General features: G+C 38.1%; 4 protein-coding genes across 4 annotated transcripts; 2 read left to right on the forward strand and 2 right to left on the reverse strand.

Annotated features, from left to right (window-relative positions):
- Positions 1-8,266: 8,266 nt before the first annotated feature.
- LOC115768461 lies at positions 8,267-13,282 on the reverse strand. The gene is made up of 3 exons (XM_030713034.1): positions 12,232-13,282; positions 9,252-12,166; positions 8,267-9,182 (listed from the first exon to the last, which is right to left on the reverse strand). The coding sequence occupies exons 1-3, from the start codon at positions 12,707-12,709 to the stop codon at positions 9,126-9,128; spliced, it is 3,450 nt and encodes a 1,149-aa protein (XP_030568894.1). The 5' UTR covers positions 12,710-13,282; the 3' UTR covers positions 8,267-9,125.
- A 4,267-nt stretch (positions 13,283-17,549) lies between these two features.
- Positions 17,550-18,864, forward strand: LOC115768841 (putative odorant receptor 69a). The gene is made up of 3 exons (XM_030713542.1): positions 17,550-18,539; positions 18,599-18,754; positions 18,814-18,864. The coding sequence occupies exons 1-3, from the start codon at positions 17,550-17,552 to the stop codon at positions 18,862-18,864; spliced, it is 1,197 nt and encodes a 398-aa protein (XP_030569402.1).
- Positions 18,865-31,821: 12,957 nt separating this feature from the next.
- Positions 31,822-32,916, forward strand: LOC115768851 (anaphase spindle elongation protein 1-like). The gene has a single exon (XM_030713554.1). It carries the CDS (start codon positions 31,822-31,824, stop codon positions 32,914-32,916), a length of 1,095 nt encoding a protein of 364 aa, XP_030569414.1.
- A 27,977-nt stretch (positions 32,917-60,893) lies between these two features.
- Positions 60,894-62,079, reverse strand: LOC115769725. The gene has a single exon (XM_030714660.1). The coding sequence runs from the start codon at positions 61,992-61,994 to the stop codon at positions 61,011-61,013; it is 984 nt and encodes a 327-aa protein (XP_030570520.1). The 5' UTR covers positions 61,995-62,079; the 3' UTR covers positions 60,894-61,010.
- Positions 62,080-65,380: the final 3,301 nt, after the last annotated feature.

Below are 65,380 nucleotides of genomic sequence, written 5' to 3' on the forward strand. Positions count from 1 at the left end.
TGCTCTATTTCTATTCATAAATAGTTGTGGTAAGCAACAAAGGAAAGCTGCTGGTGAAATCAAATAAGCCTGAAGTACACATTTTGTTTATTTATGTTTTGAATTAGTTTTAAAGTCGAAAACACAAACGTTCATTTTTTATGGGAATGTGGGAATTCTTTGCAAAAGACATCGGGACGTTATGTTGATAGGCACAGATGGTCTATAAAGGCCCAGCTCGACGATGCGTACTGAGTTTGCCCTTTAAATTTATACGATATCTGGAAAGTCACTTTAGAAACTTTTCTCCCCAGTTCTGTAACATTTGATTAGCTCAGGCAACTAGTTTATTGATGTCTTTGCATAATATTAATATTAATGTAATTTTGGCATCTGCGCTTAGGAGCGCCTAAATATGCCCAATCAAGTGTCTCGTAGTTAGCAACACCTGCGGAGATACACAGGCAGAGACCGAGTGGGTGGTTGGCTGGGTGGTTGATTGTGTATCTCACGGCATTTCACAGGCAATTTGTTTGTGGGCGTTGTACCGGTAAAGTGGCACGCATTAAACGGTCTGATTGAAATTTACGCCTGAAAGTTTTTTGGATTCTGTGGTCGTGTTTTCTTTTAGGGGCGTGTCAATGAATGCGTAAGAACGGGTATGTGTACATTAAAGAATTATATAAGTGTGCTTGGACAGACAGCTGGAGCCTAGCATAAAATTGGGCCAGTTACTTGATTTCAAGTAAGTTAAGCTAGGTTAAATATTAAGCTAATTGCTGTCTAGATGCAAGAAGGTAACGAATATTTATTGTCCAATGTTAAAGTTTATACTAAACACAATATATGAATATTTAATAGATTCTTAACAGTTTGCGAATTGCGAAATATGTTGATGCTCTTTTAAAACTTACCAAAATTGTGTTTGTATTCATATGAATTTTGTTTGTTTACCTTATCTTACCTTAAAAATATGCTTTTATTATGCTTAACTTTCGGAAACTTGCGGTGTATTTTACAGCTTGTTTTCAAAACTGACTTGATGCAAACAGCATTGTCTGCTTCTTTTTTATTTACTTAAAAAGAACTTAACGTCAACTTGACATCAGCCTTAACCAGCAGCTGTAGCAACAGTAACCAAAACAAATATAGAAACTTTTCCCTAGAAATGCGCAAACGTTTTTTGATGTTCGGGCGAGAGCTATGAGAATGTATTGATTAGCTTGTAATATGTGTATGAAATACGATAGTTGATTGTTTGAAATTGCTTCTTAAAATTGAGTTGTAATTTAACTGTATACCAAAGTGAAGGTATTTTCATGTATATAGACTTAAAAGTTTTCTCATTTTTGTGGCCCATTTTTCAGTTTTAATTTTCACAGAGCTGAAACATGACCTATGGCAGACATTGCATATTAAGTATATTACACGCTTTTTACCTTGACTTTTATTACATTTATTTGCATATTCCCAAAACTTTTGCGTTCAACATTTTTGGTAAAAACTTTGGCACAAAAATGTGATATGTATGTAACTCATTTGCTTTGTGAATTTATTTCATGCTTAATTGTTGGCCATTTATTTTGTGGCTTCCCACTCAAAGTTGTTCTATTGCCAACGCCTATTATGATTCTATTGCATCTAAAATTAGCAGAACAAATGCCAGATGTATTGTACATATTAAAGCATTGCTGAGAGGCTGCATCACAATGCTTGATATTAGAATTCATAATAATTAGCAAATTGTAGCCAAACTGACCACAACTCGTAAGCATGACCCACAGAGATGTTGCTAATTTCTACAACATATTAAACGTGATTAATATTTTCTTGGCTTCAACATTTGGATTTTTTCCTTCCTTGGCTCTTGTTCTCGTTGTTGTGGTTGTGGTTGTGGCACTCGTATCCTGCTGTGCCCACCATTTGCGTTAGGGCTCTTTATTAATGAGTGCCGTTGTGTCTGGCCAGGACTTGGCTATTTGTTGTTGTTGTTATTTATTGTACGGGTATTTGCCGCTTTTGCCATGTTGATTGCGTCGAGGTTAAATGCGTTTACTTTTTGTAACGCCCCGCCCTACGACTGAGCTGCCTTTCGGTCTAGCCGCCCCTGTCTAATTTTGGCCCCATAAAGGCCCCAAGCGTTAAGTGTGCTCTCATTTGTTCGGTGTGGAATGGGCCTTAATTAATATGAATTAATTTAAGTGTTAATTGCAAGTGGATGGGTGTTCCATACGCTTTGGATGCGTGTGTACCGCGCCCGGCTCATTACAAGTGAAGTACACTGCACGAAAAGCAGCATACAAATCCATATATAAATATTGTATGCATAAGAGTGATGAAAATGGATTTTCTAAAAATAAATATAATGCTCTAAAAAAGCGCTTTTAGCTTCAACATGATTTTTGCAAGAGTTTTTTAAAGCTGCTTTAAGAGCTACTTCCCATGTTTAGCCAACACTTTGCCCATCAATCACAAAAACTTCGCCTCATTTCCTCATATTGTAATGTATTGTTCGAACAAAAGGCGATAAGGGTATTACTCATGTGAGTTTGCTCAGAGTAATTTAGTTAACGACTCAATAATATAATTAACTCGACCAATTATAGTGTACGATAGTAGGCCAATTGGCCTGGGTAGAAGTTAATGTTCGCAGTGCAACAGGACAGCTCCGAAGATGTTTATCGCTTATGAATAGAAGCAGGATCCCTTCTTTTCGAAATTTTGGTGGTGTTTGTGTGACAGAAAAAGATTAGTAACTGGCGTTACAAAGTTCGTTTGCATTGCCTGCGTTTGTGTTGGCCATGTAATTAATATTAAGTATACGCCGTGTTTGACAACTTTTAGTTGTGTACCGAGGAAAAACGGCACGTAGCATAAAAGAGCTTCTAAAATTCGTTGCCGCCAGCAATGTGAAGACACAACAAGGTGAGCAGTAGAACGATCACTGGAGTAAATAATAAATAAATATTTACCGAAAACGTTTCTAGCTAGCAGGACACGTACTGGGGATTAGCCAGAGGAAGAGCAGAACACCAAACCCTGCTGTTAAGACGTGCGGGCTATCTGCCCAAATCTCTGACCAAAACTCAGCACAAAAAACTTTTCCAGCTATTAAAGTTTAAAGATGAAAGTGATAGCTGCTGCTGCTGCTGCTGCTTCCACTGCTACTACTGCTGGTGGTTGCTATTGGTAAATGTTAAGGGAAGCCAAACCGCCAGGCCATGCGCTGACCCCTAGCAGCAATAACCGCACCGCAGGCAACAGCCTAGGGATCGGTTGCCCGCATAGATTTACAATCAGCTGCTTCTCGGTTGGCTGGCATTATGCCACAAATCATAAAAGCGCATCTAGTATCAACGCCAGTTACGTGTGCTCTTGTGTGTGCGCCACCCGACCGACTGTCTGTCTGTCTGTCTGTCTATTTTCTGTGCTGTGCGTATACGTGATATTTTATGGGTCACTCGTTTCGCAAACGTCTCATAATTTTATGACCACGCCCCAAGCGTCCACAATTCGATTCTCTGGGCAACAATGGAGGCCGTAAAACTCTGCTTGTAACTGTTACTGTATCTCATTACATATGATTTACACACAGCCAAAGCGCACATCTATTGAAATATGATAAACACCTTCTTCAAAGCTTCTACATTCGCTTTTGCTTAATGGCACTTAAGTGACGTATAAGACTGTCCATTATGGGAATTAACAGCCGACTCCAGAGAGTTTTGAGTACTAAGTCGGAAATTAAGTATGACAATGTTGCAATACAATATTGTCAACTTTAACCATATCTTTTTAATTAGTTTTAGTTTTTCAGTTGCATTTTATGTGTTCTACTTTGCTTTGTGGTTTGGGTAGACAGCCCCCCAGCAGAGTATTTGAACAGAGTATTGTGCATTCGGTTGCACCCGACTGCAACATGGGTACTTGTTGTTTTTGTTTTTATATTGCAATAAATATTTCCGATTTTTCTGCTGCATAAATCATAAGAAACACTTTCACGTGTTGTTATTTTTGTTAAAAATAAGTAAAAACAAAAGAACACAATGTTCAAATAAAATGGTTGACTGCAGCATTTCAATTAGTAAAATGAATTCATTTTCACACATTGCTAAATGCCGAAATGCACATGACTGCTCACATCTAGGGTAAAGCATGCTTCAGCATTTGATTTTCATATCGATTTCATGCTCGACTATTGCATACCCAGCACAACGTTTAAAGCAATGCAAAATAATTTCGCTTAAAGCTAAAATTTCCCCTTTGAAGCTATTCAATTTGGGAAATGGCTTTTGTATACTTACAATAAGATAAACAAACTACCAAGACTTGCAGCTAGGGGCCTCAATTTGGATTATTTCGCACATGGCTGCGTGCACGACACACAAAAAGGACTCGTATACAATTAAATGCTTGAAAATCATTTCGCTGGCACTTACAAAAAAATTATCCTATACATGTATATGAATGCAGTGGTAATGTAAGATAGTATAAGCATGTATTTTTACAAAAATACAAAAAGTGTTCTTCAAGCACAATGTAAACGTCGTTAAGCCTCCCTTAAAGTCGAACTGCCACTGCATTTCTGTTGACATATCAATTTATACAGCTTGCCCTTCTTGCAAGTTAACATTCAAGATGAACATTCATATACTTAAGCGAATAATACCCACATACCATCTGTACCGGGTCGCATTGCAGCTTCAACTAAAATTTCGACTGAAATCCAGCTTCAACTGAAACCCAACTTCAACTTAGATTCAGCTACATGTTGCAGTCCTTTTTATGCTGCTGACTCTTCTACTCGCGAGGTTACACTCATAGCCCCATAAGGAGTACTATATATTTGTCAACTGCATCAACAAGCGCGTCAATATAGGCATGTACATCTTTTCATCTCTCAGATCCTAGCTAAGCTATGTAGTTTCACAGTCTAAAATATATTGGTTTTTGTTCAAAGGTAACTTCGCTAATTGCTTTAATCGCCCGGATCGGACAAGCATATGATTAGCTGTCATAGGAATAGTCTTACGTCTAATCAACATCTAAAACTCTAATTATATGGTCAATGGCAGAAATCGTTGAAGATATGCGTTCTTGTATGGAAAATTATTCTGTTTTTTAGAATATATTGTGCAAATATCAGCCCTACTATTCTTTTTACCTGTCAGCAAGCCCGTATTAAGTCGGGCTAGCATTTGACTCCTATATTAATAAAACCACGTCTCGATCATTAGTCTACGAGAGTATGGGAAATTCATGGGAATAAAATATTATCAAATAATTTCCTGAAATTTGAGATAAGATATGATAATATGAGACGATATGATAATTCCAAACGAAAATAATTTTATAGAGTTGAAATTTTGATAGCCAGCTATCAATTTGTGTAATGTTTCGAATCTCTTTGGTGTTTTTTTTATTTAAATCTTTTCCATTTAAGTCTATATATATGTATTTTTGTTCTTGGCGGTTTCAGTGCATATTATTTAAGCACAAATATAGAAAGTAAATCAAATACTTGTATTTAATAAATACTTACTACAACTTGAAGACGTGTTCAATTATAGAAAACCATTTTGACACTTTGTAAATATTTTCGCTGCACAAAAGGGCTTTATTTGAAACGTAAAATTGAAAAGAGCACCACAGAAACCACACACACTTCAAAAAAATAGCACAGAAATTGTGTGCGAAATTAAAAAGAGCTCGATGTTGAAATAAATTGAGCAAAATAGTGGCAGCTACTTAAGTGAAAATATTTTTTTGGCGCTTGTAATAACTTGACTGCTGCTCCAGCATTATGTCCTCCAACCGTTGGGGGATACGTACCGAAAAAAAAGAGCAATATGAAAAGGACTTAAGTGCAATGAGTGCTGCGGCTTTGCCTGCAGATGCCCGTCCCGTGCTGCTCGGGAGTATCCTGGAATGGGCCTTGTCCTGGGCCTGTGCTACATTCATACGTTTTCGATTAAGCGGCTCCGGACTGGTTCGACTCCTGCAGCCAGCAAACACTCACCAAAAGGAAGCGGAAATTTACACAAAGACAGGATGTAGCAGAACTTTCAGTTGTAAGTGGCCGCCAAGCTGCAGCCGAAATGAGCCAAAATTGCAGCGGGCCAACACAGGCGTCGAAAGGCCAAACACGTGGCTGTTGCCTGTTCGCTGTTGGCGGTTGGCGGTTGGCTATGCCGTGGTGGACTGGTGGCATGGTGGCATGGTGGCCTGTCTGACTGACAGGCCATTAATTTTGGATTACCCAAGCACAGTACAAGTACACTGCCACCAATCCGCCGCCGACTGGAGGCCCCCAAAAAATTCACAAGCTTGCCGGTTTGCCACTTAGTCGTGCTGTTAAGCATTTCATAATGCCCTCAACATGCCTGGCTTTTTTCCATTGCTTCTTGGCCAGGTCGTTAACGTTAATGACAACCTAAGTGGTCATATATAATTTCTGAAAATTATTTCTACCTGTGCAACAAAGTGGCACAAAACAGCCAACTGCGCTATTATTACAAGGATAATAAGCTGCAAGCCTGCGGCAACGATAAGTGTGTAAATGCAAAATGCGTTCAGGTAGCTTCAAAGGTTTCATAAAGTTCAGAAATTTCAAATAAAATCCTTTCCTTTCCTTTACTATAAAAGGTAAAATATAGTTTATTTCTATATAGTTAGATAATAATCAAATGCAATGAAACTTTTTGAACACATGCACAAAATTCAACAAGAATCTAGAGTCAAGGTGGAAGCACTTCAAATGAAAATCATTTGCATTAAAAGCCGTTCTCAATGCACGAATAAACACTTGGTCAGACTTGAGAACTTTTGGCTCGAATACTTGCACAACGTATTTTGGCTAAAAATGTGCTCTCAAAATGACTTCTTGGTGCTGCTTGGCATAATGCGACGAGTGGGTAAATATTTTAAATATTAGAAAACTAAATATGAATTGATTTTCATCAACAAAGTCAAGGGCTCAACAAACAAGCTGGATGTTTGCGGGAAAATATCTCAAGTCTCAAAAACAAAATTAAAAATACATGCAAAACTATAAGAGAAATTTTTAAACGATTTTCTGTTGACTATAGTAATACAATTTTATATTGATACATTAAAGCTAAGCACTTTATATATAATTTATAAAATAATTGTAGTTAATTTGACAGAAAAGTTGAAAGCGAAATGTACAAGATTGTCCTTTCCAAAATAAACCATATTTTTTGGGGCCTCGTAGCGTAGACGCCCAGTTGTCCAAACTACTTTTGCCTAATTTATCTTGTTCTCAGGCTGGCAGCAACAAATGCAGCCGCAATAGTTGAATTACTTCACATATAACCAGACACCCACACACACACACACACACACACCCCTTTATCTATGGCCAGGTGGCGTAAAGTGCTAGAAAGTGTAACTGGGTCGTTGGTAAGTAACTAAGTAGGCGAACTAAAAGCAAAAGCAAAAACAGCCGAGAAAAGTTTTTCACTCGATGTTACAGCATTTGGGGGGGCCAACAAGATAAAATGGACACACCTTATGTGTTCTCCGTTTGGGGCCAAGTGTGAAATAAAGTGTAGGAAATTGCAGGTAGCTAGACGCCTACCAACTGCTGCCTACTTTTGGGCACACACCAAACTCAGCTCCATGGCCAACACAGCAAAATGCCATAGCAATTTGTTAGCGGGTTCGGGAGAGCGTCGTGCAAATGTAATTTACTGGTTGCTCTTGCCTCATGCCGCCAAAAGAATGGACCCGGAATTTATTTGCGGCTATTTGGTAAAGTGAAAGCAAATTAAAGTCTTTACATACCGAGCAAATGCCATGACATACTTTAAGATCCAGCGATTTGTAGCGAAAGCAACTTCAGTGACTCGTAAAGTAGCTAATTCGGCATTTGATATAAAACATTTGCCATACATTACAACTAACCGCGACTGCGATTCGAAAATTATGTGTACACGAATGTATATCTATGTGTAAAACTCTGCCCCGGATCCTTATGCTCAGCTGCGGTCGCTTATACAAATGTATCTAAGGTCGCGAGTGCCAAAAATTTTTGTTGGCTTCTTCAAAATGTCGTGACGGCTCTTGTCCTGTTAGCAACAAGCAAGAAATTGTTGAGCCATGACTTTGGTCTTTACACTGAGAGAAATTTTTCGATTGAAGCTTACTTGGATAATTTCTTATATATTATTGTGGACAATTCCAGTTAGATATGCAATAGATAGAAGACAGTTTTGTTTTATATTATTCCTTATTATTATTAAATATACACTGCGCCTCATCCGGTTAGCACACCACAATATCATTTACGATTAACAACATTTCAAGTGAAACTTTTAGTTTGTGGCAGTGTTTGAGGTTTGCATTCTTTGCCGTCCCTGTCAAACGCTCCGAACTCATGCCCCCAACCATTTGAATTCCAGGCCCATGACGCTTAGGAGCCAAAGCCCGACGCTTTCGCTTCATCATCAACTTTAGAAGTGCCGCAAATCTTTGCGGTTTCGTCTTAATGGCTAAGAAATTGTGATTTATGCCTCGACTTGTGTATATATATTTTCAGTTCTTGACGTATGTGTATCTGGGTAAAGCCTGTTTGCGAGTGTGCTGGTGCGTGATTTACATGCTCGTTAGATGTTAGTAAAAGGGTATAAAAGCTATGTCTGCATATCCTTTGATCTGTATAAAAAAGGATTTTCAACTGACGGAAAAATTTTGAGCATACGGCAGCTTAAAGGCCAGCATCAATTACGTAATTCGTTACGTAATTAGCAACAAATTTATTGGCATCCAAAGGTGCGACCGCCTCCTACTTTCCATCGACTACAATTTTGACTTTCTGTTGGCAACTTCAATTGTTTCTCTGTTGAATTAGTTTAATTAAATCCAAGAGATTGCGATTGAGAATGACCTTTGTGAGGAATGGCGACGTTTCCATTGATGCTCCAACAAACTTAATGAATAGTAAAAAATTGGCTTATTAAGTAATTAGATTCTGTGTCAACACAAGCTCAGAAGCAAACAGCATATATTATTTGATCTCCTTTTGAACATTTTAACGTAATTAAAATAAGATCGAGTAAATCTAATCTATTTACAACAAATAATGTGCGAAACTAACTTTTAGCTCAATCTTAAAAGTAAGCACATTATGAATCATATATAAATCTAGATATAATCAAAAACGCTTCGTCAGCTATGTCAATCTGGAAGAAAAACAAGAAATAGGGTATATAACTTGAGTCTGATTCAAGTTTATACTTATATACACTCACTTGCTCAAGCGTTAGGCATTCAAAGAATGGAATGCGCAACTGTAGTGGACCCTGTTCAGTTGGGTTTCTTATTTCTTTGAGAATCTTTAAGGCTTCTCTAAAGAACTGCAGACTAACGAATTGAGTGCAATAATGAAAATCTATGGCTTTCAGTTTGCAGCAAACTTGGAAAATCCGCAAAAGGCTTTGCGAAATTTTATCAAACTTATGATATGATGTTATTTCAAGCACTTCTAAATTTTCGAAATGTCGCAATTCTTGAAAGCATTCTTCATCGATAAACCCACATTTTAGTCGTCGTAGGGATTTCGCCTTTATTATTTCTTGAAGCTCTTTAATGTCTACGTTATTATCTTTAATAACTAGGTTTTGTAAGATCGGCCTGGTTGGCTTTAGCGATATCCCTTTGAAGAGTTCAGTAAGTGATCCAACGTTTGGTGATGTTATTTGAAGATCAGTTAACATATTTAACTCCGCGAGACGTTTGATTTCTGCAGCTTCAGACTCATCAAATTTAATGTTAAGGTCTTTAAGCTGTGGTAATTTAACTAAAAGTTCTATGCTTTTTATCTCAGCGAATTCACAATGCAAGCTTCGTAGGCTTTGAATTTGCACAATAGCCTCGGTGTCAATATATGATATGGGTGTACTTTTTACATTCAAGAGTTGAAGAGTTTTGGGTTCTGCAGCAGCCAACATATGAAAGAGGCGCGACATTGAGTCTCGTTCAAGATTCCTTATTATAAGTTTTTCCAATTGATTCAGTTGGGTCAGTAATTCAATATTTTTTCCATCGACAAATCCACATTCTAATCTCCTTAGGGACTTAACTCTTGCCACATGGGCAGTTTCTTCACAAGTAAGAGATTTGCCTTTTATGACTAAGCATTGAAGTTTCGACGATTCTCGCAAAACTAATGAGTGCAGGAACTGTATGAGAGAACCTTCTGCATAAGATGTTATTTCAAGTTCCTCAAGGTCTGTTAGCAGCGACAAGAGCTCAAGGCTCTTCCCGTCTGAAAAGCCGCATTTTAGTTTCTTTAGGGTCAATATTTTGACTAATTCTTTTGAATCTTCATAATTAATTGTTTCTATTCGGGGATGTCCTAACGCATTATTCCGTCTATCTACGTTTATCTCCTGAAGAGCTGAGCATTCTCTTGCAGCAAGTGCTTGGAAGAAATCTTTGAATGAGCCTATTTTGTGCTCCCCTTTTATATGCAACGTGCCAAGATTTGGCAGTTCAGCTAGCGCAACATACTCTTGGGCGTCGAAGGCATCATTAAAGTAAGAAATGTTTGAAATTGTAAGCTTACGGAGACTTTTATTAAACGTAATCTCTCGACCCAAACAAAAAACAGATATTTCATTTGCCCCTCCCATAAAAACATTTAGAACACCTTTTGATATATCACGCAGATCGTGCTCCGAATGTATTCTCAATTCTTTAAGATTGGCTAAATGTCGCAAGAGTTTAATGGTTTCAAGATCGGAGAATTCGCATTCTAAAGACCTTCGTTTGTTATAACCAATGGGATCGATTCCAATGCACAATTTCTCAAGAACCGTAGATCGTTTTGTGGCAAATGCTTTTATCAGTGGGGCTAGTGAGTTTAGCATATATTTTCCATTTATTATTAGAATTCGTAATTTGGGCAAATTTGATAGAGGTTCAAAATCTGCAGAACATGTACTTTCACGCATTGTTATGGTTAGTGCTCGCCTATTTTTATCCATACTTATGCAATTGTCTTCATAATATATACTAAAATTCACATTACATGCTATTAAAAGATTCAAAACTGCTTCCGAAACTTTGTAGAGCTTATGCTGTGAGCTTAATTCGAGATTATTCAGTTGTGTCAGATAACTAATGCTTTTCAAATCGGTAAGTCCGCATTTCAAACTAGTTATGGATTGGATTCTTCCAATTTCCAAAATCTCATCGTGATCGAGTGGGAAACCCGAAATGGATAATGTTGTAAGTTTCGCGCATTCTTGTAATGCAAATGCTTGGAAAAGATTTGCCAAGGATCCGCCTCCGCATTTTTTTATGGATATTCTTTCAACTTTACCCAATCGTGTTGGAAATTCAATAATCCGGTGATCATCGATTTGACAATCTAAAACTTTCAGAGATTTTATTTTTAAGAGCTCGATGATCTCTTCATTATTCAGTCTAGTAATTGGCTCACTCGAAAAATTGAACTCAATATCTTCATCATCTTCATCAAAATCCATATCTGACGTAGTTCTCAACTGTTCAAGCTTCGGCGATTTTCGCTCAGCTATCCTCGTAAAGAGTTTTGTTAATGTACCGATCTTGTGCTTTCCAACAATGAGTAAGTTTGTTATATTTATTAAACAAGCCAAATCAGCCAAATTGGCGGCGTCAAGTTCCTTTTTAAAGTATAAAGTTAGTTTTGTCAACCTTTGATCGAACCTTATTGAGTCAATTTTTATAACAAGGCCGTTAATTCCGTTGAACCTGCATTTTTGTAGTGTTTGTATTCTTGAGACTTCGGCAATCTCATCACAATCGATGTCGGCTTTATCAATCATAAGCTTTGTAAGAGTTGTTTGTTCATTTTTAGCTAATGCATTAAAAAGTGTATTCAAGGAACCAATTTCGTGATATCCTTCTATTCGCAGATCACATAATTTTGGCAATTTAGCTAGCGGTGTATATTCAGAGTCGTCAAAGTCACTCTTCACTTTAAATGCGAGTGTCTCCAATTGATTGCAATACGGCACAATGTCAGTTAGCTTTCCATAAATATCATTACTCATTACCTCCAATCTTGTCAAGTTTGGATTCGATTCGCAGTACTCAACCAACTCCATAGCATCGACTCTTACATTTAATTGAAGGTGCTCAAGGTTGGGGAACTGTTGCAAACTACTTATGGAATACCCTGGAAGTGCGAAAGAAAGATAGTTGTGTACCTATAGTTTTGTAGTTAGTTTATACATAACTCACCTAACATATCAATTACCAATGACTTAATGCTACTGCAATTGTCTTGCAGTGCACGTATGAGCATGTCAAATATAGTACCATGCTCACTGTAATACATATCTCCAATATTATAAATCAATTGGACACCTTTTAAGTTGCTATTGAATCTAAGTGCATCCATGAACGTTTTCCAAAATGTATCTTTATCTTTCTGCTTTGTATGCTGCAATCGCTTATAATGTTTGGCAAAATCCACGATGACATTTGAAGATCTATTTAAATAAGTTTGCTCGATCTCGAGGCGTTCGTAAAGACAGGGGTTCCATATCCAAACAACATCGCGAAACCATTCACAGGCAAGCGCAAAACTTACGAGATCTGCGTATGTAAATATATCCAATCTATCCGTTCTTTTAGATGTTTCACAATTGATTCTAATCTGATTGAGTATTTCAAAAATACAATAGGTATTTAGTTGCAAAATATTTGAAATGCGCATATTGTGCCTAAGTGTCAGTTGCGCGTAACTAGTCGGATTTACTTTGAATTATTTGTTTAATATTTTATTGCATGCACTTAATTGCAATAAATTCTTAACACTGCATGACACATCAGAGCACGGTATACATATATATTTTGTACTTATTTCGCAGCACTATCGCTTAGCGTGTTAAGCTGTTACCGATTTGACGAAAACTGAAGAAACACTTGGCGAATACATTCCTTAAATATACAGAAAGAGCGGGAGAGGAAGCGTTAAAGAGACACTGAGGGATTGGAACGTATGATCACTTATCATAATCATAACACGAACTGGAAAACATTTTCTCATACCACAGACTGGTCTCTTGTAATGGTTAATATTATAGATTCCAATTAGTTAAACACACCGACACGTCTGTGCCGTTTGACTTTAGCTTTTTCAATGTTTTATTCAATATATTCTTGTGACTAAGACCGCATAGCTGCGCTGCCGGTTACGCCAGCAGCGGAGCGGCTTTATACATATATTTTGTCTTATCAGCATAATCGGGAGAGAGAGAGTCTTATGTACATATTTGTATGTATGTATATGTGTATATACGAATGGTCAGCGTGGGACTGCAGACTTAGCGTAGCTCATAAGTGGGCGATCATATTACACGCTCACTCGAAAAGGTTTTGTTTGTGTACTGCAACAATGTGTTGCTGATTTATTTATGCATAAACGATGTTACTTTATTAGTACAGTGTTACTTTATTGGTAGAGTATCCCCTAGTCGGGAGCTCCGACTGGAACCTCTTAGTGGTTTTTTGCTGGTGTGGCTGTTGAGTAGAATCGGCAGCAAGTAATGCGGTCAGTTGCGAGTTCGAACCCTGCCAAGGGAACTTTTTTCTTTTTAATATTTTTGGTGTTGGAATAAGAGGGTTCAGTGTATTCACTAGTCGGGAGCTTTCGACTAGAACCTCTTACTTGTTTGTTTATGCTGTTAGGCATATGAAATAAAGTATAGGAAAATGTTTTGGCAGATCCAAATAAATGCAATGAAAACAAATAAATTCCATGCTGTGTAATGGTATAATTAATCTTAATTTAAATTTTGTGAGCGGCAGCAAAAACAATTTTTCCACACTATTTTCACACTATTTTCCAGAATAGTTCCCAAGTTGAAAGTTGAAGCAGCTGTGCTACTCGTAAACTGAAAAAAAAAAAACGTTTAATTTTCATGGGCGATGCACATAAATTTCCCAGCCGAGCTTACTGGTGAGTGTGAGAAGGTGAAATATATGGGGAATAATAGGAAGAATGGATAGGACTCTGAACAATCTTGTAAACAACGCAAACAAAAGTTGCCGCTTGAATCTTAGTTTCGATTGAATTTATTGCTACTGACCAAGGTCTGAAATGGGTCATACGCTGACGGTAGACCGGACCTAACCGAATCTAAGTATTTTGGCAATTTATTTAAGCTGCGGCCAAAAACAAGCACGTTAATTCCAGAATTCTACTCTAAATTAGTAGCATGTGTTTGCCATGGGCATGCCTGACTGTTGGCCCGAGCCTAATTAGTTTAAAAGGCTGCCCTCAGCGAACGGATCGATAAATCCAACAGTTGGACGCACTTCTTTACAGTTGTCAGTGCCCAAGATGGATGCCGTTGCCATTGGCTGCCAAGTATTCAAAGTGACTACCAGGGCTAGTGGCACTTGGCTGGACTGGGTCCATAAATTCCAGGCGGACCCGCTGCCAGCCAAAACTATTACTCACACTCTCGCCGCCTTCAATCGCCGTTATGCCGCCCGCCTTCACTTGGTTATAATTTAGATTGTCTATTTCGCGCAGCTGCCGCTCGATTTGAGCTTGAGCAGAGTCCTGGCAATTGACGTTGTGTACGTGCCGCACTCAAGATCTATCTATGGGGCAAGTATATTTGGCCAGAACAATATTGTTGCCGTTGCCAAATATTCGGCGCTCAGTTTGTCTTGGCCGTGGCACACGTTGAGCACATATTGTTGGCCAAATGGCGTCCAAAGTGGCTGAAAGCATCAGCTTCTTTTCATATAATGCGAAAATTGCAACAGCCCAATTCGAATCAATAGAGAATAAGTATAGAGTTCTTAAATTCGACTAGAGGCTTGAAAGTTAAGCTAACTAGAATAAAATATATAACATTATTTAAACCTAATAATAATTATGCAGCTGAATATCTCAAACTTGTTCAGTTCACTTGAATGTTATTTATTTTGAATATTATAGGATTTTATTGGATTTTGTGGTAAGAATATTGTACATATTTTATGAAATAAAGAAAGCACAAGTTTTTAATTGATTTCATACGGCTCTCTTCTCGAGCTCTATTATTGAAATTGAAATCAAAATTACATTTTAATTTTCTGTTTTGGCACAAAATTGTTAGTTTAATTATCGTTTCGAATGACAGCAACAATTGTTTTAAATTGCTTTCAGTCGAAAAATGCCAACGGAATTTCCACTGAAATTGTCGATCAAGCAGAATTCGCTAGAAGGAAGCATTCGGGTAAAATTGAAGTTAACTCTGTCAATCAATAAAAACAATTTGAAAGCAATCAAAGTTTAATTACCACAACAAACGACCGACGAGAGGTGACGCGAAAAAAGAACAAAAAAAAGAAAAAAAAAAAAACAATAAACACTAACGAATTCACAAGGATAAAGAAGCACAATAACTGAAGCATAAAGCAAAAGGGCCAAGACAAGGAAAATCCATAGACATAGACTTGCCTCACACAACCCATAGACTTACCATATGAGGCGCAACCGTACAAACCACATAAATATAAAAGCGACAATCAGAAAGCTGCGGTGGGACAAAGAAAAAAAAAAGAAAAGGAGGCAAACATAAAAACAAGAATGGCCATAAACAAAGAAATAAACAAGGCATCAAGCGGTAAGTACGAAACATATACGAGTGCGCGCCGAATCTGACTGTTTGGCACAAAGCTTCCGGCGGAAATGGAGTGCACAAGCTCGCACACAAACACACACAGACATTTAAAGGAATAGACGCACAATGATGCCAGCCAGCGCTGCTGACAACAGATGCCAGCTAAATATAAAAGACTGATAGCCAGCTTAAAGGCATCACATTATGAGGTTGACACAAATATAAAAGAAATAAACAAGCGACTGTCTTCGTTATTTGCTTGTCACAAGCTTCTCAGTGCATACGGCACCTGAATGAAAACCGGCAAATGCACAAGCACATATATACCAGCATTAAGACAAACCCACAAGCAAACATACCTGATCAATTCAAAAGAAATAGTGATACAATTTGCCTTTAAGTTTTCATTTTGTTTTTCTATATAAAAAACCACATGTCCTGACTGACTGACTTCCTGATTGGTGGTCAATCTACAATTGAAAAAGACTTTTTGGGCGAAGTTTTCAGTTTTGTTCCATTGTCGGAAAACAGTTCTATGAAAGTTGTTTAAAATCAATTGATTTTGATTTAATAATTGGGTGTCAAAGATTAAATGGGCGAAGCTTCGGTTGTAAGCTTATTTCCAAAGAGACATGATCAAAATTCATGGTAGGTGTTTTTTACACTATTCATCAAATGTAGGTCTCCTCGATGGAAAATGTGAGTCAAAGCTTTAATGAGTGAAAGTTAATTTTTTGTCTTCGAGATTCTTACAAGACTAATATGGTTTCTGCCCCGTTCTTTAGTTCTTTATTCGATGAACTCTAAATATATTTTTAAATAAAGTTTAAATGAAGTTCAAGATAGTATGGCCAGATTTAAAATTGTCACGGCGGTAACGGAGCGAAAAAGTTAAATCTGGGGCATTTTTGCTGGTCTTGTATATAGAAAGTAAGTCCCATGGCCAGTCTAAGCGAATCGATTATTATGCGAATAAGAATCGAGATATTATATATAGAGTGGGAAGCTAAGCAGCAAGCGAATAAAACAAGAAGGAAAATGATACTGAAATTAAAATATCTTATCTGTTACCAATATTTATATAAGTGAAGAGCACTGACAGCCTGGTTTTATTAAAATTTGTCAATAAACATACATGTTCTGCGAGCCAGTTCGACATTTAACTGGAACTAGTTCGTCTTACTTTTAATATCTTTTGTAGAAGGTCGCAAAATATCTAAACATTTAGTCGCTGTAATTAAAGAAACTAACAACAATTGTAATTATTAAAAAAAGCATATTCAAATTGGTTATAATTGTGTTTTCAGCGCAAGCCCATTTTATAAATGTGCACCTGCATTTCATATCCTCCCGTGCTGGCCAAAATGATGGCGGCCAGTTACGTTTCTATTATGGCAGATGCCAGACTTTAGCCATGGCTAAAAGCAGCAACGGTGATAAATCTGCGCAGTGCTCTCAGAACTTTTGCAATTTTTCACAAGAGACGAAACTTGAACACTTACCAAACAGCAAATAGAAATATTAAATATTTAAAAGTACTTCGGTTCGGCTTTTTATATTAATATTTAAAGTGTTTGCAGCCTTGACTAAAAGTTCATGCAAATTGGACAAGTTGCAAAAAAAAAAAAAAAAACTCAAAGGATATTTTGTGGGAATTGTTGAAAACTGATGGCAGCTGTGGGTCATTTTTTCTTGTCGGCTATTAGTTCTAGTTATAATGATTATAACCAACCAATCGAATTGATCAGATGCCCATTCCCAGGAGGTCATTAAAAATTGTCTAAGAGAACCGTACAAATTGCTCAATTTCAAAGGCTAGGAAAATTACTTAACGAGCGCTTTGATTATTCGCAAATGCCGACGTATCGCAAAAAAGAAGCTATAAAAGCTGCCGCTGCCTAACTAGGCTGGCACAAACTTTGCGAGTGGTTCATCATGCGGCTAAAGGACTTCATGCACTTTCCGGACATTGGCTGCCGACTAGCTATGATGCGGTGTTACGAGTGGTTTGGCAGCGAAACGCCGCGTGTTCATCAGACATTGGCTCAGCGTGTGTGGTTTCGATTTGGTGCCTTGAATCTGATCTATCAAAACTTGGGCATGGTCATCTATCTGTTCATGGCAAAGTCACAGGTCGACAAGCTTAGCACGATTGTAGCACAGATTTCGGAGACCTGCAGCGTGATGGGCCTGACGTTGGTTGGGGCCTGTAATATGTGGATGCTGCTGCAATATCGCAGCGATATTGAGTCCATGTTGGCCGACTTGCAACAGCTGTATCCCAATCGAGGCATCCAAAGTCGGGTCTATCGCATTGAGTATTACTTTGAGAAGTCGACGCGCCTGATGAGATACACGGCCATTTTCTTCATCTCTGCCTATGGCTACTACAATGCTTTGCCCGTTTTGCAGCTGCTGTATGAGCTGCTGGCAGACTCGCAGCACGTCAGTTACCAGTACCAGAGCAATACCTGGTATCCCTGGCAGCTACTGGCCGCTCCGGATTCATCTATAAGTTTCATCGCAGCGTATCTCTGCCAGGCACTGTCCTCACTGGTGGGCGTTGCCTTTATTATGATAAGCCAGTTCTTGTTGTGCTTTTTCATTACCCAAATGCGTCTGCATTTCGATGCCTTGGCCAATGGTCTCTACTATCTGGATGCTAGACAGCCAGATGCTAATGAGCAGCTGAAGGTGTTGATTGCCTACCACAGCCGTCTGCTGTGCATTGTGGACAAAATCAATGACATCTTTAACTTTATGTTCCTGATCAATTTCACAACATCTACGATTGCCATCTGCCTGATGGCCTTTGCCATGGTCATGATCAGTTTGGCCTCGACCTTTAAATACTCCGTGGGACTGCTTTCCTTTTTGGTCTTTACGCTCTTCATTTGCTACAATGGCACCGAGCTCACCTCGGCAGTAAGTTGATTTTAGCTACAAAAGATAAACTATCCACAGCACGAATTATGTACTTGCAGAGCGACAAACTGCTCCCTGCTGCCTTCTACAACAATTGGTACGACGGCGATTTGGTTTATAGAAAGATGTTACTCTTCTTAATGATGCGCTCCTGCGAGTCGCGAGTGCTGCGCGCTTACAAATTCACGCCCGTTTCTATGGCTACTTATATGGCCGTAAGTATGTGTATTATTAATATATGTATGTGAAACTTATGAATGTACTTTTTCGGCAGATGTTGAAATTTTCCTATCAGCTTTTTACTTTTGTGCGTGCTATGATATAGTTAATCTACAACGTCTGCTGAGGCATATATTATCTTGGGCAAACAAAAAGTTTTAACATAGCACTAAATTTTATTAATGCACACGGCGCCTATTTGAATCAGAATCTACAGGCCTTAATATAAGCCATGAGGATCGCATAGAAGGGCACCTATTGGAAGAGGCGAGTACAGGAACTAAAGTAAGAGTAGGTATGAGATTGAGGGATAAAGCTCCCTCGATACAATGAAAATTACAATAACTAAGCAAAGACAACTTTTAAAGTTCTATAAGTTATATAGTTTCACTTCGCAAATCTCGAATCTGCAAAATAAAAATTATTAGAATTCTGCAAATAAATAAACAAAGCTACTACTTTCCCTTTCGCATGCGGCCAATTGATCAATGCTGTTGTCAAATATAACTTTTTTCTTCTATTTAATTTAGAATTGAGTACGTTTAGTTATTTGCTTTAATGCGCTGACTGGCTGCCAAACAGGGTACAAACTTATTAAAATTGGATCAACTCAAAAGGCTGCTGGGTGGCTTTCAGTTAGCGCAAGTGAATTTCTCAAATTTCGTTTGCTTGTGCTTGTAGCAGAGTCGGGCTTGTCCCGTGACCCTCGGTTATTTACGTTAGCATAGAATGCAAAAGCGTAAAATTAAGTTCTTCACAAAGGACGAGAAAAGTAAAAATTGGGAATTATGTACAAGTCACCTGCCTGTTATTATGTCCGTCTATCTGTCCGGCTGTCTGTCCGTCTGTCATGTAGTAGCCGTGTTGACTGTGGTGGCTGTGCTGGGTGTGATTATCGCGTCGTTATCCGGGATCAGTGGCTGGCCCCAGCGCCAGCATTGCCCACTTCGCACCCCTGCATTACACACTTGCAGCTCGTCCCCGCTTATGGTCTGGCCCTCACTTTTATTTTATATAATAACATTTTAATTCCCTTAATACACGCTACGCTGCCTGCAAAGCTAAACAAACTGAAAGCCGCAGCCACATAGCCGTTGGCTGTTGACGTTGGACGTTGCCGGCTTTTAGGCGCACAAGCTGCTCGCAATGTTTTAGGCATTTTTTCCTCTTTGTGTGTGTGCTTTTTTTTGTTGCTGCTTGTTTGCGTAAATCATTAATCATAAGCTGCGCATATTTATTGTATTTTGCCCTTGTTGACAGCTTTTAGTTGCGCCTGGGCATGACCATGGATAGTCCTGTGTATGCCATTTACTATGCGCACTCACGGAACTAAGTTAGAATTTATGGTTTTGCTCAAACTTTCATGGCTTTAGCATCTGCAATTTAACATTAAAAAGATGAAGCATTTTCCGCTAACATAAGCATCTGATTTTCTAAACTGCAATTTTGGAGCAATATGATTATGGCAAGCAATTTGGTTGATTAATACCCTGTACTTTTTCCAAAGGCATTGGAAAGAATAGGTTAAAGCTCTGCAATTGTAGAAGGCACCTCTGACCCCATTAGGTATATATATTCTTCATTAATAATGCCGAGCCTATATATGTAGCCTTGTTTGCGTGACTCTGGGTCCATTTCAATTCAGGAAACTTAAATAGCTAAAGAACGAAGAATACGAAATACAGAGTACAAGCTAGTGCAGAATAATATGGAGCATATGGGGAATATATGTAGAATAAAGTTTATGTTATTGCGTGAATTAATAATCAAGATTTTAATCTATAATTGTGAATTTCCTACAGTTTTTTGCTATACTTAACTACTTAGCACATAAGCCCTGTGGTTGTACACTTTAATAAGTGCTTTCAGCTTCAATATTCTGATTTCTTATGGGTATTGTTGGGCGCATAGAGAAAGCCAAACACAAAATGCAATGTGTGCCAGTTAATTTAGCCATCAGCTTTTGGGTGTTTAGACAATGCACTGTTACAAATTGCCCAATCAAGTGAAATGACCAGGCAACCCCTCCTAAGAGAACAGGCACACATGCACACATGCATATAGATGCCGAGTGCATTTTGTTCATGCCCATATACAGAGGGTACACAAAATCGACAGTGGCTATAACAGTTGACTATGCCCTGAGATGGGCCAGATCAATGCAGCTTGAAGCATTTTGCTGCCCGGCTGCGGTGGCCCGCCGCTCTCAGCCATCCACTTGCAATGGCCTTGATAAGTTTTAAGCAAACAAAGTCGGCTCGTTACAGTACATGAGTTTTAGGACAGGATACTGTTGCGCAGAACATTCCCTTGCCTACACCAAAAACTGTGCCGTTTAAGTAAGCCGCAAAATGTAGTCAAAGAACAAGCCTCAATTTCGTACTAAAACTTTAAACGAGTCTACAGATAAAGGAAATCAACCTCAGCAGCTGGTTTATACTAAACCAACGCTAATCATCTGCGGGAAAGTAGAGTTAAAATTTAGTCAGTTAACGCTAGGCGCTTTAATTCGAGCCTATGGAATGTAAGGTAACACGACCTTAATGTATAAATGTATATATAAATATGTACTTACCCAAAAAATTCATGCCCACATAGTTTATAGACATTAATTAGTAGCAGGAGCTGTCTTTTATGTATGTATGCTCTTCACTGAAATAAAAAAGAGAAATTGAGAGCCGGTTAGAGAAAGAGTAGCAACAAGAGGGGAATAACTCAAAGAGAGAGTGAGAGAGAGAGAGTGGGAGGGAGAGAAAGATAATAGTTTAAGAAGGGTAAGATAAGGTTATATAATATAATATAAGGTAAGGTAAGGTAATATAATATTTATAATCAAATCAGGAGAAGCTGAAAGGCTTTATTGAATTCATAAGATACTGAAGAATAAGTTTTTAAATTGTAAGCAGCTAGTAAGAAAGTCAGGAAAACATAAAACACGTAGATGACAAGCACTCGGCGCATAAGTCCACATTTATTTAATGCTGCCAAATACACCAGGTTAATGCGTATGTATGTGTTTATTTATGTACTCCCAGCTAATGCACATATGTATTTATTTATGTACTCTGGTATGGAAAACCATTTTGGTTTGCATTTGACTTTCACACTGTCCATCAATTACTTAGCCTTATCTGCAGGGGCCATATGGTGTCAGCGTTTCACTAAGAGAAAATAAAACAAATAACGAGAAGCCAAAATTTTTACACACAATTTAGAGACATTTCCGCACGTGGCCAACTACGGACTCCCCTAAGCTCCAAATGCGCCATGACGTCGCGTTAGAAAACAAAAAAAAAACACATATATATTTATATATATCCCCACTGCGGAGAAAGTCATGAGATGTGAGAGCTAACAAAAAAAAAAAAACAATGAGAAAAAGTAAATATACAATGAGAATGTGACCGAAGTTGATTTACTCTAAGATCTATTGGGATTTTACGGGATAGATATGGGTTGAAAAATAATTATAATATTTGCCTAATTTCGATATATTTACGCGTATTTGCCAGGTAAATCTGGGAAACGTTCCAATAATATAATCGTCATGCTTACAAACGTTCATGTAAGTGTATAAAAACGTCGTCGATTTCCAAAAAAAAAAAAAAATATATATATATATGCCGCTTTATGCACGGATGTACCTATTTGGCCGCCTGCTGTTGCTGTTGCTGTTGCGTGGAGTTTTGTCGTTGTGGTGCAGGGTAGTTCTTGGTTCTGGAACGATGAATTCAAAACAATGTGGACCGCACGGCGGGCTGGCATCGGCATCACAGCATTTATGTCTATTAAACAAGTAATAAACTTCATAAATTTAACAAATTAGAATTATTAAATTTCATGTTTGTGACATTTTTAGCGACAGGCGCGTTCGCATTAACGTTAATGGAATTTTTCAATGGCTCACTCAGGCGAGCCGAAATTATTTATGGCACATAATTTGCCAAAGCTTTTGACTGGATTGCAGAAGTCAACCTGTTTCAGAGTTAATCTCTGGTAACAGGTAACTCCAATGCTCACTCGAATTTCAACCTCAAAGTCAAATCTAAACAATTGTTTTGTTACGGAAAATATAATAAATAAATTAAAATAATATCACGCTTAACATTTATGCGCTTGTAAACGTAAGTTGTTCATTGATCGAATGCTCATTATTCGGACAGTACTCATACGCCGCATCGTACGCTAATAAAGTCATCAACATGAATGGGAGCCCGACACATCGTGTCATGCGAAACTCTTTGAGTTGCAACCACAATACAGCGGTTGTGGCAGTAGCAGGCATTGACCGCGGCACCATCAGAACGCCACCTATTTCCAATTACCGCTGACGATGCATCAGCGTATGGAATGGTGTTTGGTTGTGCGAGCTTGCAACTGAAACTGGCGTTGGCACCGGCCATGATTGATTGCAACAAAACCAGATTTTGGTTGCTGTCATTTAAGCGCCAGCTAACTTTCGACATCGCCCCCATGCATTATTGACATGGCTGGCTCTGGGTTGCACGCCTGGCGGCAACTGGCTCGTTGCGTCCATAAGGCGTTACACAATTTAAATTACGAGCCTGCTGCATTTTTTAATTAAACACAAATTAAAAATTGATTGCTTTTTGTCGCCGTAACTCGCAGACGATATTGCGATGTGGAGCAGCCTGTAAGCTCGATATTTGTGGCATACTTTCAGGCGGTCACATATCAACGTCATATTTATGAATTTTGTCTTATTTGTGTATGTATATGTATATATATATATATATATAATTTTTTTTTTAAATATTACACATTTTAACACAATATAGAAAAAGTTGTGCAGCAAATTTGCCTATGCGTGCCACATGCAATGCGAAAAGTTTGAGTCTTTGGTGCTTCCGATTTCTTTCGCTTGTTGTATACATTTTAACTGCATTGCAAACCGGAAGTAAAAGGTTTTAAGCGGAAGTGCGCAGAGCTGTAACGACATGTGTTTGTGTGTAACCTATTCTATACGTACATGCATGCACATATACCTTGATGTAAGTGTTGTGTGTGTATTGGTAATTACATGGCTTGACTGTTAAATGTTGGCGTCACATGCAAACTCGCAAACGGTTTGTTTTTCGAACACCAAAAATTGTGCTGGAATTTAAAATACTCGTTAGTGCAGCAAAAGCGTCGAAGAAAGAATTCTATAAAAACTTGAGATTAAATTCTGTTACAAATATAAATATTACTTCATTTTGATAAGAGTTAAAAGCATGTTAATGCCATGTACTCTACTCTATATTTTATACTCGCATTGGTGCTGTCACTAGTAAAAAGTTTGATGACAATTCAATTAATAGGTAATTATAAAAATCACGTTAATGGTTACCTACTTTATTATTAAATATATATGTTGAATGTGTTTTTATACCCTGAACCCATTAAAAAAGGGCATAAGGGTATATTGTATTTGTGCGAAATCCAAATGTATGTAACAGGCAGAAGGAAGCATCTCCGACCCCATAAAGTATATATATTCTTGATCAGCATCAATAGCCGAGTCGATCTAGCCATGTCCGTCTGTCTGTCCGTCCGTCCGTTCGTCTGTCCGTCCGTATGTATGAACGCAAGGATCCAGAACCTATCCTATAAGAGCTAGAGACTTGACATTTTAGATGTAGATGCTTCTAGTTCCCGCGCAGATTGATCGATAATCGATAACTTACTCCGTTTCCAAGCAATCGATGCAAATCGATATCGATATCCTGTTTCTTGGGCAATGTTGGTAAATAATAAGAGCTAGAGTCACCAAACTTGACATATAGCTTCTAAAATAGAATATATAGATGTATTTGATGTTGGAAGAAGAGGGTTCAGGGTATCCCCTAGTCGGGAGCTCCCGACTAGAACCTCTTACTTGTTTTTTTTTTTGTCATTGCCCTTAATCGATCTTAATTGCATTAATTGTCTCGATCCAAACGCATAATGGCACAATTATTTATTTACATTTAAATGTGCATTCGTTTGCCTATTTTGGCATTTAATTAACGTGAATTTTGTTATGGAAATTAATTATTTTGAACGGACGGATGCATTTAAATTTAGTTCGGCGAAAAATATGAATGGCGACAATGTCAATATGTTGACTGCACGCACTTGATTAATAAAAACAAGAAAAAAGCAAAGGATGGCTTCCCAATAAATAAACTTATTTATGCGAATCACAGCATTGCCGGAATTATAATAATAATAATAATAATAATCAGAATATTAAATTAAAACATCGATAAGTCACACATTAATTAAATTTCAACTGAAGGCTCTGCATATCAGCCACAGAATCGATTTGCCCTTAGAAGCTTCACAGGACTCATCGAAATCGATATACTAAATGGGAACTATTACTTTGTGCTCCGGTTTAATAAACTCTGATTTGCTTGCTAGGAAAATGGTTTGCACAATTAGTGCCAGTTTCTTTACTTGCTGAGAGCAAGTTATTTGAAAATGCATATTACATGCGTTTAATGTTGCATAGTGTGCAACCATTTAAATACTCCTTGCTGAAATTCAATTCCCCCTAACGAATTTGGTGTGACTTTCGACCCTCGATCTCATCTCGTCTAGTCTAGTGAGTGCACTTGCTGCCAGTCGCCTGCTCCTGCAGCCCGTGGGAAGGAGCTTGACTACCATGCAAAGGCGGAAGCACTTAAATTGGGCGTAACAAAATGTCTGACACGCCAATTATTTTGCTTTTTATATAACAGACATACAGACAGACGGACAAGCAGACAGACAGACGGAACAGAGAGACTGGCATGTTTGTTGTTGTTGCCCATCCTGCTGTTGCTTTTGCTGTACTGCGTGTTAGTTTTTATACTTACGACTATGTGGGTGACTCGTAGTTGGGAGTTCGTCTTGTCTGTTGCTCTGCTTTTTAAGTGGTTTTATCGTTTACTTGTTTGTACTTTTTGTTACCCTACTCTACGTTCTTTTTAACCCACATAAACTGTTGCCTGTTATTGGCTTGTAGCCTTTGTTGGTAGACAAATATGCGTGGCAAAAGGGAAACTGCATTTTTTTTATGATAATAAGCCTGCGCTATGAGTTAGTTATTTATGCCTTTACCAATTACACGTTGCCTATTTGCAGGTCATTAATGGGAGAATACTTTCTTTTGGTCAAACAATTTCATGGCAAAATCGAAAGTGAACTTATTGCAACTATATATGCTTAGTATCAAATATAAAGCATGTATTGTTCAAGGATGTTTTCAAAAAATTTTTAATGAAAGTACTTAATTAAGAGTACGGAATAAATATCGGCTTTAATGAACTGTTTTGAACAATTCTTGATAATTCAAACTGAAAACCATTTAACCTATGCAATACATACACAAATTTTTTTCTGGTTGGCCCTTTTCAACATACGATAATTTTAGTTGTTCACTTTTGCTTTTGTTTGTTTTTAGAAGTTTTTGTAAACCGTTCTGTTGTTGTTAGTTAACAAAAGAAAAATAAAAGTAAATAAAAACAACAACTGCATATTGGAGTTTTCCGTTTTTGTTATATTACATTTTATATATGTAAATTGTTGAAAAGTTTTCATTTGAATTTAGTTTCGATTTTTTTGCAGCTATAATTGGACGAACATTTTTTAGCATTTATTGTTTATTTAACTTCGTTATTTTATTAATTGGTTAGTCAAAAAAGTTCAACAGTGTTTGTTACAAATCAGTTTTAACAAGACAAGTTGGCTTGACCTGCATCCATCCAGGACTAATTATATAAATAACATAGCCTATAATACACGCTCGTGTATTCATTTTTAATTGGGAAAATTTCATTTTTATGGAAGAATAAGAAGGAAGAGTAAGTTACACAAAAAGCAGATGCACAGACTGTCAATGTATTTCAGTAAAATAATAAGACCAAAAAGGATATTATCCCATCCAACCTACAAACACATCATATAAAAATCTATGCACATCCAATGTAGCTAGTAGAGGGGACACACACTCAAGTAATGAAATAGACTGTGTCTCCTGCAGTAACACCTTGTGTGTTGTACATAAATCAGCTCTATTGAAGCTTGTTTTATGCTTAAGACAGTGCGCCGTTGAGATATTCATGAGGTATACGTATAGGGATGGTCTTTTAAGTGCGCCTGCTGGCATATTAATTTCTGATTGCTTTGCTCACAAACACCTGCAGAACTTTTACAGCCGAATGCTTCCATAATAAGTAGTACACTGAGTCCTCACTTACTGTGTGTGCGAGTTAGCTGTACAGGGCATTAACTTGTACAGAGAAGTCTGTTTACCTTCGTTGGGCCTTCCCTCGTTGATTAAATGTGTGTGAGCGCCTGCTGCACACATGATGTGCCAGAATATTTGCTTACACTTGCTGTCAGCTCCTCTGCAGCTGTTCGAACTTTGTCTGTCAATCGTAGCAAGGGCTTGTTTAGGCAGTTCATTTGATTTCATGCTAATTCTAATTTGATTTCGTTGCATGTTGTTCAGGCAATTAGAAAATGAGCACATTTAATGTCAGGGCGTTTTACATAAGGTGAAACTTTAACTTTGCAGATCAAGAGCTCAAAAGTTCTCACACAACTTAAATTTCACTCAATATTCATGGCCAGCAATCCGTTAAGGTAATTTCCTCGGCACAGAGCTATTCATCTGTTGACCTACCTCAACAAGAACTGTTACAAATTAGCGAGCCGCTGTTTAGAATTAAAAGCTAAAACCCGAAATGTGTAGCTGCGATGCAGTTAATCACAGCGCCAATCGCCGTATTGTTGTCGTCATTGTCCTCATCGATGCGGTCGCCCTAGTCGTTGGCAATTGCAATCGGAATGTGGAAGTGGGATTCGCTATTGCTATAGCCCTCGCCCATGGATGTCATCCGTGCGGCGCTTTCATTATGCCAAGTTGGAGCAGAGCGCACATAGTTGCAATGGGCTCTTGTGGCTGCATTGGCCGCGGGACTATGAATGAGAAATTTTCAGAGAATTTGTACGCACGGCATAATTGTTGCTGTGCTGGCATTGTTGTTGCTGGCCAGGAACAGATTAAATCGATGGTCCACGAGCGGACACGAACGGAAATGCAAAAATGGCACTAAGCTGCCAAATGAACCCGGCGCACGACCATTGCCCCGCATCAATGACTGCAAAAATGTGAATGCAGTTTACCGTAAATTTACAATTTGCTTAAATTTACGACCACGTGAATGTATTCGCAACAAAAAATAGTCCAGCCCCTAGAGTTTACAATAATTTAAATTTGCACATTTGTCACAACGTTCCGATAATGCGGGCAATTTATTAGTTAAGTTTTCAGCAGGCATTTTTACAGGCTTTCATTAAGCTCATATCTAGTATATGTTTTATCATATTTATTTAAAGCCCATTTTAATGGTAAATAATAAAGGAATTTAATTGTATTTTGTATCTGTTATGACATCAAAGAAGATCTTAGTCTGTCTATTCATAAGCTTAAGGACCGTAAATAAAAGTCACTTCTCGTCCCTTCTTTGCCCTGGTCTACCTGTCCACCGGCAAGAGGCTCTTGAAAGTGAAGGCAACTATACACAGAGGTTAATAATTTGAGAATAATCAAATGGTATTCATTGCGCAGTCAAAGCTGTGCACCATTTCCGCTGATATAACAATAATCCACCATAATGAACACATGCATATTCATAACACACAGACTACACACACACACAGTCATACGCAGGTGTGTGCGAGCTGCTCTGCCTGCATGCGACATAAATCTTGGGCATATAAATCCAGGAAAAAACGAAAAATATACGGAAAAACTCCAACATACGCAGAAGACAGCAAATGAAAACTCACGCGCAGTTGTAAATAACCAAAAGGGGGGCGTGGCAAGTGCTTGGCATAGCAATCATGAACACCTAGCCGCCTATAAACGCAACTGTCGACGGTTTTTGCATTTAAATGTGCGCAATTTGCTCTGAGCGTGCAAAAAGTGAAAATAACTGACTGTTGCCTACTTGGCCGGGCAAGGCAAGAAAATGGTGTTAACGGATGTGAAACATGTGCGAACCCACAGCGAAATTTGTACAGAAACAGCAGCACGAACAGAAAAAAAAATATATAAAGAAAAACCTCGCACTGCCAGCGGAAGCACAAAATGAAAATGATAATAACAATGCTGCGGCGGGGGTTCAATTATTCGATATGCCGCGATTTGCATGGTAAGCATTTCATTTGACAGCGGAAGTTCATTAGCGCCAACCGAGGAGAAGGCAGACAGCTGCACAACAATCGACAATCGACAATCGACAAGGACTCAGCTGAACAATGTGTGCGACTCGATGATAAAAAACGCTAAACACTTAATTTGAAACCACAAAAGCTGGCAAAAGAGAAATGCACAATGTAACAATTGAAGTTCGCTTATTTCTCTGCTTTTTTTTTTTTTTAACAGAGTGGCCTTTATCAGGGTGCAATATTTAATGGGTTTCCTACATGACAGTCAAAGCTGTGTTGCGCTCACTAACGATTCATACATTTGTGGGGGGTAACGTGACTATTACATAAGGTTTGACATTCATGTGTGTTATGTTGCTTTATTTATTATTATTAAGATAGTATAGTTCATTATAACAAAAGAGCGCTAGCTCTATTTTAAATAATTAACTTTAATTTTGACTGGTTAAGTAGTATTCTTTTATCTAGGTTATAGAGTGAGACTAAGAATAGGTCGCTGGAAATGATTTAGGGAAATGGGTTCTTCTTATTTTTTCCAGTTTTCGGCAGGTATTTCGAATATGGTGTTATTATTTTTATTAATAATTTTGTAACTATCATAATTTTTTTAATTTCACTATTATTGTTTCCTGAAGCCACCAAATTTCTTCGCCAGCTTATTGAAGTCGACTATTGAGTCGAGCCAATCTAGCTGTGCCCGTCTGTATGTCCGTATGTATGAATGTTATGAACTGTAAATCCCATAAATATAAATGATTTAAATGAGACAACTACAATTGTAATGTTGTTGTCTTTTCGACTATACGAATATTCTATAGCACACTAAGATCAGCTGCTTAAAATGACAAAAATAAAATCAAGAACGGGTAAGAAACCAAGAAGTTATTAAAGAAAACATGCGGTTATGTTGGCTTTAAGGGCAAAGGGGAAGAATTTTTGTACACACTCGCACAAATACTCACACACATATGTATATACACACAAATAGAATTGCACTTGCACTTGTGTGCATGTGCTGCCATTTCAGTTATTTCTTCTTGGCATGCTTGTGAGGTATTAGGCGGAATCAAGTAACAGTTCGGTTAGTAGAAATTGCTAGTTCAACTTCGTTAGAAGCAAACTAACTTCTTTTTTTTTGTAATATTTTGTTTAATGTTGCACTTGATGTTAAGTAGTACAAGAACGTTCACGGGTTTGCCTAGTCGGACACTGTCGACATGAGCATAATTACTTGTTATTATTGTTATCAGTAAACGATTAGGCTATAAACTGTCAAGCTAACTAATTAAATACAAATTCTTTACAAGAGACTTGTGCAAAGACAGCTCTTTAACCCCAAGGTACTATGTGATTGAAGCCTGGATCCACGTTGTTCGATTTAAAGGCATTCAAATGTTTTGCAATATTTTACCTTTTTGTTGGATTCAGCAATACGTATTTTTCACCGGCATCTGTCTTCTCCTCATTTTAAAAATGTATGAATAATAAGGTATAATTAATTGGAGTGCGCACTTTTGACCACACAAGCATTTTAACTAGACTCTCTTGTCTTGCCCGTTTGGAATAGCGTTCGCCGCTGATAAAAGGATTCAGCGCAACTTTGTTTCACGTTAATTACGGTCGTGGTTTGGAATCGATTGAATTTGTTCTGTGGCTGATTCCTCTTTTTTAATTTTTTTTTTTTTACGGTGCACATTTAAATCACTGCCACAGGCTCTTGGTCTGCGAAACTTAATACGAACGTCCATCATAGTCGTCACTATCGGTCTCACAGCACGGCAGCTCCTGATCCAGTGAATGCATAATCCACTTGGCTGCCAAATGCAGCATTCGCTTCAATTGAATTAAATAATGTGTAGGGCTTGATGCTTGTGTGTGTGTGCATTTTATATGCTCTTAACTTTTGATTGTTCCTTTTTTTTCTGTTGGTAATTGTTTTAGCTCGTGGCCAAATTGAAAATAAAACTCGTTTTTTTTTTCATTATCTGAACATTATTACCTGAGTTTTGTTTTGCGGCATTTGTCCACTTGATTTTTGCCATTTTTCAACGCTGCGAGCTTTTTTGGCACCTAAAACTTTTGTTTTACATTTAAAATGTAGAGAAAATATTATTTTCAAAAAAGTACATTGCAGCTGTGAAAATGCATTTGACAGGCAGATAAAGGAAAATATATAATACCGAGCCTATGTTTTGTATATTATTTTGTTATCTGGAAGATAAACAGATCCGATCAATGGGTAGTTAGGGGTTAAGGGTAGGTATAGCCGTGTTTAATTTGGCCAGCATTGTTTTCGGTTTCATCAAGTGATGGTCTAAGACGTTTAACAATTGGAAGAAGCTATTCATATTTGTTGTACGACATTCTCCTGACCATGCCTCAACACCAATGTCAATTTTGTTCATTTGGTTCTCTGTGATGATTACAACATGCATTACAGTGTGTTCTGTTCGGAGTTGTCTCATCTTTGTACACAGTCATCTATTCTAAACGATTTAGCAAGTATATAGATAAGCCTGTAGTCTTAGTTTGTGTTCGTTTTGCGCGCCAAGGGAGGTACTTTGAATTGTGATTAAGAAAATCAAACAAAAACACATGTAAATTTAAACATGTATGAATATATATATGTATATTTTTAAATTAATACACATACATTAAAGTTCCATAAACAGACTCATGCATAAACATCCAAATATAAAATGTCCCTAGGTACACACATATCTGAATTAGTACAAGAAAATTTAAATTTTCCCATAAGTTTGTTGTTTGACTATGAAACGAGCATAGCATTGAATTTGCTTTCAATAGTTAACCTTTCACAAAAGTTAAAACACAATTTGTCGTACGATAACACTGAATTATGGGGGATGCAGATAAGAGCAAGATAAATGTTGATATGCTTTGCGAGATGTGGGAGCAAATGCAGCACAGGTTTGAAATGGATATTCGGGTGCTACTGGACAAGTCCAAATGGTTGGCCGTGCAGCTGACCAAAGTGGTTGACACTCCACCAGAGCCGATTAAGAGGCTGCGGTCGCAACAGAAATTAAAGCTGAACCATTTAATGATCCACCTAACGGAGGAGCTGCAGCGGCAACGTGACAAGGCAAGTGCCAAAAGGCGGCTACAGGAGTGGAACAATAGCTTGGACAAGATGCGCTTTAAGATCCGCGTTCTATCGGAAAGTTTGTCAAAAGTTGGTATTGACGTATTAGCCATGCAAAATTTGTGTGAAACGCAAGACAATTCACAGCAAAACTTCGAGCAGCTCAGTCAGGCGCTGCAACAATGTGAAGCTCTGCGTGCCCAAAATCTCTCAGTTCTCATCGATCAGGTGCGCACGGAAATTAATCAATGGTGTGATCTGACATTGCAATATCCAACAGTAGGAAACTATCAAAAGGATTGCTGCAACGAGGAACTCTTGGTGTTATTAGAGGATCAGCTGGCAGATATTAAGGAGTATTACAATAGTAACAGATCAATCTTTGAGCTCTACGCCAAACGCGTCAAACTTTGGACGCGCATGGCGGCGCTTGAGGATAAGGCCAAAGAACCCAATCGCTATCACAATCGTGGCGGCGCTTTGCTCCGGGAGGAGCGAGAACGTAAAATTATCAGCATCAAACTGCCACAGATCGAGCAACAACTGAACGAGCTGGTGCAGACCTTTGTGGAGCGCACGAAACAGCCGTTTCTGGTGCAAGGAGAGGAAATACTCGGACGCATTGCTACCGATTGGGATGACTATCGATTGGCCAAAGAGCAGGAAACTATTGCACGCAAAAAGGCAGCAACTGATTCCGTATTGGAGCCCCCTAGTTCAACGCATTCCGGCGTTATTTCGCTTCGCAAGACGACATCGGTCCCATATTTCAATTCCACAACAGTTAACACAGTCTCTCCGTGGGCTGTTAAACAGCAGCCAGACAAGCAGAGAGAACGTTCAAAGTAGTTGACCCTCTTTCTCCCACTTCCTTCCATTAAGTGCTGTCTTCGGTCGGCAGTTTCTTTGAATCTAGTTATAAATTAGTTGTACAGGGTTTTGTTAATACAACTTATAATCTGAATATTATTAAGTAAGGAAAAAGCCGACAACACAAATAAATAAGTATAATAATAATGATTTGAATATAAATGCAGCTGCCACAAACTGCAGGTAACACACGGAAAAATGACAAAAAACGTAAAAGAAGGGTTTACAGTCTTGCATTTATGGGCTAATTTTCAAAATATTTCGGCCAAAACTATTAACCGTTGTTGCAGTATGATAACTGGCATTAAATTGTTCTTTGCCTTAGTTAAACGAAACCCGAATTATACTTTAGGAGCTTCAAAACTACCCCAGTTCTAATACTAAGCTGTCATCCAGCCATTTTGACAGGCATTTGGCAATTTCAGTGCTCGCCACTAATCCAGACAAACTCGGCTTAATTACTTACAAGCAAATTGAAGCCATAAATAAGTAAAATTCGGCAATGGCAGCGTTGAAACGAAAACTTCAGCGCCCGATCAATGCGAACGAGCGGGGGGAGAGCAGTCGAACCTAATGCCCATATTGATAACATAAGCTGCATAATATACGAGGCGGACGTACGGGGTTAAGATTGGGCAGCAGGTCACTCAATCAGCAGTCGAATTGTGGCTGCGTCTTGAGTTCAGCTAAGTCGTATCGATTCGACTTTTGATTGATACGCTGGTTAGTTGTGTTTTTGTGTGCTGGCCCAAAAAACGCACACGCGTTGTCAGGTTGGTTATTTGATTAGGTCAGCGCATAAATCCCCGTAAATAAAGTTGGAAAGCTGGCGCGCGGCTGGCTCATCGTATCAATTTTAATAAATTTACACATGCTCCGCCATTAATTTCAGTTAATTTGCAATTTTTCATGCCTACCGCAGGACATTTAGCGCTGGGTACGCCGTGTGCTCCGCTTCCGCCATTTGGCCTTCATGCTTACCTTTTGCATATGCCAGCCGTACATCAATGACATACAGGCGAACGGCAGAGTCGTAAATATTCACGAAGGCAGCCAATATGTTTACACGCACACGATTTCAGCGCCTGAGCGGTTTTAGGCTTCCGCATTTGCTCTTTGGTCTTGTGAATTTCCGGCCCGGCCCGGCCCCAGGCAGCCCATTCGATGGATCATAAATTCTCCGACGTGTCGTAATTCTTCAACGAGCTCTCCAAGTGGGCGGAAGCAGCGGGGCAGCAGCTACAAGTTATTCGGCTTATTGGCGCTTTGCTGAAGCGATTTGGCTAATAGTTGGCGAAAGTTTTGCCGTCTGCAGTAAAAGACATCCAACTTTCACTGAGCTAAATATTAAAATTGTCAAAACTTTGAGAACATCTTCAATATGCTAGTGCTTACTGTACACACAAACATAACGAGAGAGCTTGAAAGCTTGGGCAATTACTTTAGGTTCATCCAAGCAGATATAAAGTTTTCTCTCTATTTTTCTTTTTTAACCAATAGATCGCATCTTTTTATGATAACTAACCCGGAATTATATGATTTATATTATAATATTTTGAATAAAGAAGGATAATTCAACCAAAATTAATGCTTTCGTCGCAACTTGTGCGCTTAGTTTTTGGTTTGTTGCGTGCTACCAAGTTTTATGTGTGGCAGCGTGTTTATGAATTTGCCCAAGAGGAATCCATAACCCGAAACAGCTCGGGACTAGTTAAAATTTGTGTTGGTAAGGTGCTTAACTCATTTGAAATTAATTAAAAAGCTGTCAAGAGCAGATGGAGGGGCGATGTGTACCATTGGAGGGGGGTGTGTGGGTGTTAGTGAGGTACATTCAACTTGAAGCCATTGCAAATAACACGCGTTACGTATACGCGTTAAGTATACGCATTGTAGGGCATTGACGGAAGAACGAAAGGCAGTCGGCCGAAGGCAGGCGGCAGGAAATTACCAGGTGAGTCAACAGTTTGTTTTTTTCTTCTCATATTTTGCAGCTCCATTATCAAGAAAACCTTTTAAAGCGCATAACAATAACGAAAATTTGAAAGAGATAAAAGACGTACGTGGGCCGGCAACGGAAATGATTATATCTCCTTGCCAGGCCAGGTGGAGGGCTGCCATTGTTGGCAACATTGTTGTCATTGCGAGCCATTGTTCCATTGCCGTGGCATTGCAATTTTCATTTGGTCGGCCGTGTCTGGCCAATGTCCTACACTTGCGCCGTTATCAGTGACAAACGGCCAGGTCGTAAACTGAGAAAACGAACCGGCGAAATCAAGCAACACGAGCGCAATTTACACATTTAAAATTCAAATAAAGTCATTTGCATGCAGACACAATGTGTAGAGCCGTAGAACAGAGGAGAAGCGGTCCAGCGGAGCAGCTGGACAATGTCGCAACATACATATGCGAATATTTTGACCGTCTGACCTTTGAACTCGACCCAGGCTGCCAGCAAAATGGCCGTCTGCTATTTTTGCTTTTTCAACATTTGTCATCATTAGTCCCCCGGCCCAACAGAACTGTCAAAAAAGGTAGGCAGGATAATGAAATGGCAGCTCTGGATGGTGACTGGACTAGAAACTGCTATCAGAATGGACTGAAAGTGGGAGGATTTCATGTCAACAAGGATAGCCAAAAAATGTACAACGTTTGCATAAATGTTATAAAAGCACACCTGCAAATTGAAGAAAAATCTCAGAACTATAAATCACTAAAAATGTTGACCTTCAATTCAAATAAGTAACTTGATTCTGCAGAGAGAGAGAGAGATAGAGAGAGAGAGAGAGAGAAAAAGCTCTGTGAAAATGTATGCTGATATGAGTATTAAATTAATTAAAATGTAAAGAAGTGCAATACAAATACAAATATTGAGTTTATTGTGTAAAAAATTCAATTAAACAAATAACAACTCTTTCTGATGACTTTGCTGACACATTACTGCCCGTAATGGCCATACTCAATGATTTATTAACTGACTCCATTGAGATTTTCAACCATTTTGGCCATTTTTCATTTCGGTTTGGCTTGCAGCCCGCATGACTTCGGCAAAGGCAATGGCAAAGGCTTTCTGACAATTTTGGCTAGCAAGTAAATATTATTTTTCTACTTCTCACCATGTGGCACGCACGAAATATGGAAAATTCAGTCCGACTGGTCCAGACTCTGATGCCATGTCCAAAAAGTTTTCACTGTACAGACGCATATGTACGCACACACACACACACACACACACACACACACAAGCACACACATACGCACAGAAATGAAAAAGGGAACAAAGAGCAATGCTCACACACTTACACACTTACAGTTTGTGCCTGTTTATTCAATCAACAACCGACAACCTGATAAGAGTGGAACAGGAACTCAGACGGCACGGTAATGCCACAATGCAAAAACACATGACAAACGCAAGATGACAGTTGCCATGTTAGAAAATGTCACACAACCTCACATATGTGTATTTGTGTGTGTGTTTGCGGCTGAGTTTTTCTTCCTTTTTTTTTATTTTATATTTGTTGCCAGGTGGCTTGCCAGGGATCCAAAAGTTTTTCTGCCATTTAAATCATGTCAGTTTATCTAAGCAACACCTCACAATCCACCCTCGGCAACAGTTGCCACGCCCACAGCTACGCCCCGCATAGGCGCCTTTAGATTGTGGCCACAACATTTTTCCGCTGTTTTTGGCATCTTGTCAAGTTTGCCATCAGTGGGCAACAATTTTGTGTTTCTCCCTGTACGTTGTTTTGACTGACTTGCAATTTCCATTGCGTGTGGAGCGAACATAAAACATTTTCCCCACCAACTTTTATTTGTATACAAAGTATACGAAGTACTTGAGTATAACTGCGATTTTGTTGGCTAGCTCCAAAGAAAACAGTAGAAGTTTAGATGGCATTTTTACAATTTTGTTGATTATAATTGTCTGAAGTTAGGCTCAGCTTAAAATAGTTGAACCCACTTTGTAAATTGAATGGAATAAGTGAAATACTAAACTAAACTCTATGACTATTCAATTGTCAGCAGAAATATCTAAATACACAATTTAAACAATTATTTTAATTCTAAATTGCAAAGCAAAAGGATATCAAATTATTGACAAAGGTTATGCAACTGGTGAACGGAATGCATTGACGAACAGATGCTAATTAAACAGAAACAGTTAATTACTCAGCTTAAAATGAATACGCATAGTGTGCTACTGCAAATAATGTTTGTTAAATTAATTGCAAAGTCGTCATAGTAATTTAACAATAAATATGACCATGTTAAATGTTGTAAATAAGAATGGAAAACGCACAAAACTGTCAGCGCACAGGATGAACTATTACTGAAGCTGGACACATGAGACAGGACAACAATCAACTGAATGTGCGACAATGTGAGTATGTCTATGTGTTTGTGTGTGTCAGGGCAGTCACATGCTCATTCGCATTTAAAATTAATTATACGCCGAGTGTTGCAGCCAACAGCTATGCATCATTCGCTTAAGCGCCTCATTTACTGACCCACTGCACTGCGTGGATGAGCTGCAGCTAAGAAATGCGGAGAGCAAGTGGGAAAAATGTATGACCACACTTTAAATTCACTTTAGTATCTAATTAATGAGAGCTGGCTCTTCATTTGGCTTGTTTAATGCGCACTTGCAGTCCAGTCTCATTGCGTATCTCTTGTTTCTTGCCTTGGAGATTTATAGACGTGCATGGGCGGCTCATAACATTCTGTCACACTACGTATTTATTAGTGTTATTTATTTAAAACCAACTAAATAGAATTTCTACAAATCATAAATTGGCCTTAAACTCTTGCATAAACATAACTAAAGCTCTTATTGCACATTTGTTTGTTTCTCATTAAATGGTTTATTTATGTTTACTTTAACATTTTAAGGTTGACTTCAGAGCTGTCAATCAAAAATAAATACATAAAAGGATTTGACGGCACTTTAGCCAACTGTGTGGAATAATTAAATGTTAAACATTAAAATTCAAACCAAAAACTGCCAACAGAAAGTCCAAGACACATATTAAACTATAGACAACAAGAGTGGAGAGCTGCAATTGCCTAAAAACATATCTCTAAAGTATCTTCCAATTTCGTTAATTAACTATTATTCATAATGCTTTTAAATAATTAAAGAAGATGTAGAATGAATGCTTAAGCAGTTTGTTTTAAGAGCAACCTAGTTAATTAAAATATTGTTTAAATTTAAAGCATTAACTAACAAACATATTTGTCATGTAAACAAAGTTTAAAACATGTCAGTATCAGGCTTAAATAAATATATATATTGTGGCATTTGTGAATTAACCCCGCAAGAAAATTGAAAGCGTATCGAGAACTCAGCCACGCGGTCAATGTGGCAAACAGCGCAAACAAAAGTTTTTTTTGTTGTTTGTGGAATTGTGTGTATGGGGCCATAAAATAGAAATTAGTTGCAATTGGAGTTTGCGTTTTGCTTTTGGTTTTACGGTTTTGTTGCGGTCGATTTTTCTCTGACCATCGTCATGTAGCTGCAGCTGCTGCCCGAACAGACCGTGTCCCCTGCCACCATATGGCCAGTTTCAGTCCAGCTGTCTGACCAGCTTGCATTTCCGCTTTGGATTGCCGGAGGGCAAACTATTTGGCTGCGTTGAAACTCAAAATCTCACATACTAATTTAGAATTCTTTTGCATGGTAATGGACTACAGGGCAGAGCATCATTTGTTGTCCCAAAAAGTTCAGCTGGTCAATATATATTTCAGTTGATTTCTGGTTTGCTGAATCTGTTCAATTTTATGGCTTAAATATGCACGCCGGAAGTGCGTGTTAATCGAACGGAACAGGAAGTACCATCTAATGTTCATTGGAAAATTCATTTGAGTTTGAATCAGTTTATTGATTTTATTGTAATTAAAGATACGAATAGCAGACCATTCTATTTGTTCGTTGGAATTTTGCTTGTATATGTAGTATAACCAGCTATGAGCAGGGGCATAGCTTGCCGGACAGGCTGAAAAATTTTTCCCCCACCGGGTCGGTGATTTCCCATTACTTTTCTTTCTGTCCTATCTACTTAACACTCTTTATCTAACTTACATTGCTTTACTTTATTAACAATTCTTCTTACTTTCATTTTTCCTATTTATTGTATTTTCTTTATTAATATAGCAAATTAAGATTATTTTAATGCTACTTGAAAACACTTTTTTCCTACTTACAACCTTCTGCTTAGATGTAGGCTCTAATAGCGTCACTGACAAAATTAGCTGTGAAAAGGGGCACAGCTGGCCGGACTGGCAAATAAAACACCTCCATCGGTCGGTGATGCTATTTAGAAAATTGTATCCTTTAACTAGGCTTTTAGCATAAAATTCTATTGTATATTCTATTGAATAATGAGGAAGACACTCGTTTTGTCGACCATTAATAAATAAATAAATAAATTAAATTAAAAAAAAAAAATAACATTTGTAATTTGATTCGACAATTGATATAGCTTTAAGTTGAAATGCAATTCCGAATTTAATCGGTGCTATTATCTCTAATTGATTGGCAGTTATTGCCACGGACATTTCTATTCCAGCTAATTATCAAAATTGAAAGCAGCTATACTCGATGGGCCGCAAACCCATTTAAGCAAATTGTTTCCAAATACATCAGTTATGGTCGTTAGAGCTACATCAAATGATGGAGTCCAATGCATATTACGTATACGCAGAACAATTATCAGTGCATGAGATGTCATTGTTGTATTTTCAGAGAATTTATGATTAAATTTGATTTCCTAAACTTTTTTTTTCATTAAGTTTCCTCTAATATATGCTCTCCGCAATGCTCGTGTGTCGCATAAATCTTACAAACAATCAATAAATATCCATTGATTGTTTTGATGACTTTTGTGCCCCCGAAAAAAAGTTCGCTTGACCGCAATATAAATATGTCTGCACATGGCAATCAATAAAATCAAACAAATATTTTTTACGCCATTCCAAATTGACACAAGCAACAAATCAAAAAGCGCGTCCATCAATATAACGTTTACCGCACACACACACACACACACACACACACACTTCCAGCGACAAATACATGTTGCCCAAAAGCCAAATACAAGCGCCACACGAGACACTTGACTGCCCCCAAAAATATGCAATGTTTTCTTTTTTCTTTTATTTTTTTCACATTTTAGCAGTTTTGCCTGGCACAGCTCGTCCCCGATTTGTAGGACACATATTTTTTTGTGGGTCAGAAAAATGAAAAGAAAAATGCTTTAGGCATATGTACAACACATCATTTTTTTGATAGTCTCATTTTTACGTTTATCTGCCATTATTTTCATTGGTGAAATGCACCTGTATTACAATTTTTTGTGCTCAATGACCTGACAACTGGCAACTGGATGGTCCGCTTGGTTATGCCAATTAGCTTTATCACTTTTCGTGGTATTACACGGCTGTGTATTCTACCACGTAAGTCCTTAAAGGCATTAAAAACTTTTGAAATTGCTTTATGCTAAGCCATAAGTGCTTTATGTTCATCCATTATAAGTCAATCTTTGGACACGATTCGTCGTGCGGTTGCAGAAAATTCAGAGAGTCAGAGTCTGTTAATGCTGTTCGCTTCTGTTAGCTCCAGGGTATATCATAGCCAAGCACATGCCACGGGGTATTTCCTGTTTTTTGGCGCAATTTCGCGATATTTAAATAATTTTCAAACGTGACAAATTGATTTATGTATGCATTAATTGGCCCAATTTATTTATAGGTACATAAATTCATTTATTTTATTTTACGAGTCTTTTTGAGGCAGCACATTTCAATATTGAAATGATTAAAATTGTGTTCACTTTATGTACATGCTTTTCACTTGCCATTTAATGAATCGCTGTATTAAATATTAAAAGCGCAACCAATCACTTTAGAAACACTTTGTGGCCAACGGATAAATCCCACAAATGCTATTACTGCATTTATAAAATAACGAACGGCTTTCCTAGTTTGTCTGACAGTACAAAAATAAATACAAAAAATACAAAAAAAAAAAAAAAAGAAAGAGAAACAGCATGAAAGCTTTTATCTTGCTGTGATATCATTCATTTCCACGCGGAAATCAGCTTAAATTATTTGCAAAAATACGTGGATTTATATAAATATATATATTTATATAAACGATTGCGCGGTTAGACTTAAATATGGTTTTTTCATTGCACAATAAACACAATAAATAAAATACCAAAAATATAAAAAATCCCCTGTGTATACAAAAAATGCGCTTAAAAGCTTTGAGCCAGCCAGCGTTTTATACAATTTTTGAGCTTACCAGCATATTGATGACACAAATTCAAATGATAAAAGTAAACCATATTGGGTTATTTTTATATCCTTTACCCATTGACAATTGGTTGAAGGGGTATAATGATTTTGTGCAAACGCTTGTAACAGCGAGAACGAAGCATCTCCCAGCCCACAAAACTATGTTTATTCGTGGTCAGCATCAATTGCCGAGGCGATCTAACCATTTCCCTATGTCTGTCCGTTAATCCGTCCGTCTATGAATAGGTATGTATGAGCGAGTCGCTCTCAGAAACGATAAATGAAAGACAAATTTTGAACGTAGAGTACGATATGCCCGCATAGTAAGAGTTTTTTCCGATAGTCGATAACTTTCCCTGCTTCCAGCCAATCGATAAAAATCGATATCAAATCCTGTTTTTTCAGCAAGTCTCTTAGGTTTTAAGAGCTAGAATAAGTAAGCTACACAAGTAGCTTATAAAATAGTATATATAGATCAACTGAACTTTGTTTTATAGCTAGGGTATCAGGGTATCCGCTAGTCGTGTACTCCCTAACAGAGTACACTTACTTGTTTTGAAGTGCGCTTAATAGAATTTATTATAGCGTTTTGTATAGCTTATACCGTGTCACTTAAAAAGTGCAACATGTGTAATTCGTATCCAACTATACCACAATTCCATCTTTATCTCGTATTCGTTTATTGAGTAGATCCCTCTTAGAGTTGTCTCTGTTTTCATTCGCCGGTCAAACAAAAAAAAAAGGGGAATTATTTAAAGGAAGCGTTTATTTCTGCCGTATCATGTTCACCTTTGATTGATTTTACTAACCACTTCAAAAATTAATAATAAATTGGCTGGCTTCTTACGGCTTCTCAAATTGCGCAGATAATTGAACTTAAATGTTTAAATATTGCTTGTGCTTATTACCTCAACAAACAGTTGCAAATTGCAAATTGTTTATTCTTTTTTCCACTACCGCCTTGAGGGAGTGGAAATTATGCTAAAAAATGTGCTGTGAGTAAAAATAAACAGCGAAAAATGGGCAAACAGAACGCACAGTTAAGCGAACAATTCCCATTCGTACATATTTTGTTCAATAGTTTGAACTTTTCTTAAGGTTTTGCTCTCTTATGTCTTCTAAATCAATATTTAAGCATTAACCATTTAAAACATGTTTGTTTACTGCAGCTTTTCATTAAATTTGTTCAGTTACCCCACATCCGCATCGTTTGAAGCTAGTAATTTAATATTGCCACCCCATCATTTTGTATATATAAATTTCCTCGCTTATGCTGTTTATTTAACTCATTTTGCATGTTGACTTTCATGCGCGTAATTTTTATGTCAACAAGCCTCATGTTGGGGGCGCCCCTGTTCAGCCCTACACGCTCTTTTTAGAGCGCCAACTAAGCAGTTTTTAATGAATGAGCCACAAAATTACCTGGGTGTGTTAAGCAGCAAAAACACTCATTTCGCCAGTGCCAAAGGTCAAGTGCTCGGCCGTTAACATGTTGGAATTTGCGAAAATTTAACTTTTGCATTGGCCAACTAATCCAATAAACGCGTTGAGTTAACATAATATTCGCATTTTTACCATATTTTAAGCCCTCTAAAATTAGATTTGTGTGTGCGTGTGTGTGTGTGTGTGTGTTTGTGTGTAAGAGCAGCTGTTGCTGCTATTGTATTTTATGTACTTTCTTATGCACATATGCGACGCATAGTAATTAGAAATTTAATTGGATTTGAAAGAAAATGAAATTTTAATGTGTTAGCTAGGCAATTACATTAAAAACAAGCACAGACACACACACACACACACACACGAAGTCATAGTCACCTACAGGCGTACACAGAGCTTAGCAAATACATGAATAATAAAGTAGACATCGTGCACAGGTGAAAAGCAAAGACAAATGGAAAAAAAATATGTGTATTCCAACCAAGTACAACTTACATTAATTAGCTGAAAACTAATTTGAAAATATTGCGCACACGACATGCCTGTCAGCAGCATATCAAAAAGTTTACACGGAATATGTGTGAAATTTGCCAACTGCGACACTCCGCTGATAAAGACAAACATTTGGTTATTGAAACGCTGCTGGCAGCTAACAATTTGTTCATATTTCTAAATCACATATAATTTAACTGCCCAACGATAGGTTACTGATTGACAAGCTGTAGCAAATTCAATAGCTTGAAAACAGTAATTAAATTTAGCCCAATAAACATTCGCGTTTGTGAATTGTTGCTCTGGGTGATAACACTTCGTAGCACAGGGAGCCTACATTAGTGTGGACACATTTCAATGTGGAGCAACAACAACAACAACAACAACAACAATTAGGCACTACGCCATTTTGGTGCTTACAGGAAACTCTACGGAAAATTTTAAAGAGGCGCAAAATCAAAGCACGCACAAAATTATAATTATTTCATGTGTGGAAAATGTGCGGAATACACAAACAGAAAACCACGCAGCCAAATCCGAGGTGCAAACGTAAAGTTTCTGAAAAGTCCAACAGAGTCAAATGTATATTAGGCATAAAAAAACGTTTAAGTATTGTAAAATAAATAATGAAAGTTTAAGTTCATATAACTTGAATTTTATACACTTATTTCTAATCTTCTGCGTTTTCAGGCCGAGCAAACTGAACGGGCAACCCCTTAAAAAAGTTTGAATTTAATTTCATGAAAATTAACAGAGTGTGTCGCATTTGTGCTTTACATAATGCAGGTTAAATATGAGCTATGGGGTGGGGGGTGGGGGGAGGCATGTTGGAATAGATGTGCGAATACAGTTTTACGGCAAGCACACATGCACACACATGCAAAATATACATGTGTACTATGGTAATCATCTATCAAACATTACGTTGTTGTAGTCGTGCCTATCCGCCGTATCTCCCCACCGTTACGTTACGTTATCCACTTGCATTCGTATCTACGTTTATTTTAATTGTTGCTTTTGATATGCAAAATTGTTCACATTTTATTATCTACGGTACGCAGGTTCTTTTATACTTGGTCCGGTTTTTGGTTTTTGTGTGTTTGGGTGGCTCGTTGACAAAATTGAAATATAATTTTCCGCAGTTTAGACCGAACATAATAAAAATGCATTTGGCGAGCAATTAAAATGGCTCTGAATTTTAATTAAAATTGCGCATACGCCATGTGAGCCATTACCCAGTGTTCGCTACAGCATTTCGGGCAGGAAGAATATTCATTAAAATGAATGAAAATGCACAATAAACAAAACTAAAATATCTGTATCAACGCAAAACTGAAAAATTGCTCTATTAGTAGAAATTTTTCACATCGATAAAGGACCAAAACTGCATTTTCTCGCTGCTTAGTGTTAGCTCTAAGCCGAATCGGAAAATAACAATTAATATTTTTAGTATTTATTTATGAGGCTCATCGAACTGAGAACTAAGTAAATACTAACATAAATAATAAATCCACTCAAACGAATTCAGCTCAACAAAATGTTAGCAAATAGCAACAAATAGTAAAAATTTAGTAATTAAAAAGTTAATCGTAGCTTAATGCTGTTACAAATATAACTAAAATTATATGCTTAATTGACTCTTGGCAGTTTATGCAATGCACAATAAATTAATAATAAATATTTGCATGATTCAATAAGCATGCATTTTATTAATTATTCTATTAAAATTAATGAATTATTCAAATGAAATCCCTATTGTTACGACAGTTGGTAAAAAAATATCGAGGTGAATTAACTTTAAATGGAAAATCAGCTGCAGCATTTGACATTTTCCGGCCGTTTGTTAACCACTTTTTGCTGTGGCATAGACTACTACAAATTTGGCTTAAATTAATGACTGACAGCGGGAGACTTGCAACCACATTATCAGACTACAGAATGTCAACTAAAAAAAAAAACTAAGAGAAATATAAGGGTTTCCAATGGTGGCTTTGGCTTTTATTGTTTAACTCGCAGCTGCGTTGACTTTTCCATACAGATTTACAGAAATTGTTGTTTGAGCTGCCTGATGGCAACTCTACGGCTGTATCTAGGATTTTGCAGCTGTGCAGGACAATGGAAGCAGGCAGAATTATCTAGCGATTTTGCCGCCCACTCGTGTGCAGCTGCATTTGTATCCCTGCTCAACGCTATAGGGATGTATTTGATATCTATGTGGCTGTGCCTGTGGCTGTAGCTGTAGCTGTATCTGTGGGTAAATATGCATCTAGAGTTGCTCAATTGTTTGCCTTGTGAATGGTCGGCTGGGTGTTGCCTCTGCTCTTCGCCTGCTTGGTTAGCTCTCGTTTTGTGAATTTGCGCATCACGTGGCACTAACAAAACAACAAATGGCAACTGTCTGAGCCTGGACGATGTCATCATCATCATCATTATCATTATCATCATCATAATCATCAGTGTATAATGGTTTGAGGGCGGAAAGCTGCATAATTTCGCTTTTCACTTGGCGACGAATTTGCTATTTGTTGTTGTTGGCCTGCTTTGTTGTCTTCTCGTTGCTTAATTAAAAAGTCATCATAACTCTTGCTGCAGCTGCCATCGACTCTGCGACTTTGTTGTAATTTTCTAAAGCTAATAAAATTGCTTTGTAGCTAAAAATGAAAACAAAATAATAATAAAGCATTCTAAGTGCTCGACGCTTATCGCAGACGCAGTTTTCAAAAAATCAAGCTCAATGCAACGAGCCTCCGTTTCCCAAGCCTCAATTCCCCGGCAATGCCAACAAGTTAAAGTACTTGTTGAAAATTTTATGATATTTTAAAACTTGGAGTACGGCCTCCAATGGCAACGCAGCAGCCAGTTCGAGGCCATTAAAATGTTATAAAGCTACATTTAAGCACTTAACTTGATATCTTTCAATCTCTTCAACTTAGTCTATGTATAAAATGCTGAACAAGACTAAGCCAGGCCAAAAAAGTTATTATTACAATGCGGGCCACAACAACAAAGATACATATCAAGCATAGAATTGCTTGTTTGCATTTTTGGAGCATAAAAGTTAACAATTAACTGACGTCAGCCTCTTGAAGCAGTAAAAGAAAAGGGATCCCTGCCTTCTCAAACACGCAAAATTGCTCAATTGGTTGCATGAAAAAGAAAATCATAAATTTTAACAGGATAATGTGTATTTAGTCTGCAGCGAATCCGAAAAGAAAACTCTTAAGAAAGTCTGTGTCAACGCTGAAATTCGACTTTTCAGACAGAATTTACTTAAAACTTTGCTGATATTCTTCTTCTTTTTTTTTGGAATAATTAACTACGTAACTTGACTTTGCAATAATCATAAATAATTATTATTATATGTCAAACAGATTTACTTACGGCATACTTTAATTTATGATTGCAGTTGTGAAGCTCAGATTATATAGCAAAGACAATAAATTACGAGTAGTAAGTGTATTTTCGGCAAGCTGAACATTTAATACGCTGGTAGATAATTCCTTTTTGGCGAATATGTGAGAATGATGAAGCTCGTAAATGCTGAATTTGAAGATATCCTGTGAAACAGAATTCTTTGCCATATATAATCTAATATTCGCCCGATCGCCCCCATGAAAGCTATGTGATATATTGGTGCGATGTTGATAGAATTTTGCATATATATGAGAAGCTTAGTCAAATGAATAAATGGCAAAAAGATTGTTCCATACATGAACCTGCTTTACGGGCCTGATCCAACAAATGAACTGCCTGCAACAGATAGACGGACACTATGCAAAGGCTCAAGAAAAAAAAGAAAGAAAACTCGGCTCTAATCTAGAATATATATACTTCATGGAGACTAGGATGTCTTCTGTTATGCGTAACACATTTCATGACAAAATGATGATACCCTCCACAAGAGTATCAGGTGGAATACCTTCTACAAAAGTATAAAATGGAATAATCTGCGTTCAACTATTATGAGCATCGCTCCCATTGAAGCAAAATTGTATTCTTTTGAAGAGAAACTTAAGTATCCAAACCAACTAACTAACTTATGCGGATAATCTTATCAGCATATACTAGATCTTGGGCAATTCGAATGTCATGTTCCATCAAGTTTTATTTATATTTGCCTAGACTGCTAGCTGTTATGATTTGTTGGCTGATGAGCATACGGGGTTGCCAAGTCTTGCTCCACGTGTAAAATAAATGCAAGCCGAAATTGAATTTCAAGGGTGAGTGAAAAGTTTGGGGACCGCTTTGCATTTCTTTCCCTTTTTAATATGAAATATGTGTGCGAAAATTGAATGTAAGTTACAGCGCCATAGTCAGCCAGCCCGCATTGTTGCATTCAAAGTTTCTGAGTCATGCGGCGCCTGCAGGTATGCAGCACGCAACGTGCAACATGCGAACACTGCGCCCACATGGCGTTTGCGTAATAATATTTCAAACAGAGCGCTGTGAATTTTGCATAATTCCAACTTATAAACTTTCGCGTGTGTGGGAGAAGCTGCAAAAACAAAGGGCCAAAAGAAAACTCGCGAGTGCCACAAACAGAAAATTTAATTTTTCAACTAATTTTAATAAAAAGCAACTCGGAATTGCAACAAATTAGAAGCATGCGGGCGGCCAGGCGAACAGGGAAGGCGAACAGGCGGGGGGCACGCACTTAAAGCTGAGCAACGCTTTATCCAAAAGAAATATTTGGCACTTGAGCAGCTTTCGACATAGCCTTTGTTCACCTCGACTTGCCTTTTGCTTTTGCCACCGCTGCCACATGTTGACTGGCGGAAAATTGTGTCACTGCGCAGCCAGCGGGTGGGTGACGGTGGTTCTGCTTCTGGTGGTGGTTAGAACGCCACGCGTAGCATAAAATTTGCATAAATTAAAGAGCGCAAGCTCAGCAATGGCAGTTCAGAAAAATACTTATAAAAAAAAAGTAAAAATAAAATGGCAATAAGTTGTTTAATTTTGCGTAACAATTTTATAGCTCCTCTTAGCTACTTGTTGCACTTGCCTCTCATTCTCTGCCTCTGTCTGTCGATTGCTTGTTGTATTCAAATGTGTGGTAAGAGTTGAAGCAACTCTTGATGCTTCAATTTCCTGCAGCACTGCTGAGCACAATATAAATCGCATATAGCCAATAAAATGAATGGATGTTTTTGGACAACAATTTATATCTTGTCCATACAACATTCGGCTTTGCCCCGATAATCAATCAGTCAGTCCCAAGCAGTAGTTACGTATATGAATCAAAGCGTTTGCAGCTTTGCTCAAATTTATTTTCGAGAATAAAACAAACTTAAAATCAAGCCAGCTATTCAAACGGCTTAACCTAAACCCAAAGCAAATAAACTTATAGGGAGCTATCAGGCAGTTGAGGACCCAAAGTATTAATAACTTTGGCCCAAGCCATATAATTTATCTTGTATTACAAAATACGTACGTCTTATTATAATTAAAATAAATAAGATTTGTTTGAATAAAATCTTGAAAATATATGACAGAACAAGTTTGCATCCAAAACCAAGGTTTAAGAATGTCAAATCCCAAATTCAGCAACTGAGCCTAAGGACAGAGAGTTGGTTTGTTAAGCAAATTAAATCTTCGCCAATTGTATTTGATTTGTAATTCTAATAAATTTACACTACAATCAAACGTGGCTTACATTTTTTTATATTTTTTTTAAATACACATATTTACAGCGCTTACATGCAATGAAACTTAATTAGCAAAGTTTGTTGAAAAGTTTTTCCCAAATATTTCCCAAATATAAAACTAATCTATCGACGGTAATTTAAATGTATTTCGCATTCCCCAAATACTCGATACAGAACTTTATAATGGAACATAGTTCATTTTGGCTGGTGCAAACTCCATTCATGCTCTCGCATTACAAAACAAACACTCACACATACTGTACACACACATACATTTGAATCTAGATGGAACTTTATCTGCATTTTTACTTGCGTGGCAGAAAAAAATGAAGCAAGGAAAAACCGAAAACCGCACAAAATATTTTTCTCTTATTTTGTTCGCCTTATTTTTTGCACATTAAGCGTTTTTTCCCCACAGGATAGTATAATATTTAAAAAGCAACAGCCAAAGTCAAATGAGCATGAGAGCTTCTAAAAAAAGGGCAACAGCTAGCACAAAAAGTAAGCGCAGTGCATAAAAGAATTGGAGAAATAAGATTTTTGCTGAGATTTGACTGCTTCATTAAATGCTCCAACATGGAGTAAAGAAATATGAACCCAACTTGGTGGATTTACCAAAGCGGACGCAACTGTGCCATAGGCCCCAATAAGGGGAGAAGGTATGAATGTGTGCGTAGAATATGCACAGATATCCTGTATGATTTAATCAATCCTTCCTGTAGTGAGTGCGCTACAAAATATATTAAACTAACGTTTCTTTTGTTACTTTTTTTTTGTGTCTTTTCCACCAACTGCTAAATAGGCCCCGGGCTAGTGCCAACTGGCGCAAAGTTGTACAACTTGCTCCTGCGCCCAACGTCGTCCTCGTCGCTGTCATGTGCCTATGTCTGTGCCCGAAAGCGCTGCGAAGCGGAAATGTCAATGCAGCGGCACTTGCACTTCCGTTGCCTACTTTTGTGCGTCGGCAACGCCGTCACCAAAACTTTGCCTGCGCCTCAACTTTTTGTTCCAGCGCGCTCAGCCTGCTGACGTTAACACAAAATGGAAACAAATGGCAGCCGTCGTCATCCTCGTACTTTGCTGCACTCCCCTGAGGGGCTCCACACAAAACTTCGATTATGATAAATGTGTGTGTGTGTGTGTGCGGCACACAACTAAAACAAAAAGGCGACAGCCCATCTAAAGGAATGCACGCCTAGCAGCTGCCCTGCGAAAAAGCCGAGAGTTACACAAAAGTTTTACACAATATGAAAGCAAGGAGTTGCCAGCATATAAGCCTGATTCCATTGTTAGGTTTTCGTTTGCCAAACAAATAATAGATACGCCCAAATGACACCAGCTGAAAGGACTCACTAACCTTTGATAAATATGACGCTCACCCAAAAAAAAAATGTAATATGTTAATGTAATCTAACTCTTAGTTTAGGAGAGTGGTACCCACAATTTTTATATAGATAATGCTCAATTTTAAGTCACAAATACCCCGTCTTGTTATTTGTTTTTACAGGGAAACAAAGTTAAACTATAGTTCTGTATGCCAATACAAGTTTTTAAAATTGTCAACGTCGCTTTTTACGCGTCATCAATTTCCGTTTATTTAGTAGCCATTGGGGCGTTGTCGTATATATTGTAGTACGAAGTAGTTTTCTTAGATATTGACCGGCAGCTGTCTTTTGTTTGTAGGCCATAAATTTGCTCTTAGTGACAACATTGTGGGGTCGACTATGCTGTCAGCTGTGCAAGTCGCGCATAAATTATGGGCAAGGGTGCGTTCGGCGACTTTTATTGTAACAGCATTAGGAAGCGGCATCAGAAAGCTCCTTGTGCAATTGCCGCATACTTAAGGTAATCTCGTAGAGCGTTGTGCTTACTTCTAATGGCCATTCATCAGCTCGTTGAATGCAAACGGCAAATAAATGGCAGCCCTGGCCCAGCCAGAAGAACACAGCATAACAGGGCAAACCAGGCAACAACAATGGCTCTGACCAGACAACAATTGTCATACAAAACTGTCGACTTGAGTCCACTTGCCAGAGTATAGTAGAGATAGACTGGATAGATAGATAGATAGAGAGAGATAGCGAGAGAGAAACGGAGTCAGAGGAGTTCGGATTGCTGGCAAGGACCAGAGCGGGTCGCGGTCTGTAATTGCAATTGTGACTGCGCACTTAGCGCTATTTTACTTTAATGCGACTTTCTTTGCAATTTTCAAATGCCATTGTGCCTTTGTGCTGGATAAATGTTTTGAAAACTATTTTCATTTGCAACAAAATGCGTGTCAATAAAAGGCAACAATGCTGGGCTTCAACTTTTTTGCCACAAGTAGACTAAAAAATACTTAGGTCTTGCAAAGAACGCCAGTAAAAGCTTAATTATCAAGTGGCTTTTTCTTAATAAGTATATTGACTTTTAAGTCGAATAATTATAACCCGAATCCATTGGGCAAATGTATAAAAAAGGCATATTTGGGCAAATGTGTGAAATAGGCATTAAGTATAAATATTGTTGGTCAACATTTGCAACCGTTTGTACGAACGAGTTGATCTGAGAACCTTTAAGAGCTACAAACTTGAATTTCAAACGTAGGCCCTCCTAATGCCCGCGCAGTACAAGCTTCTTTCCGATAATCGATAAATATCGATATCGTTGTTTTGTTTCAAACAAACAAGCTTTTTAGTTTTTAGATACCTGAGTCACTAATTTTGACGTGTACCTGCTTGATTAGTACACACAAAACAAGTATCTATCATTTTGGGGTCTTCGCGTTATCGCTATATATAAAATATATATATCGACTACCCATAATTTGTATACTGTTATTTTTTTGATTATATACGCATAATCTTTAGTGATGAATTTTCATCGAGATCGGTTAAAAAGCACAGAAGTTATTAAAGAAAACGTTTGGTTATGTGTCAACCACCTGGCTGCAAGCTAAAAGCGCAAAAATTTCTCTATACATGAGCCAAACACTCACACACACACGTGCATCATTTTAGTTCAATAGTTTTTTCACCGAAAGTGATTTCATGGTATGGCTGCGAGGTATGAGGCGTTGAATGCACTTGCGATTTCGCGTCCGGTACAGAGAATTAACATTTTTAAAATTTAGTTTTAATTCCAAAGCAAACGAGCGCTTAGCGCGAGCTGTTTTTTGTGCTGATGGAAAAAGGGGACCCCAAGTCGGGCTCTTCCGACTAGAGCACTCTTAGTTGTATTAAAATGGCAATCTTTTATTTTAAGCTCTTAATGGATATCTTAGTGGATATCTTTTCTTATTTAGTAATCAGTATTGAGTTTTTTAAAAGTTGCGATGATAATGAGGGCTTCAAATATCAAATTAATGTTAAATAATAAAAAGATAAACAAGGTTATATATATTTTCCATCGATAACTTAACTGTTTGTTTCATAGCTCAGCCAAGCAGATTATTACCGATTTGCTGAAGTTATAAGTCGTTTTTATTTTTCTTAGAATCACATATGGCTAATCTGTAGTTGTAAGTTACGAGCAAATGATATTGCAATTTGAACCGGCGAAAAACTCTCTAAAATGCAGAATATGAAAAACGTATGGGTATGCCAAGAAATGGGCAAATGCCGCTGGCTTAGCGCCAGTTGCTCTAACAAGTTTTGCCACTTTTTGATGGCCATAATTCAAATTAGGCCGTCAACTGGCCATCGTTGGGGCAGATATGGCGCGTTTTGAATGCGATGGTCATCTGACAAATAGGCCGGACAGAAGTTGCCTTTAAGCGTACTTTAAGTTGGCCAAAATTGGGTCGTAGATTGCCTGAGACAATGGAGAACGCATCCACGCAGCGGTTGCTGACTGCGGCTGAAACGGCGGAAACGGAAGCGAGCAATGGCGAGCGCGGCCTAATGTTCGGTGGGCGTTAGTTGTTGGGTGGCGGGATAAATGGCTGGCACTGGGCGGCGGCAGCGGAAGCTTTCAATTTCAAGCTGCAATGCAAAAGGCGCCTCGACAGCCTCGGACTGCAGCTCAAAGCAGAAAAAGTAATTTATTTCGTATTGCGGTTTTTAACCACATTTTCCACTTTGTACAACAGCAACGACAGTCAAAAAAGGCAGCACCAGACCCAGCTACAGCACCAGCAGTAGCCAAGACTCTATTCTCTCTATTCCATCGCCAGCGTTCTCTCTACGGCTTCATGACTATAATATAAATTTGCTTTGCTCTGCACCGCGTTGTCTGTATAGCTGCTCGATAAAAAAGGCTCAAATGCGGTTCCGCTTTTTCTTTTGCCCTGTTTTCAGCACATTTTCTTGCTATTTTTTTTTTCTGCCCACAAAAAATTTCATCGTTTAAATTGCATTTGACCCAAAAAGTGTACCAAGTAGCGAAGTGTTTTCTATTTCGTTTTGTTTTCGTCTCCTTTTCACCTGAACAAAGCGCCAACTAACTTCAAGTTGAAGTTATGAGCGACAAGTGTGCGAATGCGACTTCCGGAAGAGCTGGCCATGGTAGCATTTGCTGTGCGGCTTCCGGTCCGTGCAAGATATACTTCTTGACGTCTCCTATTTGGTATGCAAGGCGCAGCCGAGTAGAGTTATTCATTGGGAAACTCTGGCAGAACAGTTGGCCAGCATTAATAGACACGAACCGAGGCAAAGGCCTGTATGATGAATGAAGAGATAACTGCATAGTTGTCAAAGAGAGAGAACATTGCAGCAGTCAAAGCCAGCCAAAAGTTGTATAGAAGAGAATTAACATTCGGGTAATCACTTTGCCCCAGGGTTATGCGTCCAAGGAAACTAATTTGAATATAAAATTAATTTACTCAACCAAAGTGCAGTCTCTGCCCTTAATTTGCCCATTCATCAAGGATGTATTCCCAAGCAAATTGAATATATCAACCCTTAGTGTTGATTATCAAATTTCCAGGCACATCTAACACATTGCTTTGTATTCTTTTAGCAGCCGACTCTATTTACTTGTAATTTAGAATATACAAAGCACAGTCTAATCAATTGTTTGAAAGAACTAAAACAAACAAACAAACAACCAGGCAATGTAATTTCTTTTAGATAATTTCATTTGCTTGCTTAAAGAAATTGTGACAACAAAGAACCGCCAAAGAGAAGAGTAGAGTGCACAGAAGCCAAACCAAAAACCAAATAAACCCCATATAAAGGGCAACTAAAAAGAATTGATTTGGGGCAACAGCATACTGAAAGAAACTCACTTGATTGGGCACTCTTGGCAATCAAGCTGTTTAATGTGCAGTTAACGCCAAAGGGAACCCAGCACAACAACGACAACAACTGCAAAAACTAAGTGAAATCGAATCGCAGCTCTAAGGGAGCAAGGCAGAGCTAATTCAATTGTCAATGTCATTGATGGTAACAAAAAAAAAAAAAAAAAAAAAAAGGAAAACAAACAGGCGCAAGTAGTCAGGAATCAGTAGCCAGGAGCCAAACTTGAGCAACTAGAAGCCTTGGCCAACCCACTTAGTAGATCGATTTCACATTGCCTCACAGACTGCCAGTTGTGGTTGCTTGTTCTTGTGGCTGTTGGCACCTCAATTGCAGCTGATGACTTGACTTTCAACATAGCTTAAGCTTGACCAAAGGGCGAACACGGCTGCCGAACAGCATTAAGTTGCATTCGATGTGCCCCAGTGCTGCACAGATATTTGTCTCAGTCAAGCTGTTCGTTGGGTAAATCAGCTCAAACTCTGGTACAAATGATTGCGTATACAGCACGTAGTCCGCTTGTGAAGTAGTCAAATAATTGACTTGTATCACCTTTAAAAATATATTTATATACATTTTAATCTACATTGACCAAAGCAAAGTTTTTATACATTAGTATTTTATTTTCCTATATGAGAGCGGTTCGCACGTAGTTTTCTTCTAATTTCAAAAGAGAAAACGCTAGGCACATAATGCTTTAAAATATGTCAGCTGGTATGCTCATGATGTGGGAAAAGCATGACATAAATGCTTTCTCAAATATTTGCATATTAATGCAACTGGAGTGTGTTTGTGTGCGTGTATGCTGTATGCTGTATGCTGTGTCCACGTATGCGTCATGTTTGTGCAAACTCCTGACCCCTTTGTCATTGCTGTTGTTCAACTTTGTTCTGGCACTCGTGCAGACAGTTCAAACATTTACATACAAAACACAACACCAACAAGAAAATAAAAAATAAAATGAAAAAGCTGTGATAGACATGCAAAGGCAAAACGCTACTGAATTCGCATACCGGAACTGTGGAATACGTGAATTTTAAACTAACCATTGCGTTTGCTAGATTTTTGTGACGCCTGAACTATATTAATGATTGCCCTAAATCGTTTAGTCCTTTTGAAAAAATAGAGAAAACTTATTCATAAATCATAAAAATGTATTTACCTGAGATTCTGTTCGTTACTCGTCGACCATATATTACCTGGAAATCTGTGTCATTTGTGTCAAAATGTTGCTCACCTCTAAGGTAAAATGTATATATTCATACATATGGCTCCCTCCGTGTGCGTCAGTGAGTTTTTGTTGTTTTTGGTGTTTTTTCTTTCGTTTTTTTTTTTTTTTGGCATAACCCTTTGTAAATTGCTACATTTTCGCACGTCTGCATGTGCCTTGTATTTCTGACTTTGTGCATGGGCTTGTGTGTGTGGGTGTGAGTGTGTGTGTTTGTGTGTGTGTGGGTAAGTATAAATTGAGGTGCTTTTGGGTGCGCACCTTTCCTTTTTAGGCCATTTGAAGTGCGCATGCATCTGCCCCATGTGTATAACTATGTTAAAAGTGTGTGAGTGTGAGCGTGGGACACGTTCCCCATTAGGCCACCGACTGGAAATGTATTTTCATGTGCTTTAATGGACTTTTCTCGTTGATCCAGTAATAATTTTGTTCTTTTCCATTCCTTTATTCTTATCCGTTTAATTGTTTGACCTGTATTGAGAACAGATAACCACTGATAGGAAAATGTTGTTTAACATAAATAGAATTTTGTAGCTAGATCTACAAAATGCCCCAATACGTATTTCGACTCATAGCATAAGCTGCTCTTACAAGTGAGCAGTAGTGATAAATATAGGAGATTGCACGCTAGTTCTCAGCCAATATGGCTTTAAAAAGCAAACAAGAATTTAAATTTTAACGTGTTGTGCATGCGAAAAAAAACCAACTAAAATACAACAGAAGCAAACATAAGTCGAAAAGACTTCTAAGCTGATAGCAACAACAACAAATACACCTTTAAAGCGTTTTATATTTTTTATAAAGAATCCCAAACAAACATTTTTATTTTTGATTTTCCATAGAATAACAGTGGGCTGAATATGGTAGACTGCCTGCCTACCTCTGGCTCTGCAATATTCTGTTGTAAGCCGCTTTATTGCCGGCCTGGGGCAATATGCAAACTCTGCTGCAATCCCCAGACAGAAAACGCTTGCCTATGCAAATTTTCAAAGCATCAAAACAGCCAAACAAGCGAACACACTCAAATCAAACGCGAACAACAACATTACCAATAGGTATGGGCCAGAAGCAGACCCTTTTTTGCCATGCATGGCAAACGGTAGTTCGATGGGCAAACAATTCAAGCAGTTTGAACAATTGGAGGCATAGTTTATTTCATTATTGTTTGTTTTGTTGTGCTATGTTTTGTTTTGTTTTGTTTTGTTTTAGCCAACCCAGAGGTGCACGTGTCCGATAAGCAAACAATGCGGTCTTACTAAAGCCCCATCAGAAGAGCAAACTAATTAAAATTAAAGCCACACTTTAACACCATCTGGGCAATAACTCATCTTTAATGCAGCACGGTAAATTCACTTGCATTGGCTTTGTTAAATTTATGACCGTAATAAAACCCATGACAATAATTCTAATTTCCCGTTCAAGTGATAAAAACAACCAACTCATAAACCTGCGCACCGAGACCAAACACCATACAATTGCCCAGTATTAAAGTTTAAATCTCGTTTCCAGACTCCCCCAATTTAACGTTACGAATGGCATCATAAATTTCAACAAAATTTCAAAATAACATAATTTTTTGGTAAATCAATTGTGGGCGTGCGTGAGTGTGTGTGACACATTTATCTGTTGGATATATCGTTTGACTATTAGAACAAAATGTTGCCATAAATTATAAATGATTTAGGCTTGAATGTCGTAAAATAGAAATGGTTTAATAAGAGATCTGCAAGATTTACCAAACACATTCAAATGCAAATCAATTAAATGCTTTAAGTTTTAGTTATAATTGTTTGAAACTAATCAAAATAGAGGTTATATGCAACAACTTCGATAGAACCAACCAAGCAATCATCGCCCTCAAGCCGGTTACTTGTAAACAGAAACCGCAGCCAAGAAAACGCATGTAACAAGCTTCAAACAAGTAACTTGGCAACCAGCTTGACTTCGAAAGTAAACTTTCCTTTCCTTTCCTTTAGGGACCCTTGTTGAACACTTAGCTCTATTAATAATGTTATATTGTTGCTGTTTATTGTTGTTGTGCTGGCCCACAGGTTCTACCCAGCTATTGTAGTTTGCACTTTAAGCTTCCACTTCTTGAGCTATTTATCATTAGTGGCAAAGTGTTAATGTTCATGTACAGCAAACACAAACAAAGTGAGCCAGGTTTGTTTGTTGTGTGCAAAGAAACCAATCAGTGCACTCACTTCCATTCACCCAAATTGCACAATAAGTCAAGTGAGTTGTGACCTAGAGATCTATGTTTAAATGTGGATTGTTAACTCCTTATTTAACAAATTTGGATTTTTGGTTGATAATTATTTGAACAATGTGAAAAAGCAGCCCAAAGCATTTCAGGATTATCAACTACACAAATATTTACGTAGCTGACATAGGGCAGTCAAATTAAATTTGAATTATTTTAAAGTTAAGCTTCAGTTCAATCTCTCAAATTGTTACCTAAACGTGAAAGTTTCTAGAGCTTCAGGTGATAGTTGACGTGCATCTATGTGTGAGCTTACGAGTATATAGATATGCATGAACTGACATGTTAATGACTTTTTGGGACGGGCATGTCAAATTGAAATTGTTATTGCTGCCAGCAAAATGGCCACATCAGTCTCAAGTTCCAACGTTTTCTGTGTAGTTTTTCCACTTGCCACTAACATCATTTTGTGCCACACATCTTACGAACATTCGGCTAATCCCCGACCGATCCAACTGAGCTGGTACTTTCCCATGCCGCAGACTTCAAGTGCTGCAGTTGCAGCTGCAGCTGCAGACTCTTGGCAGCATTTTTTATCCCATGCTGCCTCACATTGTCACTGCCGGCAACCCAAAGATGACAGTTTGGATGGCAAAACGTATATCACAAAAGCACATGGACATATTCTGCGTGAAGGTTGTGGGAACAAAAACTGCAACCAGGCAGTAAACAATATATCTTTGTATGTAAGTATGCAGTATAAGGCGAAGCAAACTGCCGAGAATGTGATAAAGCGCTTTTGTAGGTGGAACGAGTGAATGGTTGTGGGCGGGCTACATTGCTCTGAATTTGTCGAGCATTCGAGCACTTGAATCGTTTTCCTGGCATTCACATTCGTTATATGCAACCTTTTTTTTACTGGCACTCGCAAAAAACATCAGCTCTTGACACATCTGGAGTGCAAGGAGGCAATATATATAAATATATATATAGCAATATATTAACCCTTACTATCTAGTTGCCTTGTTGTTGTCAACACACTTAAGGTGAGCAATCGAATAAGATGGGTTCTTCTTGAAATGTCAGATTTTTTTTTGTTCTACAAGCAAAAAGACTGCGAACCGGTTTTGATCTGAGCTGGTTGAAGCCTGTAACTTCAGTTTTGTTTTTATTATGAACTGAAGCTTAGCCCTTTGAGGGTAAGCCAGAGGGATGGGAGAGTATGGATGTCAGGAATTAAAGTACTCGGCCTCTAGTTAAATCTATTTAATTGTTCAGATACTGTGTGTTTATTATAGGTATATAGGGTATTTTTAGTCGAGCACACCACCCTTTTTGTGTTTCACAACTATCGCGACGACGTTACGAAATTGCATCGATAATTTTAACTAAAAGACTAAACGTTGTAGACCCAAGCTTAGAAGAACTGGACACAATGTATATGCACATAAAAAAGTTGAAGGATCAAATCAGCTTAGGACGCGCGCATGCAAAAACTGCACAATTTTTTTTTTTATCACAATCGTGACCTATTTAAAAACTTTGTCTTTTTGCAATAGACGACGAGAGCGCTACGAAGTGGCTTAGGCTAGGACCTGGTCCTAGCTCACTAGCTTTGTCCAAACTTGAAGACCATAAGCCTTAGGCATAACACGTGACAATATTGAATAGGTACGATGTTATTTGCCTAAAATGTGAATGCTCGAGGAAATTAAGTGGAGAGGTCCCGACCAAGGGCTGCTATGGTTAAAAAAGCTAAGCCCAACGGATTTCCGCTTTAGGCTAGGTGAAAGTATGTGCATAACAAAGTATGACGAGCTTAAGGAATTCAGTTGAACAAGCTAACGAGGCTGAAGCACTTGGAGATCTTGGAGTTCCGTTAACAAACGGGAATTTAAACGACATTTCTGCACTTCTTAGAAATTTACCCATCTTACAGTTATATAAAAACATAATAAAACCCTGTCGGAACGCTATAGACTTTGTGCGACTTTACAGGGCTTACATTTGTTTGACTGCAGGCCAAGTCTGGCATGCGTTATATATTTTAATAATATTAAATTCCTGGAAATTCACATCCAAGTGGCGATCTGTTATGTTTTTTGTCGCCCAACCATGCCAGGCAAATGCATCTATGAGAAGGTAGCGAAACGTATATCCAAGCTCATAGCCCTTCCTTCGCATACTTGTACTAAACTAACGAACAGTTGCAAATAATTGATATTGATCGAGTGAAAGATATTAAAATGTCTGTAGATTACACTCTGCTATAGAATAACTAACAATATGATTGACAGTGCACCCAAAATTTTATGCTTGAATGAAATACATTCATTTCGATCATTTCTGGCTTGCACATATACAAAGATAAGGTAGCTTAAATATGTAGATAAACCCTATTAAACTTTGGATTATTTTAGTTGTCTTCCCAACACGTAGCTTAAATTTAAATTAATATTAATTATTAGTGATTAAATGATGTTTAGATTTAGTGTAATTTATGCGGATTTTTTTTAGTGGTATATCATAAAACAACTCCGTTTAATTATATGTAGCTTGTATATACTTAAGGTTGTCATGGCAATTAATGCATTTTGGTTCATACTTCGGGTTGCACACAGTCCACTTTGACGCATGAGTAAATGTACAGATTATGGGCATGTAGAACATTCAGATAAAGTGCACAAACAAGCCCAGTTACTAGCTGTCATTCGTATGGCACAGACTTGTGGCTTGGGCAGCGTCGCTAGTATTCTTATCCAACCACCGATAACAGTGAATAACTACTATGAAAGGCATAATTCAAGTGGGTGCGGGCTGCTTACCACATTTGCGCCACTTACCCAAACCATTCAATTGCCACGCTTCATCGTCGTGGCTGCAGTACAGCAGCACAGCACACATATTTCCCATGATTAAAATTGCATGTGTGGCAAGTGGTTGACTACACTCGGGATGGGCGGGTGCGGGAGCTGGGCTGCCTTCTGAGCTGGTGCAGCTCAAATGCGCAACAATTGCCCAGCCCCCGGCCCAACACTGTGTCCATATAATATCCGAACTAAGCGGTTTGTGATTTGCCATTGCCCGCTTTTAGGCATTCAAGCAAATTGTAATACAATTAGCGTCATTTACATGGTATGTTGAATTGTTGCATGCGTATCCAAGTGGCTGCAGCTGTGACGTGTGTGTGTGTGTGTAGGTGTATGCATAAAAGCTGCTTAGTCCACACACCTTGCGGCTGTGGGAAGTGTCCCACCCTTGGCAAATTATGCGCACTTGCTTTTCAATCAGCTGCCAGCTTATTAAATAATAATGTGCTGAGCACTCAAATTGAACTAATGCTGTTAGTATCCTGGCAACTTGCACAAATTTGAAAGCTCTGCGCCATTGATACAATTCATTTATTATAATTTTATTATTTAAGAATAATATAATTAGGAAATGCGCTTCCTCAAACGTAACATAAAAATACATATTTTATTGAAAGCAATTAACTCCAAATTTTAGGCTTTCAGGTACTTGGTCCGAACATAACATATTGTAAATCGAAACATTTAATGAAAGGACCGTGGACACAGTCCTGTTGCCTTGGACCGTGGCTTTCTCGTTAGCGGCAGCCTGCCCGAAATACCGCGTTTAACACAACCTTTGGTGCGTGGCAATATGTACCTGGTGTATAAGTCTTGGGCATGTTTGAGTGCCACCTGCAAATCTTTATGGCTGCCGCGCGGCGTCTTTGGCCTTAGCGGGGCTTGGTAGACTATCAATTCCATTGGTATGCCGGGCTTTTGGTCCGTTTGTTTTTTGCCAGATTTTTTGCCAATGCTCATTAGCTCAACGAGCTCGGAGTCACGCAACAACATATAGTTTTCATCGTGGGGCAGAAAGTCACTGGGATTCTGGAAGTGCGTATAGTCGCGCACAACGCGCACAGCACTGCGCGAACTAACATATTGGCGATCGTAAATTGTTAGTGTATAATATAGCTTGCGAGTTGTGATGGGCGCCACCAGCCAAAACACATAGAGGCCGGCCTTGCCTGCATTCTTGGAGGCCAGTTCTTGTTCAAGCTGTTTGTCTTTGATTTCCGCAAACCAAGTACTTCGGCATGCCATCATCATTATGGGCAAATAATTATCATACTTGTGCAGATTGTTTATCAGAGACGAATTTGGTAGGCTCAGGTTCTGTAGACCCGGCTGCGTTGCTGGCTTGCCCTCCATTCCTCCATACATGAGGCTGGCCACGCAGTAATTATCTCCGTACTCCATGCTCGTCGGATCAAAGCTCAGCAGCAGCGGCCGATGGTCATATACCTCAGAGCTCGTGCAGCCCGAATCATTTGCGTGCTTCAGCAGCATGTGCATCATAACATTGGATGGAAATACAATATCACAGCATTTCCCTACAGGACAATGGCCGGGCATGCGAGAGAGTTGGTCCACATCATCCATGAGCTTCTTCCCATTTGGAACTTTATCTTTTGGTCGCTGCCTTTTCTTCTTCGATTCCATTTTTGTGTCCATGTCCGCATGCATTTGTTTCCAATCACCTTTTTAATGTTTTTAAAATTATTTCATATTTTTTTTTATAAAAACTAATATTTGTTGAATGTCTGTCTGTATTGTGAATCAAAAACGAATTTTGACTTCTTGACATCAGATTAAACATGGCTTGCTAGCTGAGAGAAAATATCTGCCATATGACTTAGGACGGAGCTTAAAAGCTTGTGAAATGGATAAGAATCATAAAAAAAGTTAATAAGTTAAAGTTTCTAGCGTATCGTATTTAGCTCTGAACAAAGTCAAGACTTAAAGTTTTTTCTTGCCAGCTGCTACCAAAAATCCGCTCTTTGGTCTTGTGGCACGTTAATCCTCTGCAGCATGCATACATATGCACTGGGAGACACAGCTGCTGTGTGGCATCTCTAAAGCGACCAAATTGCAGTTTGTTCTCAACTGTGACTGCCGCAGAGCATAAAAACTACCAAGTCCGTGTGTGTGTGTGTAGGGAAATAAACAAAAACGGAATTAGTCGACAAAAGGCCAAAGCAAAGTGCCAAAATATTCGGTTTTATGTTTTTTTCTCCATTTCTTTTTGCTGAAGTGCTTCTAAAACCACAAAACTTCAAATAGCCAGGCTTTGAGTCAGCTGCTGCTAGCTTTTCAGTTGCTGACGTTAAAAGCCTGCCGAGCGACACAGTGATAAAGGGCAAACACAGATAAAAGTATTATCATGTGTTGTAAAGCGTCATTTAGCCAATGTATCGATATTTAGTAAGTGAAGTAATCGAGTTTAAGTGCCTCACAGAATAATTAAAAACCAAACTCTTAACAAAATAATAAGCAATTAAGAGGTTCTAGTCGGGAGCTCCCGACTAGGGGATACCCTGAACCCTCTTATTCCAACACCAAATAAATTAATAAAAAAAAGTTCACTTGGCAGGGCTCGAATTTGCAGCTGACCGCATTACTTACTGTCGACTCTACTCAACAGCCACACCAGCAAAAAAAAAAAAATTATAATACTTTCCCCGTTAGGGCTCGAACTCGCGACAGACCGCACCACTTGCTATGCCTCTACTCAGCAGCCACACCAATAATTAAGTACTTTTGATAAAAAAAAGGAACTAAAATAAAATTACAAAAAAAAAGATGCAATTACCATGCTATTAGAATGCGAAGCAGACGCGCATGAATGTGTGTGTTTACCTGTATACAGAAATTCTTAAAGCTGCTTCCCCATTCAATTGCGCAGTTGCATATAACTTTGGTTTTTCTTAACCGATCTTTATGAAATTTTCTACAGTAAATCTTATTGTACCATAGAATATTTGTGTATTCTGAAAAAATCAATTGCATTTAAATTGTGGTTTAAATTGGTTGGCAATAAAAGTTGGGTTATTAACTTGCCACATTAATATAGAGGAAAACCCATGTTCAGATTTGAATGCCAGATTAATCTATAGGAAAAACCATGAAGAAAAAGTCAAACTTCGTGAAAATCGGATGAGATTTGGCCGAGATATGGGGGTGGAATTTTTTACCCATGTCTATATACGAATCTTGGGATAAGATTTGGACATGAATTTCGAGCAAAAAATCGGTGTCGAGCTTTGAATGCCACATTAATCTAGTGGGAAAACCATGAAGAAAAAGCCAAACTTCGTGAAAATCGGATGAGATTTGGCCGAGATATGGGGGTGGTAGTTTTTGACCCATGTCTATATACGAATCTTGGGGTAAGATTTGGACATGAATTTCGACTAAAAAATCGCTGTTCATATTTGAATGCCAGATTAATCTAGAGGAAAAACAATGAAGAAAAAGCAAAACTTCGTGAAAATCGGATGAGATTTGGCCGAGATATGGGGGTGGAATTTTTTACCCATGTCTATATACGAATCTTGGGGTAAGATTTGGACATGAATTTCGAGTAAAAAATCGGTGTCGAGCTTTGAATGCCACATTAATCTAGTGGGAAAACCATGAAGAAAAAGCCAAACTTCGTGAAAATCGGATGAGATTTGGCCGAGATATGGGGGTGGTAGTTTTTGACCCATGTCTATATACGAATCTTGGGGTAAGATTTGGACATGAATTTCGACTAAAAAATCGCTGTTCATATTTGAATGCCACATTAATATAGAGGAAAACCCATGAAGAAAAAGCCAAACTTCGTGAAAATCGGATGAGATTTGGCCGAGATATGGGGGTGGTAATTTTTGACCCATGTCTATATACGAATCTTGGGGTAAGATTTGGACATGAATTTTAAGCAAAAAATCGGTGTCGAGCTTTGAATGCCACATTAATCTAGTGGGAAAACCATGAAGAAAAAGCCAAACTTCGTGAAAATCTGATGATATTTGACCGAGATATGGGGGTGGTAGTTTTTGACCCATGTCTATATTTGTTCATATTTGAATGCCAGATTAATCTAGAGGGAAAACCATGAAGAAAAAGCCAAACTTGACCCATGTCTATATACGAATCTTGGGGTAAGATTTGGACATGAATTTCGACTAAAAAATCGCTGTTCATATTTGAATGCCACATTAATCTAGTGGGAAAACCATGAAGAAAAAGCCAAACTTCGTGAAAATCGGATGAGATTTGGCCGAGATATGGGGGTGGTAGTTTTTGACCCATGTCTATATACGAATCTTGGGGTAAGATTTGGACATGAATTTCGACTAAAAAATCGCTGTTCATATTTGAATGCCAGATAAATCTAGAGGAAAAACCATGAAGAAAAAGCCAAAGTTCGTGAAAATCGGATGAGATTTGGCAGAGATATGAGGGTGGTAGTTTTTGACCAATGTCTATATACGAATCTTGGGGTAAGATTTTGACATGAATTTCGACCAAAAAATCGGTGTCGAGATTTAAATGCCACATTAATATAGAGGGAAAACCATGAAAAAAAGCAAAGCTTCGTGAAAATCGGATGAGATTTGGCCGAGATATGGGGGTGGTAGGTTCTGACCCATGTCTATATACGAATCATGGGGTAAGATTTGAACATGAATTTCGACTAAAAAATCGCTGTTCATATTTGAATGCCAGATTAATCTAGAGGAAAAACCATGAAGAAAACGCCGAACTTCGTGAAAATCGGATGAGATTTGGCCGAGATATGGGGGTGGTAATTTTTGACCCATGTCTATATACGAATCTTGGGGTAAAATTTGGACATGAATTTCGACTAAAAATCGCTGTTCATATTTGAATGCCACATTAATCTAGTGGGAAAACCATGAAGAAAAAGCCAAACTTCGTGAAAATCTGATGATATTTGACCGAGATATGGGGGTGGTAGTTTTTGACCCATGTCTATATTTGTTCATATTTGAATGCCAGATTAATATAGAGGGAAAACCATGAAGAAAAAGCCAAACTTGACCCATGTCTATATACGAATC

The sequence above is a fragment of the Drosophila novamexicana genome, unplaced genomic scaffold (genome assembly GCF_003285875.2).
Source record: "Drosophila novamexicana strain 15010-1031.04,08,12 unplaced genomic scaffold, DnovRS2.1 tig00000009-arrow-pilon, whole genome shotgun sequence".
NCBI classification, from domain to species: domain Eukaryota; kingdom Metazoa; phylum Arthropoda; class Insecta; order Diptera; family Drosophilidae; genus Drosophila; species Drosophila novamexicana.

Excerpts from the sequence above, each read along its gene's own strand:
- LOC115768841 (XM_030713542.1), top strand. The coding sequence starts at position 17,550 with ATGCGGCTAAAGGACTTCATGCACTTTCCGGACATTGGCTGCCGACTA. Across the intron at positions 18,540-18,598 it reads GCACCGAGCTCACCTCGGCA|AGCGACAAACTGCTCCCTGC; the intron begins GTAAGTTGATTT and ends ATGTACTTGCAG. Across the intron at positions 18,755-18,813 it reads CTATGGCTACTTATATGGCC|ATGTTGAAATTTTCCTATCA; the intron begins GTAAGTATGTGT and ends CTTTTTCGGCAG.
- LOC115769725 (XM_030714660.1), bottom strand. The coding sequence starts at position 61,994 with ATGCATGCGGACATGGACACAAAAATGGAATCGAAGAAGAAAAGGCAG.
- LOC115768461 (XM_030713034.1), bottom strand. The coding sequence starts at position 12,709 with ATGCGCATTTCAAATATTTTGCAACTAAATACCTATTGTATTTTTGAA. Across the intron at positions 12,167-12,231 it reads ATTGGTAATTGATATGTTAG|GGTATTCCATAAGTAGTTTG; the intron begins GTGAGTTATGTA and ends TCGCACTTCCAG. Across the intron at positions 9,183-9,251 it reads AATGCCTAACGCTTGAGCAA|ATTGACATAGCTGACGAAGC; the intron begins GTGAGTGTATAT and ends TTTTTCTTCCAG.
- LOC115768851 (XM_030713554.1), top strand. The coding sequence starts at position 31,822 with ATGGGGGATGCAGATAAGAGCAAGATAAATGTTGATATGCTTTGCGAG.